Source organism: Bacillus rossius, assembly GCF_032445375.1.
Source record: "Bacillus rossius redtenbacheri isolate Brsri chromosome 4 unlocalized genomic scaffold, Brsri_v3 Brsri_v3_scf4_2, whole genome shotgun sequence".
In the NCBI taxonomy this organism is placed as follows: Eukaryota; Metazoa; Arthropoda; class Insecta; order Phasmatodea; family Bacillidae; genus Bacillus; species Bacillus rossius.
The window spans coordinates 16,110,881-16,182,969 of NW_026962011.1; the positions used below are offsets into that span (position 1 = coordinate 16,110,881).

General features: G+C 36.9%; 1 protein-coding gene and 1 non-coding gene across 2 annotated transcripts; one reads left to right on the forward strand and one right to left on the reverse strand.

The window, feature by feature from the left end:
• Positions 1 to 14,662: 14,662 nt before the first annotated feature.
• On the forward strand, positions 14,663 to 42,513 carry LOC134542319 (liver carboxylesterase-like). Its single transcript, XM_063386469.1, is given in 7 exon segments — positions 14,663 to 14,884; positions 32,429 to 32,569; positions 34,191 to 34,328; positions 38,341 to 38,494; positions 40,905 to 41,047; positions 41,049 to 41,091; positions 42,347 to 42,513. Coding segments are annotated over 7 exon segments (1,008 nt in total).
• On the reverse strand, positions 23,818 to 23,889 carry Trnaw-cca (transfer RNA tryptophan (anticodon CCA)). The gene has a single exon. It is a non-coding gene; the product is annotated as a tRNA-Trp (tRNA).
• Positions 42,514 to 72,089: the final 29,576 nt, after the last annotated feature.

The window sequence follows — 72,089 nt, forward strand, 5'->3', positions numbered from 1 at the left end:
ACGATAGTAACAGTAACAATCACTATCAATCTCTTAATGCTATAATGGAAATTACAGCTCTTATAAATGAATAAAAAAAATTGCCCAATTGTAATAAAAATCTAACTTTCACCGAATTTAGTTTTGACCATTTCCGACAACATTTTCGATATAAATATTTTATCTTTGATTGTACACACATTCATATACATATACATGTAAATATTAGACTGTTTTACGAAAGGGAAAAAAGTTATTTTTCTTAATTATATGGAAAATATATTGTTAGAAATGGTGAAGAAAAGAAATCTGTGGAAGTTACCGCTCTTATAAATGAATAAAATTTTTTTTACCCAATTATAATAAAAATCCAACTTTCACGGAATTTATTTTTGACCATTTCCAACAATATTTTTTCGATATAAATACAAAACAATTTATTGATTTTATAATAAATGTATAAGAATAATTTATACTTAGGTATAACACAAAAGCCGTTGTTGGCGGGAGCTCCTGACACGTGTTGAGTAGGTACTTTTGAGGTTATGTAAATAACTTAATTAAGTAATAGTGCAAACAACACTCAAAATTAGTAATTTTATTAATTATTATTAAAATATGAATAAATAATTATAGTCCAGCAAATTAATAATAAAATTACTTGAGAATATATTTAATATGAGAGACACTGAGATAGTAAAATTATAATTGTAAACGTTACTACTACGCTTGATGCATAAACAATAATGGCCGAAAACTGTCGAGGGAGTGAGAGAAGGCTAACTAACACTGTGACACGAGAATTTTATATAAGTATTTTATATATATATATATATATATATATATATATATATACCAAGGTGGTCTTAAACCTTCGATTTAGAGGTGAATGTTGGTTTTTACAACTACCAAACTTTTTTTTAAATAATTTTTTTTTTGCTTGATGGTGAATTTTCTTTAATTACTAAGTTACCAGTTATCCTTTATTTAATTACTTTTGGCAGTTTCATTGACTCGACCTACTTATGTGACACATTTCGAAGCTACATAGGCCTACCCATGCCTTACTCGGGACTCGAACCCATAACCTCTCGCGACCGCAAGCCAGCGTGCAGTTCAACACTACGGATAATTTTTACTCACGGCGCTGCAGTTAATATTTCGGCGAGTAGTCATCACAGAATCACCTCTTGAAAAGTATTATTTTTTCACTGCGTTGGGTTTATTAGGGTATTTTCGGTGAGAGGGGTTGGTGGGACTGGGGAGGTGTTGCAGTTTCCTCCCAGCGACGCGACGCGGCGAGACTAAAACAACTGAACAACGCAACAACGCCCGGTGTTCACCAGCGCTGCGTCAACTCGCCCAAAAGGAGTGTAGCTGGAGAGGAATGAGGGGGGGGGGGGGTAGGTTAGCCCAGTGCACCCGGCGGGGACTCATTCCATTAATTAGCGTCGTGGAATGGGGGGAGGAGGGAGGGAGGGAGGGAGGGGAGGTGGACACCGCTGTCCCACGGTTTTTCGCGCGCGCTTGCTAGCTTGAACTAGAACAACTGGCAAACAAAAATAACCTCTCTGGCTTACCTTCAGCTCTTCAAACAGGACTGCATAGCGTCGGTTGAAACAATCCCTGACCCTAGTGTGCCCGAACTCGTGAAACATCGTCTAAATAAACTGCAATTCCGTATTTTTTGAATTTACGATGCGCGTGCACCATGCGACGAAATTTTCACAGGACGAAGGAAAGACTAAAAACAAATAAAAAATAAATGTGTTTGTAAATCTTATACTTTAGTAATTGATATTGAATACTGGTCCATTTCATTAAAAATTATATATTTATTGTGAATATTAGTGATAGAAATTGTGTTTATAAACTTTTTCAAGTGTAGTTTAAAGTGTAGTTATATAAGTGAGGTTATTTTCCCGTATGCTTAATTTATTTACATCATAAATTGTTACTTTATTGTTTCATAAATTATAAAAATTAATAAATTAGAATAACCATTCATTAGATTTATTGTTTTCATTATTAAATAGAATTTATCTTATTTATTTTACTAACTATGATAATTCGTATTATACACTTGTTTATATTAATATTTAATACTGAGTATTAATTTAATTTTTTTTAATATGATTGAATTTATACTTTACCAACCATATTTATAATATCATAAAAACAGTCATTTTATTATTATGTTTCTATTAACTATTTGCATGTTAAATTAAAATTAGTTTTTTTTTATTACGACCGGTAAGTATAACTTATAACGCCCGTACGTAAGAACACGCCCCCATTTTTTTTAAATTGTGCGTTGGAATAGTAAAATGATAATATCCCATTTCGTGCGCATGTTAGTTAAATATAATGCATTGAGGCGGGGGGAAATATATGGGACGGAAAAAGTTTAGTTAGTTGGAATAGGTTTCACGAGCTTCTCCAAGAGCAATCTCTCGTCGTAGCTCAGTTAGATAAACGTCTGCTTTCGTTTGCGAGGTGGTCCAAGTTTGAGTCCCGTGCAGAGTAGCGTTTACGGTTGAATTACTTAAGGATTGTGAACTAACCTGTACTCCGATGAGGACACTGTTAAGTAAAAATGCGAATTTCCAGTTTATAACGGAACTGATCCCAGCAAAAGGAAACGGGCGAGAATGCAGCCATGATACATAGCCGGCAATTTTGTATTTTTAGGCATTGTCTGTTTTTTTTATTAGGAATTTCGGTTAGGATTCGTTGCCGATTGATTATCTATTCAATGAATAATTTTCACCAGGCGACGGGCTTAGGATATACCGCGTGCAGGGGAACCTTAAAAAAGGTATTCTGTGCTCTCTATGCCAAAGAAGTTATGATGTGTCGTTCGTGTATGATTCGTTCAAAACGACCGAATCTTCGAGCGAACGAAATCCACGTGATTTGTTCGCGATGTGAAGAATCGGTTTTGAGAGAGTCGATTCCTTGAAAGCAGAAGAACGAAACGGCGAAAGAACGAGACGAGAACCGGCGCCAATCTGATTCGTTCCTTGGATTCGTTCGTGAAATGAATTATGACGTCGGGAGTCAGAGTAATCAGTAATCGCTGCGTGAGCGTGTGTATAAACAAGAAAACGAAACTTGATAAAATAAAATAGGGTAACATGAAACATATCTACACCTGATAATTTTAACGTTTAAGTAGTAGTTTAAAATTTATTTCTCACGTACACAAACAAACTTTGGAAGAAAAAAAACTAACAAACCATGCGAACTAAAAATAGCAAAGACGTAACTAATACTCCAAAGGGTAAAGAGTTATGATTCTTAATAAGAGCCACATCCCGTAGAAGAACTAAAAGAACGAATATTTTGAACCAGTCATTACATGGAACTGAATCATATGAACTGATTCGGTAAACAAAATGTCCTGCCCATCACTACGTAGAAGACACCCACAACTAAGCTCAATCTACAATCCATACCGGCTGCGCAAATTATTTTTAAGTCCAAATTTTAACTTTGGGTGGTTGTCCACCCTTAATTGTAGGAGGGCTTCCACAGAGCTTTAATACAATCTAGCTCATGAAAACTTTCGAATGAGGCTGGGGCGGGGGGGGGGGGGGGGTGAAGAAAGGCTTAGCCCTTCCCTCCATTTTCCTACGACGAGTTCGAATTACGAGCGAAACTTTCGTTCCTGAATAATGAGTATGAATAATGGTGACATTGGTTGAGTACCAACTTGAAATACCAGACGTATGGCTGCGACTGAACCTAAAATTGCAATATTTAAGCTCGTAACGTAGAATTCGTACATCAAAAATAAATATAAATATTTAACTTTAATTTATGCGTATGTAAATGTTTGTTTGTTTGTTCGTCACGTATGCGTTGCTAAACCATTCATCCGATCGCTATGAAATTTTGTGCAATTGACTCTTGAAACACGAGGAAGGTTACTGTCTAAGTGATATTTCGGAAAACCACCCCCAACCCCCTTTCCCACTCTTTAAGGCAAAAATTTGGTACTTATTGATGAAAATTTTTCACACATGACATTAAATATAAAAAGAATATTACTCTTAATATATAATTACGAAAAGATGTGTGAGGTCACTTCCTAAATTATATTTTGGAAAAAAACACTAGCTCCTTTTGTCATCCCTTAAAGCATAATGTTGGTTCATATAAATTAAATTATGCACAATAAATGTTAAAAACAAGAGGAAAGTTACTGCTTAAAGTGATTTAAAAATAGCCACTCCCATCTTCCTGTACACATGAGGTTTCAGAAACCACACCGTCTCCTTTCACCATCCCTTAAAATATGATCTTGATATTTATTTATAACGTTTTGCACACTTGGCGTTAAAATTATCTACTGATTAAAAAAAATCCTCTCGTTCGCCTGTATACATGAGGTTTCGAAAAAAAATCCCTATTTCCCCTTACTACCCCTAAAGCAGCATTATGGTACTTCTTGATGAAATTTTGCAAACTCGACGGTTAAGCTAAGAGAAAACTGTCTAAATTAAATAAAAAAATTACTCCCACCATATTATCTATACGCGATTTTGAAAAACCACCCCCGTATACAACGTGATAAAATCTTGCACACTTTACATCCGATTTTTATATATAAAAAAAGTTTATTGAAGACATGATAATTAAAAAAAAAAACCATCCCATCCTACTTTCTCATCCCTTTAAGGAGTAATTTTCACTCCTTGATAAATTTACACACTTGATGTTAAAAATAAAAAATATATAAAAAATTATTCTTAATCCTACCCTTTTTCCTGGCTACATAAATTTTATAAATAACTACCCCCATTATACTTTATTACCCCATGAAGAAAATTTGAACAGTTCACGTACAAAAGAAGGATAATATATCGTCAACATCTAATTGAAGAAAAAGTCTGAAAACATGAGATTACGAAAAAGAACCCCCATTTTCCTTTTTACCCCTTAAATGATTATTTTGGTCGTTATAAATGAAATTTTACACAATTGACGTTAAAAATAAGGACACAACCATCAACATCTGATTTTAACCAAAAGTTAATTGATTATATGAGATTTTGGTATACCTACTACATTCCTCTGGCTTTCTCTCTCTTTCTCTCTCTCTTCCCCCCTTTATACTCGTTGAATCAGATTTTGGACAACTCTTGATGAAATTTCTCACACTTGACGTTAAAATTAAGAAGGTAATTACTGTTTGCATACGATTAAAAAAGTCCCCTTCATGCTATATTCAGCCTGGAAAACGCCGGGTTATTCAGCTAGTATATAAATATATTTTCATACTATGTCAATATCATTAATTCCTAGTCATCTTAAAATTGCTGCATAGTTAAAAAACATAAATCACATTATAATAATTAATTACCGAAATTTAAAACAAAATAATGATTTAGATTAAAACTTTAATTTTAATTCTTTTGTGAAATATTTCTTCTAAGTATTGTATCGTTTTTTGACATGATGCCAAATAATTACTTATTTCTCACATCTTTCATATTATATAATAACCTGCATTTTCCAAGAAAAAATTATTTCACACCAACAGCATATTTTACTGGTCTCTGATTGGTGCTTCCCATAATTCTTAAGGAAAAATATAAACTATAACAATTTCTGCTAATTATTGAGTCAACAGCTGATTCGCATACGACCCGTCGACACCTTCACGACTATTGCAAATGTCTACCTTTGTTTACATAAATAAATATATTAAACACTTGACTAATACTTAATTTTCAATGAAAAACCCACCTTGTGGCTTGGTTATACACTTGGATCGCCTAAAATTGGCTAAAAATCTTCCACAGTCAACAAAATTGTAAGTAATATAAACGTATATATCAAATGCTATTTCAATGATTATCTCGTAGGTGATAAAAAAGAATCCAATGAAGGAAACTTTAAGGCGAAGCTCCCGGTTCGATTGCAGTCTTGTGATTTTACCCTGAGACTATTCGGAGCAAGGACAAATCAATTGAATTCATCGTTGGGTTAAGTTAAAATCTTTTTATATATTTATTATTTATCTAGAATGACATAAAATAAATCTCTAAAATATTTTTGAAAAATGTAGGTGTAGGTGTCCCTGAGTGGCATTTGTCGAAACCTTTATTATGACGTGAATTTTGTGAGTAATTCTCGCGGAAAATCACTAAATAATGGAGATTAAATAGATCGTGTACGTTAGTCCAGATAATGAACAACAGGACGCAATATTTCAGTCACATGCGCCACGTCTAAAAAATGATAGAAAACAATCACATTTTTTATTTTTCATAACCCATTTTAATTTCTGGATGGAATTCCAAAATATTTTACAGTTACATTTAATTCATTTGAGTTAATTTTGATGCAAAAAATGCAATGTTTCTTTGGGTCAACATGTACTGAATGTTAATTGAAAACTCATGTTTACCCCTTTTAACAGCTTTCCACCCACATTAAATAAAGCGCTTTTTGTTTGGACTAGTTTGAGTAGCAATTTCATGTAAATATTGATGGATTGGTATTTTGTGTTCTGCCATATTGTTTGGCTTTATTTTTGCATTTTTTGTGGTGTGTGAACGTCGTGATACACGTAGTAGTTCATGTTCTTACCAGTGCAAATTTTATTTGATACTTTTACAAGGATTATCCTCGGAAACTCAGTTGCCAACGATATCATGTTTAAAATTGCAAGGTAGAATTTTGTACCATTTGCAGTTTTACAAAGCTTTGCCTTGCAGTTTTACAAGTGATATAGTTGGCATCTGAATTTCAAAGGATTTTCCTTCTAAAAATTACAATTGTTTTTACAGTGTAACTACTATTTGACTCTTTTCAATGAAACTAAGCGGATAGGCTGACAGGTTCATTAGCATGCGTCCGCGCGTGGCGCCTTGCTTTTTTTGCCATTCGAATTTAAAAGACTGGAACCAACCCTGTGGAGCACTCATCAGCCCGTTTGCCACGATAAAATGCTTCTACCATGGCTGTTGCCTAAGCTTGTATACTAGCAGCTATGGACGTTTCTATGGCATAATCTGTCACACGATACTATACTCACGGCTTATGTAATGATCGTTTCAACACATTGCAGAGGTATTTGTTATTGTGGTGTTTGATCTTCATGTTATAACACACACACACACACGTTTAACTATCGCATGACGGAGTGATGAGGAATTGAAAGTTGCCATACACAAAAAAAAAAAAATTCTGTACTTTTACAAAAGATTCCTTCACTTGGCTTTAGTTATTTTTTGCATATATGAAATACGATTTTCGAGATAGTTCTGAATATTTAATACGAAATTTGGTTCATAAAATTATAATTTAACTGATGTTTCATTTAAGCACATTTTTTAAGGCGTTGAAAATATGATCGAATATTAGACAAATGGAATTTATTTTGTTGTATAATGATTATTAATGTGCGCAGTTAATACTGGAAAGATAGTCAGGTAATGGTTTACAAATAACTTTAACTATTAGATGTACTGGGACAACACAAAGCTTAAATGCCCACGTAAGAATCCAAACCCAGTATTACTGCAAACACTAAGTATTTTTTAGTGATACAGTTACACATAAGTTAATTTCATATGAATATTTCTGTTCTATTTACAAAAATAAATTTACAGTGTGTTGGTATCAAAAGTTTTTATAATACAATTTCACTTGTTATTAAAAACAATCACCTTTGTTAAAGCAGAGACCATACATTAAAAGAAAACATACATTTGAAACTAAACATTTTAAAGATTATATTTACAGGATAATACTGTTGTGGTGTTTCTAAAAGTGAATTTAATACCAAATGCCAATGACTCATAGAGAAAAAAATCTATTTGTAGCAGCCGGTCATTTTTAATTTCAGACATTCCATTAAATTATATACTATGCGCTAACGAATCTGAAATTTGAAGATTAAATGATAGATAGGACCTGAAAACGTTTGAAACCAAGATTGCCAGGTTAGGTTTCTATCTCTCTCCTAAAAACAGACTTAGGCCTACCATAGTAACGATAAATTACATCACCAGGAGTAGGTATCACCTCACGATCTTCTGATTATAGGAAACGTTCCACAGAAAATTACACACGACAAAACAATAAAACTTACGTGAAAACTACCAGTGGACTACCAAACCTCCAGTTAATTACTACCAGCGACCGAGGAATCCTGCCGGGAATCACCAAAGTTACTTCTTTCATGTCAAATACTCTTTGGTATTAGTGTCGGTGGACAAAAGTACAAATCGGTAAGATTCGTTGAAGAAGAGAAGGGGGGTGGAGGGGGGGGGGGAGGATGAGTTTATATTTAACAACCCAGTTTCACAGTTAATTTTTTGCAAGTGCACTGTTAAAAAATTTGACCTTCAGTTAAAGAATAACGCTGGTTATAAATTATCCAGGATCTTCGTAAATGTACGGCTATCTTCCTGAATTTACGGACACTGATTTAACTTACTTTGAACATGAGTCAAATTTTTTTGTAACTAGTTAAGTCTTCAATAAGAAAAAAATTTTTTTTTCCAAGTATGGTTTACCTTTGTTTGTAGTTAAACGTACAACCCGGAAGTCAAAATAAGGCGTAGTTTCTACGTATATTCAGTTATTTGAAATTACTTAGGCCGGCCACACACGTAACGGTATACATGACAGGTAAACCTGCGCAGGTTTACCTGACAGGTATACCTGTGCAAACTAGAGCCCACACACGTAACGGTATACCGTACGTTTAGCTCAGTTGAGAGATGGCGAGCCAACAAGATGAAGATGATAGGATAGCTTTAGTCGGATTGTGTGTGGTTTTAAACAGTAAGAAGAAGAAGTTTAAACGTAAAATGTGGAGTAAAAAGTGGCTTACTAAAAGAAATGAATACACTCATACAAGATTATTGAAAGACTTGAGTGGTGAGCCTACAGACTTCCGTAATTATTTGCGGATGGATGAAGACGCCTATGAAAAGCTGTTGTTACTCGTGACTCCATTAATTGAAAAGAAAGACACGGTTATGAGGAAATCGATTTCTCCCCATGAGAGATTAACTGCGACTTTGAGGTTCCTTGCAACGGGCCGATCGTACGAGTGTCTCAAGTATTCTACGTTGATATCACCACAAGCTCTAGGCAAAATAATTCCAGAGACGTGTGAAGCCATCTATAAAGTGCTGAAAAACGTCTATTTACAGGTACGTCAAGCCATATTGCACAGCATATTCTATTGATGTTCTAAATGTCAAGTTAGGTTAAAATTAAAATATTTTAAATTTATTAGAAATTAACTTATATCAAAATTCCCTGATGAATTCCCTTAACGGCTCTTCTAATTCAAAAAAGTATAAGAAGAAATATATATATATTTTAAAAATATAAGTTAAACTAACGTAAAGTTAGCTATTCTATTATAGTTCAACTAACTATAACCCCGTGGTTCTTGAAACTTTGAAGCAAAGAAAACACCTTACGTAATTATTCATTCTGTGGTATATGGGTAAATAAATATACACATGTTATTAAACATTTCTACTTTATTTCATACAAACGTATTACAGTTTTTAAAGGGAATATTTAACTGAGTACAGAGACATGATATTTGATAGTGGGTAGAACATAAAAAAGAACTGTTTGGTAAAACAAAAATGTTTCGTAGTAACATTGAATATAAATAAAGAAACAAAACAGACTATTGATTTTTGTCATAATTAGCTAAGTAATCTGCCATTGATTGATGAGGTGGAATAACGTCATTGCTAACAAATTCAGCTGGTGAAGTTTGTTGTGGATATTGGCCATAAGATACAGCTGCTAGAGGACTCGTTGTGCTCCTACTTGACCCAGGGGTGTTGGTCAAAGATTCGTAGTTGTACGAGCCAGTATTAGGTACGTCAAACATACTCATTTCAGCCTCAAAAAGGAGGTCGTTGATTCTTTTTTCTACGATCAAACCCTGGCGTTTTTCTAAGGCCCTAATTCGCATTGCAATGGATTTGCCCATTATATCATATCTGTCGTCTTGGCATGATGGTTTCTGAAAGTGGTCTCTGACTGAGACGAAGACACCAGTTGTCAAGTCTTCAATTTTTTTTTTTTTTTTTTTTGCCAAATTAGGTCGGGAATAAGGAGGTAGGCTTACCGCACGTGTATCTGAGTTGGGTCTTGGGACCACAGGCGAAGGGACCTCGCTATTGATTGATGTTTCTCTGTTCGGTGTTGTAGCTGGTTCATCAACGTCCTCCTGATAAAAATATTTATGTACTAGGTGTACCCATACAATTATTACACAACAAAATACTCTTTTACATTGGTTTGGAAATTGTCGATTTAATGGTTTATCCTTGATTTTGAAACCCATAATGTAAACATTGTTTACTCACGTTGAGAACAGTTATTATGAATTTAATTTTGTTCCAGTTTCCTAACACCACTGAGAAATGGAAAGTGATTGCTGAACAGTTTGAAGAGAAATGGAATTTTCCCCACTGCCTCGGTGCCATGGACGGCAAACATATAGACATAGTTCCTCCAGCGGATTCCGGATCATATTATTACAACTATAAAGGCAGACACAGTATGGTACTTTTTGCAATAGTGGATGCTAAATATCGGTTCCTTTTAGTGGATTTTGGGACCAATGGGCGTGTTTCTGACGGAGGTGTTCTTCAAAATATTAAGTTTTATGAAAAGTTACAGAGTGATGAACTTAAGATCCCAAAACCATGCAATGTTACTGAACATTTCAAAGAGGTGCCTTACGTGTTTGTGGCAGATGACGCCTTTCCCCTGTCAATTAACTTTATGAAACCTTTCAGACAAGCACAACTAGATTCAGCTGTAAAAGAAATCTACAACTACCGAGTTTCAAGGGCAAGGCACGTAGTCGAGAATGGGTTTGGAATACTAGCCTCCAGATTTCGCATATTCCATACTCAAATCAATTTGGAGCCAGAGAACATAGTAAAGGTAGTAATGGCAACATGTGCATTGCATAATTTCTTGATGCAAACACATCCTACCATTTACGCTCCACCAAACAGTACGTATCAAGAGAATGACGATGACGCTACTACTAATGCTGGGTTAGATACCAATGAATCGAATATGATTGCATTACAACGAGCGAGCTTAGGGAATGTAAATGTGGCCGCCAAAAATCTCAGAGAGGAGTTTGCTACCTACTTCGTCAATGAAGGCAAACTTTCATGGCAAGACCAACGTGTTCTTCGAAACAAAAATTAAAGTGGAAGACTAAGTGAATAATTATCAAGTGAATATATATTTTTAGCTTAGTTGAGTCAATGAAATTCACCAATCCATGCACAAAAAATACATTTACACATATACATTTTGTCATAAAACTACATTTATACATATAAATTTTGTCATAAATATTTTTTTTGTTTTATTCTACCATTTAACATTTAATTAACATCTAATTTAACATTTAACTTGTAAATTAAAGTGTTGTTCAAATAAATTGTTTAACTAGGTAATTGATCTGTTGGTACTTACTTCCTCAATCTCGCTCCCATCTCCTTCCTCTAAATTGGACATAGATGCACTGGGAATGTCTTGATCACCAAGAAAGTCGAACAAATTTAAGTACCACAATTTAGATACGTAGACATTGTCGGCTGATGCACCAGACTTCATTGACATGTCACGTTTTATCTTCTCTTTTCGAACATTGCTTCGTAAACTATTAATCTTTCTAATGACAGATTTCTTTGTTGCATCGGGTTCCAGTTCTTTTAACTTGAGCAAAAGTTTCGCATAAGCTGCATCTCTCTTTTCGCGATCGTGATACTCTTTACTTTTTACCCGCCACAGGCACGGCTCGAGTTTATACATATCGATAAAGTCTTCAATTACTTGGTTGCGTTTACGACTCGAAATCACTAGCACCAGTAGCCACAAGATAGTCCGCTAACTACAAAACACAAAGACAAAAGACACTCTCTTCACAAGGAAGAAGCCTCAACTAAACAAAACAACTGCGCAGGCGACCGGACGTACTCACACACACGCTCAGGTCTAGGGTATAACTGACGACTGCGCAGGTACAAGATACCAAATCTCCGTTCCTGTCAGGTCACCTGCGCAGGTCGCTTCGCCTGTGCAGTTTCGCCTGCAGTGACTGGCACACACGCTCCGGTTTGCCTGCGCAGGTGACCTGTACAGGTTTACCTGTCATGTATACCGTTACGTGTGTGGCCGGCCTAAGAATTATACGTTTATTCCAGTTAATTTATTTGTTGAAATGTTCTTAAATTTACTGTTGTTTCTAACAGTTTCATATCGATAGGAGCTTTTCAATCTAGGTTTGGGGGGAATGGGTTGTTCATCTTGCCCCCCCCCCCCCCCCCAATTGCACCATGATATCTACGCCCATGTAGGTAGTCGCGAACCAGCCTGCGTTACCGCAACATTGACTAGAAAGGAACGACTTTTAAAATGAATGAACCGCGTAACATAACTGGAGCAGATGCAAGTTTCACAGAGGGGTTGCAAATTGCGCTCGGACGTGTGACTAGCTTAACCACTTGCGTTCGTTTCCGGGACTGCCTCCTCATTTGAATTATTTCGCAGATGGCAATGTTCCGTTTATTATGAAAACAATTTTTTTTTTTTCAGTTTACTCTTTGCTACAATGAACATTAAGATTTGTACCACGAATTTTTAAGTTTTTTTTTCCTAAAAAAATTATTAAATTTAACTTAAATATTTGGTCTTTAAGTAACACATTGGTAACATACATCAGTGATAAGCATACACTACGATACATTAATATTTTTTTAATAATAGTCCAAATTTATAAAGCTTTGCACCTGGAGTCTATCGTTTCTTCAATAGTTCTGTCCTCAGAAATTGTTTGAGTAAGTTGCTTGTATGTAGGTATTAAGTCCTTCAAAGGAAGTTTTGAATCATTTTCTTACTGAATAACGTTTAATTTAATGATATTATTAATTTTTTTCTAGAAGGGATCGTATATTATGAGCAAATTTTAAATCATAAAAAAGAAAATACAAACTAAACAAAACTTATGTGTTATGATTTATTATGCCTTGCCATCGTTCAATTTAAATTATTTTGTTACTGCTTGCAATAAAGATTCCGTGCTAAATTTGTTTGATTTAACATGGCAGAGTACTTAGCTTTGGCTACTTGTTGTATTGTACACTCGTGAACTGGTGTGATTATCGTGATAGTTGTTGTCGCCTGCGTGAAGTAATAAGTTATTACCTTGCGGCACGACAGAATTCTAGCCTGTTAGTTATTACGTGATTGCAACAAGGTATATAAACTCTGGCAGATATTATTCGTACCACGACATGCCAAAAATTGGGATAAATAATTAATAATTACTAAAAGAAAAAAATTGATGGATGCAAGATGGCGGGTTTAATTCCCCTTAACTTTACTAGCAGTAGAAGCTTGGATACAATTATGGTACTTATATAATTATATGTTTTCACTTCCTTCTTAAAAAAGGACCTCTAGCAATTATGCACAATCACATGATCGCATTAACCACAAAAATAATATTTAAGTGTAGCTACATTTGTTCTCAACAAACTCTAAGCAATAAACATTTCCGCAATTTTGCAACAATATTTTTAAAAGTTATTTTTACCCGCCAATAGCGATTCTTTTTTTTTCCTATTCCGTGATATTTACGAAGACACATTTTCAAACTGAGACTGTAGAAGTCAATTAATATGCATTACTGAGTTCTGGAAACATAGAAAATAAACTTATAGTTAATTACAAAGACTCTATGAGTGAAACAAAATTTTTTTAATAGCCTATGAATATTTGTGTAGCTTTTTACTTATAAATATAACAAATTGAATATACTTAATAAAAAAAAAGTACAACTAAAAGTAAGTTTATATGCTAATTTAGCGAAAGATATTATATAAAATTTCAATAAAACAAATTTAATGCCTTAAAACTGCAATAATACAATGAAGAGTTCAGCCTAGGCTCAACGTATTGTATTGAATAATAGATTAATATTAAGATAAATATTTTATTTTTCTTATTATTTTTTCTTTAAATTATATTAGGTTAATTCATTTTATGTATAATTTAAATTTCAAACTAAAAATAATTAATATTTGACTGTAAGACTGTTAAAAATTGCTTTAATGGGTAAAATGCTAAACAATTTTTTTTCTTATACTGCGTATTTTTGCATATTATTTAAAATAAATTCAGAATATTACAGTATTTTATTTTTTGTAAAATTATTTATCTACTAAACTTGTACTTATATTATTTTTTTATCTTAATTGCAAATATTTATGTAATTCCTAGAATGAACTGAAATCATAAAATCATGAATTAACTTTTTTGAACTAGCCATTCGTATGTAGCCTTCAGTTTAAAACTATTAATTTCTAGTATAACATTAATTAAACAAACAAAAATTAATTTAAAAAAAAATGATAATCTCAGGTTTATGTGGTTTTGAGAAATTCTTAATTTAATTATAATTAATAAATCATCTACTAAAAATAAAAAATAAACTTTAAGACGAAGGCTACATATATTTCATATATGCAAAAAAAATATCTATAGCCATGTGTTGTACAGAGTAGTAGTATTAATATTTTGTAAAAGCAAAGAATTTATTTTCTACGTAGCAGGTATTCTTTTTTTTTCCCTCTCTCCCGTGGAGGTGGCCAGCACCATGTCTAATGAACGGCACCGCGTGTGCCTAACGTCGTCGGTGGCTCGCTGCGGGGATTCATGGCCGCCATTGGCACGTCGTAACCCGCTCGGCTGGCGGCGTCGCAGCTGCCGGAACCAGGCTCGCCAACTTGGCGGGGCGAAACCGCGCCGGCTGGACCTGAGCACGTGGCTCGACGCTCCTGCGCGGGAGCAATCAGAACAACTGCTTCTTTGCGAGCAGGTTATAAAACCGGGGGTCTTTTAATTTTTAACCGTATTGCAACAGCAGGTGTGTGCATATTGGTGCGTGGTCGCCAAGCGCGTTTGAAGCGAAACTTCAAAGCAGATACGTAGGTAGGTATAATGTATATAAATGTATGAAAAAGCGTGCAAATCGAGTGAGACCAAGTACTGGAATGTTGCACGTTTACAATCACGTAAATATCCCAGGTGCAAAATAATGCGGTCCTGCCATCGAGCACCCCACTCTTGATCGATGCACGTTCCTGTTGACTTCTGAGCGGTGAGCTTTAGTTACGCTCTGATTTATGTCCTCGCCTCAAATTACACTATCGGCTGTAAAGAAGTTTCGCACACACAAAAAAAAAAAGAGGGAACGCATACGAATTTTCGCATCCAATGACTAATAATCAAGTTAAACTTGTTTATTCCACACAAAGAACATTTTGTGGCAGCATAAATTTTTTTTGTGATTAAATTAATAGTAATTCATGGACATGGTTTTGTTGAAAAAAAAGTTTCTTAACCGCAATTGAGGTCAGAGTTGCATTGAAGGCTTCCATGAGCTTCATAGGAAAGTGTCAGCAGGTAAAGTACTTTCACGAGAACCTTCAACCGCGTGTAACACAATCCTTAAAAATTAATAAAATAATATGAGCTGAGTAAACAGTGTTCAAATTGTAATCCAATTAATAATAGCCAAGGATAGATGCAAATGTTAAATCAGCAAGTATTTAAATTAACACATTTCGTTTTAATCGTGGGCAAAAGCCTCATGTAAATCCTCATACAAATACACCAACCTTTTACATAGAAATTCATACTGGTTAATTAGCAAAGGGATACAAAGACAATTATATAAAATTAAGTAATTATCCCATAGAACAAGAGCACTAGTACAATTGTCACGGCGTGTGACCATTAATGTGAAGGAAAAATACGTGAACGTATTTTCAATATGACAAATACAATTATTAATGGATAGTATTAGATAGTAAAGAATAATCTCTCGTTAAATTAACGTCAACAAGTGCAAAAGAGAGACAACCCTCAATCATCGCAGCGACCGTGAATTACGTTAATACAGACAAATGCCTCATTAGACATTACAAGACCCGTAAATGTTAATGCGGGCAACCGCGGCCTAACCTACACTAGGCAAATTGCAACTTAATTCAAATGCATAAGATATCAAGAGAAAACCCACAATATGTACCAATTTAACACTACGTGATTACATACATTACGCAAAGGCGAAACACAAGCCCTAAACACGAGTAACGACATGACGGGGAGAAACGTCAGCCAAAACACGAGTAGCAATGCAAGCTATTAATAAAAAAACGAAAAGGGTAATGATGCCAAAAATAATTTCAAAGGTGACGGCCGAATAAACAATTTAGAATACTTTAAGAGTTTATCTGTTACAAGTTACATGAATGTAAGGGTCACCACCTTACAAGCACTTACATGAAGTCTCACCGCTGTCACACTCACTACATTTAACTACCTGACCTACATACTGAATACAGTATGTACCAGCACCGACTGGCTATAACAACCTATCTACTTGATATGCTAACCAACAAGAAGAGCCTTCAAGGTAGAGGTGGGTCGAAAAGTATCAACCTGATACTTTGTCACTGATACGTGCCTGTATCAGGAACGGCAAACGAGTACACTTGAAAAGTATCAGAGACTTTAGTATCAGTTCAGAATTCACCTGGAACAACACCACGGCCAATGAGCGCAGTACCCGATCGCAGATGACGGTCACTTGGGCGGAGCTTGTGAAAGGGGAGGGAGCAGGAACGACGAATAAGGGATAAAGAAGGGAAAGAATGTAGGGGAGGAAGCGCAGGGTAAGGCGTTGAAGCCTTGAAGGAGAGGCGCAAAGCGATATTGTTACAAGCAGGGCTGCCACTCATGGGTTTTTCCACCCAGATCTGGGTTTTTCCAATGGTGTTTGGGTTTCTGGGTTTTTAAATAATGAATTCCAACAATTCTAGGTTTTTTATAATTTTAATTATTTTTATACCTAAAACAATAATAAAGGTAGTAGCTACTGTATCTGTTGCAATATCTGTTTGATAAATGCAAACAAGTCTATGTGTTTCACACACAAAAATACATATAAACACAAAACTAGTTTTCAAGAAGCTAAGTCGAATATTAAATTAGACACATTCTTCAAAGAGGCTTGCAGAACACAAAACCAATGCAACAATTAACCTTCAAACCAATCTTGTAGAATCAGACTCTGAATAAAGACTAACGTACATGATGCAGTTTTATAAAAACAATTACCGGTTTAAAGAATGCAGTGATGGTGTTTGTTTTGTCATGTATATATTTGTAGGTTTTTTATTTTTATGTGCTGGTCCAAGAATTACTTATACAGCCATTTTGCTGCAGTGTAATTTTCTTGTATTGGTTGTATTTAACCGTTTTCAGTCTTGTAAGGTAATTAATTGTTTTATATTAAAACCAGTTATGTTTATATTTTTGAATTAGTACGCAAACATTTTCAACGATAGCATTTTAGACGCATCTGGGTTTTTTACCCATGTGTCTGGGTTTTTCTGTAGGTTATCTAGGTTTTTCATGAATATCAGAGTGGCAGCCCTGGTTACAAGTCGTTTTGTTTATTATCCTACTTCAAAGTACGCTCAGTGCGCAGTGCGTGCACCGTCTCGTTCAATAATAAAACTAATGAAATTTTAATATTAAAAAGTACATTAATACAAGATATAATATTTATATTTGTGCACCTAACAGCTATGAAAATGCAAATAAATTCTCAGTTGACACTAATAACAGATGTAATCAACATATGGACTTTCTTTTTTCGAAAACAATTAGTAACTAGTGTTTTTATACATTAAAAATTCACGATTTTATCAAAAATAAAAAATAAAAAAACAGATAGGTACCTACATTAGTGAGCATACTATATCAATGTTTTTTCAAATGTTCTTCAGATTAGTCGATGATTTATAACTCAGTTTTTGTTTATACAAATTACAATTAGCAAACTCATTATTTTCCGTGAAAAAATTCCACACAAATGAAGTCTTTTTCGTGCACTTATCCATTCCTTATTTCACTATAAAGATACTAACTACAAAGCATGACAGCCCGCAACATGGTGATACACGGCCAGGACTAACTGCAGTGAATGTTGAACTGATTGATACTGGTTGTATCAGAGGTTGAGAATTACCAGGCGTGATAAATAATGTATCAGATTCCTCCTTCCGGTCGCACGGTCTGCGGACGCGGAGCTTTGTTGCCCCTGGGACCGTCTGATACAGAAGTATCAGAGACTTGTACCTAGGTACATTACTGTATCAGTATCAGGTTGGGACTGATACCGAAAATTGCTGTCCCAACCCACCTCTACTTCAAGGCAATACACGTAGTTTTAAGTAAAACCGAAGGTGCCACGCGCATGCGCGGACACCTCAGGAGGGGAAGTCAAGCACAGCACTAGACGCAGGGAGGGGGAAAACGAGGAAGGGAAGGAGCGCCTAAGCCCGCCGCGCGGCGCGAAGTTCAAACACAGCGCACCGACCACTTCAGCATCACTAATTCAATACTTTTTTTTTTAAACACACGGAGTAAAACGTTATTTGCTGTTTGTGTCATGCCTGTGATGTGAATCAGCTATATAGCTATAATAAATGCATGCCCGGCAAGCATTCCTACACTCAGGTTTTGCGGAAACGCCTCCCAATAATGTTACACAAAGGAAACTTTTTTGGTATAAAATAATTGATCATTAAAAATCAATACTAATATTTACTAGAGAAATATTGAAATTGTTTGTAATAAATAAACAACGAAAAAAGCTAGATCAATTTCAAAAATTTATTTCCCTGTTATAAAGTGAAATTATTCCCAAATGGACACACGCTATATCACCACAATGTGCAGTTTTTGTGGTGAACATTAGGAGTTGACCCTTCCTACGGAAAATCAAATTTTAATCACTGAATAGATTAATTAATGTTTTTACTGTTCATCATTTAAACAGCGTGAAAATTGTGTGATTTAGTTTTCTTCTTTTACTATTTTTTTCTGATGTATATATCTTATGCTCTGACACTGTTAAAATAATAGTGTTTTTCATTGCTGTAGCTGATAATAAATAAATAAAAGTATTATACTTTGTAAAAAAAAAAAGAAGCGCAGTTGGATGCATGCCCGCTTACGGTGCGGAGTGTCTCGGGTTTGAGTCCCGTGTAAGGCCTGGATGTGAATTGTATAGTTTTGGTTGGTCACAAAAGAGTCGAATACAATAAACTGTCGGATCATACCGGCTACACGCAGCATGAGGCACGACACGATACGGCGCCACATTTTGTCTGATAGCAGTTGACTTCCATGTTTTTTTTTAAATATAAAAGCAATGTATACAGACTCAGACGCAACAGCACAACGCCACAAAACTGTCGCGATCAGACACGAGGCGACAACATCTAGTGACTACTCCAAATTCGTCGTGAGCAGCCTTGCAGTGTTTTGCGCATCCGCGAGTATAAAAAAATGGCAAGAAAGGCATGCCATAGTATGTTTATAATTAGCCTACTTAATTAAAGAGTGTTATTAATTGTTACTTTAATTTTAGTAAGTATTCACTTCTTAAGTATTTCAATTGATTTTTCTCATAATGGACCTGGATGCAGATTATTTAGTATGTTTAGTACCTACAAGAAAGAGCTGGTTTGTGTAATCCATCTTTGAACTATCATGACAGCAATTTGATTTTTAAAAAGTGGGAAAAAATTATAACGTAATGAAAATACGGTGTTAATCTGTCGCGAGGCATCGCGTGGTGTCACGTGGATGGTCTTGTCTGATAATGGGTCAAATCTGTCAATAAAAATATACGTATAGATTCATATATTGTTGACTATACTATTTGTATAGATTATTAGCTTACCCGGCAGACTTCGTACTGCCTAATTAAATTGCAATAAAGTCCTGTCAAAATGATTTGTAATGTGACATTTTTTTGTTCCTACATATTTTATAGTCGTGGCAAAAAATTCTCCTGAACAGAACCCTCACCCTGGTGATAGAGTGTTGTGAATAAGAAATATAATTAAATAAAACATATAAATAAAAAGATAAATAAAAAATAAGTAATCTTTTTATTGTTAACCATGTGAAACATAATAATTTTTATTTTCATTGTAGTGCATGATTAGATCGTTAATTAGCTTGGTTTGTAGCATTTCGGGTTCTTCTACCTAAATTGATTCGTATAATAGGAGGCATATCTATATTATAGATTATTTGGTCACATGCAATAATTAGCGATCATAGGTAAATAAACACTGCACAAAACACTATATAGGTAAGAATTTGTTTCGTGTATAAGTTGACAAAAGCAAACTCATTAGGGTAGGTAACCTAAAAAAAAAAAAAAACAAAAAAAAAACACTGACATTGACAGTTTGTTGTTGTTTCAACTTTTTTTAAATTTAATATGACTTGGAGTCAAATCCTTCAAGCCGTATTTAAAATAGGGAAATGAAATAATAAAAACATAAACTTATGAAATACTTTTGGTAACGCTGGTTTTGTTTGACTAATGTAACGACTTGAAAACTGATGCATTTTAAAGTAAAATAAATGAAATAATATCGCGAAGCCGACCAAATTGAACTATTCGATTTCGGTTTATTTTTTTTTTGTTTATCTGTGCTCCAACGCACACTGTTTTGATAGATATGATTGAACTTTGTACAGAGGTAATAAAGTGCAAATTGACTCTTTGACGTTAGATACAATGTTATATAAATTATACATATTATACAATGTTATATATATTCATAGATTGTTACATAGCCAAATTGTTATATAGATTATAAATGTTATGAAATGTTATACAGATTTATAGATTGTTATACAGATACAATGTTATATAAATTACATGTGTATAGATTTATGGATTGCTCTATAGATACAATGTTACATGGTTTATATATGTTATTCAATGGTTTATAAATTCATAAGGGAGTCAAAATGCAAGCGTACCTACAAGTAATCTATTTATGGGGTAATGTGTTCGAGTCCCATTCCCTGCGGTGTCAAACCCGGATGGTGGTGAACGTTGCCGTAAGCAGATGTGTTTTCTAAGGGATTTCCCCCCACCCCCTTCCACCAACTAATAATTAATTTCGCAAAAGCTTCATTCTAGTTTCATTTCTTCCTCGTCATTTTTAATGTACCCGGTATCGACGACGCTTTAAACCCATATATATTTTTTTGGTAATCGTTCAATACTTTACATACAAGAATTACAGTTATTTTTGGTGGTGCATTAGTGCGCATGTATGGACACTTTGTCGTATTTGTATTTGAGAGACGTGTATGGGAGCCGTGCTCGGAAGCAGAGCGAGGCGGGGGTGAAGTATAGTCCGAGCATGGAGTGAGGTGACTTAAACAAGTTTTCTGACTAGCTTGCTACTACTTGCCCATGTTACGTGTGTTTAGAATTAAGTAAAAAATCCATGGTTAGTGGCATGTATTTTTTTTAAAGGAAAAATCTGATTGCTCATTGGACTGCACTTATGTGTGTCCGCGCCCATGGATTGTTACTGGCCGTCTGCAAGAGAAGCCATTCCCCCGTTTGCCGCGGACTATTCAGGACGCGTTTCCCTTCCTCACTTGATCCCTATGATTGGTGTCCTGACAGTGGACACGCACCTAAGAGAAACTCAGCCAACCACGTAACCCAAACAGAGCTACAATGTTTTAACATACCGTTGGAAATCTTTTCGCAAAAAAAAAAAATATACATGGTCTTAGCCATGGTGAATTGGGCTTTTGAACATACTATAATGGTATACAGGAACTTGGTATACTTGATAACTGGAGGCAAAAAAAAAATGCAATTAGCTGTTCTCAGGAGTTTTAAACGAAAAATAATTATAACTTTGCCATTCAAAGCCCAACTTTAATTTGGACGGCGCTTACTTTTTTTAAAAAAATTCGCTTTCTCGTAGGCCTGAATCGAAATAATAATTATTTTTTGCAGCCGATGATTAATAATGATTAAAGAACTGACCGACGGACGTGCGAGGGTTCTGATCGTCGGCGATGGTGGCGGGAGCTTGATTAAGGGGGAGGGGGGGGGGGGGTGAGGTCCTAAATTGGTTCATCGCGGCCGGATGGCCGGTGTACGCGGGTGTCGCTATCCCAGCCACTGGTTTCGCCAGCCCTCTCCCGCCGATCAACGCGCCGAATTGTTACCGGCGGTCACAAAGAGCGTCATACCCCCCCTTTATCAGGAGCAATAAAAACCTCTCCTCCATCCCCCTCATAGGCCCGTCGGCGAGGTTTGATTGGCCGGGGGTTCCTTCACCCCTCTCTCTCCACCCCTGGTTGATGAGCGGGAGAGTTAATGCAGTATCAGTGTCGGGTCGGCCACTTTCCCGCACTTCCATCCACCCCCGACCCCCTTTCTGGAATCCACGTCATACCCCGCTGCTTCCCGATCAACCTCCTCCGCGGTTCATTAATAACCCTTCATCCATCAGGCGTCGCTCCTGAAACCCCCGGCGAGGCGCAGCAGGCTTTGTTCTTAGCACCTCCCCCCTTCCCCCCCCCTTCTCACCACCTTCTGTCGGCGGGTCGGGGCCCAACTTCAACCGTCGGATGTGCAAAACAACTAGGTCGCGCTTCTTGCGGCGTCGCTTGCGCCCCGATACCTAGGGAGGGTAGAGGAACTTTCTCGTGAAACGGGAGGAGATTTAAATATTTTTTTTTTTTGGAACTGCGTCGAATACAACAAAATTTCACGAAATAATTAGCGGGAACTGGTGGAATCGCAACGGTAGATTTTTTTTTTTTTACGAGTACCGTTGAGGTTTTGGTTTATTTTCAGCCGATGTCTTTGTGATGAAAATGATGTCAGGCTTATGGAGACTCAGGTATGCCATTTCATCATTAAAATACAGTTTTTTTTTTTAACATTCGTTTTAAATATGTAACATCTTAACTCTCGGTATGCGACATTTTGTAGGAGTAATTTCGTGAATTCAACGGAAGTCGCATGGAACGGAAATGTGTAACACCGAGCTGGCATCTGTGGCAGATGGAGCGAACCGGAGTTCACAAAGACAAAGGGAAAGCTTATTGTATTGACGGTTTAATGAATTTTAACAAGATGAGCAGTATTTTAATAAAATTCCTTCTCGAAAATCAGGTTCAAAGCCCGGGTTTAGCATTTTTTTCCCAAGTAATTTCGTTTTTATTTGAGCCGTTGAATTATATTGTTTAAAATTTATCTTTGCAAAACGAATGATTCAATAGTCGACGTAGCTGCTTCAGCAAATAATTCTAGCGGTGGGTGTGGAAACTACGTGTGATTAACTTTCAGAAATGTATTTGAAAACACACACTATTCGTAGGCCTATATTTAAAACGCTTTACGTTATTTTAAAGAATTCTACGTTAAATTTCGTGTACGAGTTTCGTAGTTCTAGTTGCAACAAGAGAACACATGAACTTGCTCGTTACCGAGGTTAGATGTTACAAAAGGACTAGCTGACTTTTTTTAACGTTTAAAAGACTATATAGACAAAAGTAACAATAATACGAAATTATTACAAAATTAGGCAAATCATTGCTATTTTTTCTTTCACGCGAACTGGAATAAAAAAAGGGTTCAATTGTACTGTTTCTAGTATAACCACTGTCTCGTTTACGTGAATGGTCTGGGCCAACGCCATAGTGAAACGATAAGAACTCAAGAAAGTTACGTATACAGACGTTGCGTCATTTCTGTCCGTGAGGAATACTTTAACGTATACCACGATACAGCACGTCGTGTTACAGATGGATACTCATGTGTGTCACATTTCAGGACACGTTTCTTATTAACACTATTTATTTCTTCTCGAAAACAAAACACACTGTCTATGACCCCGACGTGATTTGAACACGCAACCTTCTGATCTGGAGTCAGACGCGCTACCGTTGCGCCACGGAGTCGCATGCACGAAAGTAGAAAATAAAATGTACATAATATTTATTTAGATCATTTGTATTATAAAACTTTAAGATAATATTGTACGTTACTGTCCAGTCTACTTTTCAGAGATAAAAATACGTTCTGTGTCTAAAAGCATTTATATTTACCAAATATTTTATTACATGTTATGATATTTGTTTTTTACATCAGTGTGAACCTCAAGTACAGAGATACAGTTATTTTTTCTTGTGTGACTGGACCAGCAAGACATTAGTCAGTCTTGCCTTTCACGATAATTAATAATCGTTTTATTTCATATACATACTATGAAGTAAATTTTACCCTCACGATGTCTATTTGTTAAACCATAACCGTTAAACTGAAATAATAATTCCAAATTCCTTGTTTTACTATGAGTTATTTAAAATTAGTTCCATGTAAAGTAAGAAAACAATACAATTTATCAACTGGTTTTTACCTTCTTTAGAACTGATAGTAGGTACCAAAATGTCATTTTAAATGAGAAGATTAATACGAGAAAATTTAGATTTGGATTGTCGGTGATTTAGTGATGAGTTACGTACTGCTGAAGAAAAGAGATTTCGAAAATATTTTCGTCTAATTTAAATTTTTAATTTTATACTTCGACATCTAGATCAAAGTTATTGTGCTGTATTGGTTACTTCACGTGAACTGACGACAGACGAATGCTTTTGCAAATGAGAATGTATATAATTGTTCAATGAGTTTTCGCGCTTTTACGCAAAACATACGGTTGAGTGATTCAATATTTGAAACTGGTTAGAATTTTCATGTTGTGCCGTGTTTTAATGAAACTCAGAGTGAGCGAGTGAATGAATGTCCTAACGTTTGGCCGGCATTGGGCTCATTAGAAACAGTAAGGGATCATGAGATGAGAATGTAGCATTGACGGTATGAGTGGGGGTAATGGTAAAACCTCAAGAAAAACAAGCGGCTCACGGCATCGTCCGCCACGTTTCGTCAAAGTAGGGTTAGCAAATATGCTTACAATAACGAACACTTGCATAAAAAACGATGCTATTTATAAATATATATTATTTTTAAATCAACAGCAACAATAATACGTTTGGTTGTGGTTAAGAAGTCTCTAGGCCAGACGTTTGGATACAAATTTAAAGCAGATAAGAGCAAGAAAAGAAAATCATTATAAATCAAAAATTTTTGTAGTAAAATTTAGAACAGATATTTAAAAACTCAAACTAATCAATACTAGCGAAGGAATTGCATGCCATATTCCTAATAGCTACTAGGTGAGTGAGCTTTCTACACTCTACAGTTTTTTTGTACGTTTACAATGAAAGTCCTTGGAAACCATGTTACCAACGATATAAAATGTAAAATTACGAGGCAAGGCTTTGTAATATATGCAATTTTACAAAGATCTGTCTTGTAGTTTTACAAATGATATCGTTGGCAACAGGGTTTCCAAGAGTTTTCCGTGTAAATGTTCACAAAAGTTTTTACAGTATAGGTACATGTTATTAAAAATAACATTGAATTTATGTGGATGTAAAAATAATTCACCTAACTCAAACGGATGAGTTATAAATTAATGATTTGAATTCAAACATACTTGGAAGGGTGATGTTGAACATGTTTGAAACGGAATTGCTATTTAAAAGACTAAACAATGAACCCTACTTGATAAATAAGTAGTTGTAAGCTCGTATTCCAAGAGCAATGTTGAAATTTCATCAGTTACCTTGTTATGTAGAAGTGTCAAAACTTATAATAAGCTGGACATGGCAAACGTCCTATACTTTGCTCAGTTGGAATATATAATGTGATATATACTTCTAAGTAAGCATATTGGTTCTGAACGTAAAAAAAAAAAAAAAACACGACGTATGCAAATAATTTTAAAGGATTTTAAATAGAAAATGCAGCATGATTTTATTCTTATAATGTGGTCGACTTATTCTGGAATACGGAATATACGGATGGTAATAAGATCCATTTAGTTAGTAGCTGCCAAAAATTCGAATAAAGGTGTGCGTTTGATTAAGAAAGAAAAACGATACTCCTCAAAAAAATTGATAAACTAAACAAATGAGAGGTGCAAGATTGTTTATAATTGAGCTACGATTTTTAACCTATTCTGAATTTTCTTCTGGGATTATAATTAATTATATGCTGCGCCTACTATCGGATGAAAACTGAAGTTTGCACCGGCTTCCGACAGCGTAGAACTTACTGGCGCTACGAAGCAAAAAGCAGTGACTGTAAAAATATATGACGGCGTTATTTTATATCGGATACACAGTATGACCGATATTTTGTATCGGAAAGCTGTCTCAACGGTAAGGTTACAGATATGAATGATCGCGTTTACTTCACATATCAATATACGAGTCGGACAAAGCAGAGAAAAATAAAGCAGTTGGCCCGGTACTAACAAAACGATTGAATTTGTAAACGAGCCGCTTTATAAAACCATTAAAAAAAAAACCGCGCAAACATGTGACAATGTATTGTCAACAATTCTTCTTGATGGAGTATATTTAATTAAAATGATAATCTTAGTAAAAAAAGAAAAGGCAAACTTAAACATTTGGTTGTGGGAGCCACACGCAATCTTTTTAATATCCATGGAAACGGATTAGGCGCAATGACGTATGGATATTCAAAACAGAAATTGTCTTAATACTCGCTTAAGCACACAAAATATCTCAAATATGTTTTAGTAAAGCAGGACACGTGATAGAACAATATATATTATTAATGTATCTGATCGTTTATAAAACTGTATCAATTTTCCCATTTTTTGATAATTTGTTTTACGTAGCGATGAGTAGCGATAAATTGAAATATGAAAAATCATTTTAACGTCATGGAGAATATTTGCTATCGTTTTCTAGTGTATTCAGTAAAAAACAGAATAAAAATTTGTCTCCAAATAAAGAATGAGCAACGAAATATACTTATTAAATTATTAAAAAAATATATTTTTTTAAAGGTAGTAAACCAGTTAGCTATGTGACTTCGTATTCCATCTGGACCAAAGAATCTCGTGCGTCTAGGTGAAACCGTTAGAATTGAGAAATTTGGGGCCTGACCATAAAATATATGTATATTTATAGTTCTTGAAATCATAATCTTGCAACAGAGGTGACCTAATTACAAGACACTATACACACATACTTCCAGATTCCAGATTGAATTTTATCCCAGCAATAGTTTCCAAAAATAACAACCGGCAAACGATGTCGTTATGTAAATAAATGTAGGCGATCTCGACAATTATAGATTTAAAAAAAATCTGTTTAATTCTGGATCAAGAATGGCTTTAAAGGAAGCTATACAAAGTTACTCCTTCGCCACCGCAGCCCATAAAATGTTTTTTTTTCTTTCCAACTGCAGTTGCTCTTAAGTCTAAAAAAAGTAGCAAATTGCACCTGTAATAACAAAACAACAGTTCAGCCTCTTTAAAACATACTCATCAGTAATAGTTTTATCTTAAAATTATTTTAAAATGTTAACTTAAAATAAAAGTTTTTTCGTTTCTACTTTTAACAGTGTACCAATGCATCACAAAAATATTAATTTTCCATTTCAAATACTATTTACCAAAACAAATAAAAATTAAATAACAGAGTTGTTATTTATGGACTATTCAATTCATAAACACAACCACCCATCCGCCCTCAGCGCTTTCTTAAATGCTTTACGTAAACAAACGTCAATCGGATATCTTGAGTGGTTTTCAGATCGAGTGGTTTTCATATCGAGTGGTTTCTTCTGAATCTCTGCACTGTGTATGTATACCCAGAGGAAATTGAGTAAATAAAAAGTAATCAGCACTGATAAACTCTGAATATTTTATATATTGTTTTCTTCATACCTATCCTGTTATCATTCCCCAAGATAGTGTACTTCTAAAATGTAATTATATAAATAAAATTACAACATATATTGATTCTGGAAACTTAGTTTGTGAAACAAACATTTAAACGGATAAATGGTTCAACACCATAGTAAATATTTTTCATTTATTGTACATTATTTTGTTCTTTCTCCGTGAGACCTAGATTCTTATTTGAGGGTTATATTCGAGAATTTGGCATTCGAATTCATGATTCGGATTCGAGAATATTGGGATGTGAACCATCACATTTGAAAAATTAAACATCTAAATTGTGAAGAAATTTTATTTCGTGAGAAATTCGTTACTTTAATCTGTGGGAATTTGTTGCTGCGCAGTTTTGAGGAATTAATTTATAGGTCTGAATTAACTATTTATAAATACTTAGGTTTATGTACATTCAGAACATAAATATTCATGTAAAATTAAATATATATATTTTAATTTGTACATTTTCATGAAAACTACAAAATAGTGTTCGCAGAATTTCTGGGTTCGGATTCACACCCGGGGAATTTATGGTTTGTGTCGTTCCCGTACCTCCAGTAGTTAAAACTTGTTGCTAACCGTTCCCTGAATAGCTTTCCAATGTTAACTGCGTACCTAAAAAGCATGATAGAACCAAATAAAACTAAACTGATGAATATTTGATTATATTTTTCCGTAGTTTAAAAATAAATTATGCTTGAATGAAACATAAATTCAAATGTAAAATTATGCGCCTATTTTCATGACAAAAAACCCAATGTTATCTCGAAAGTGTAAAAACCACCATGGCCATGTGTTCTACGACGTTACAATATCTTACTGTTTCTTGGCAAATGTTTCCACAGGAATCTTTTGTAAAAGTACAGTGTGTGTGTGTATGTATGTGTATATATATCTGTGGGAGCTTCGCACGCAGGCGTGCTGCAGCACATCTCGGCGGCCGGACCAATCAGCGGGGCGCTGCGGCGGAAGCGGAAGAAGCGAAGGCGAGTGTCATGTCGTCGGCGCTGAGACGTCACGCCAGCGCAAGAAACCGCATTCGTGAAACCCTTCTGCCTTCTGGTATCGGACGGGTTGAATATCGATCCCACCGCTCAAAGAGACGTTCCTCACGGCCATTCGAGGCGGTCTCCAAGAATCAAGGAGAAAGGAATGAAAAAAAAAAAACCTATAAAGGGATAGAGGCAGTAAAAGAAGACCGGATTCATTTGTCTCAAGGTTTTAACCGCATCAGGAAATAAATTGCAATGATCAAAAGGGCGAATGGGTTATTTGAATTTTTTTTACTGTAGTTAAAAATTATTAGCTATCTGATTATTGTGAAAAGATCTCAAGATTATCTATCTGCATGGTAAAACACTATAGCATCGTTTCTCACATAGCATGTAAGTTTGCAGCAAACGTTTTCACATGACTTGAAATAGGCTTGTTGTGCAAGATTGACACATCAAGCTTGATTCAAGCCTTCTTTGAACCATGAACCATTGCCTCAAGCTTGGAGGCTTTACGTGGCAGGCTTGCTGCAAGCTTAGAGGCTTGTCATGTCAGGCTTGCTTTAAGCTTGGCCCGTGTAGAATAGTTAGCTTGAATAAAGCTTGATTTGAGCTAGCACACTTACCATGGTAAGCTTGATCCAAGCTTGATTCAAGACTATTTTTCTGTCTACGTTGTGCTTAGAGATTGACTGAATTCCTTTGAGGTACATGTCTATTGTCGGCACACGAATCTCAGAAATCCTGGCGGAAGCAAACGCGTCATTAATGTCCAGGAAAAATAAAGCATAAAAAGCTTGTTTTGCAGATGGTCGCAAATTACAAGGAAGAAACCATTGGCGCAAGCATACCAATTTGCAATCTAATGAGCGTTCAGAATTATTTTTCTAAATAGTACTGTCCCTAGGTAAAAGTTTGCTGTGTTGCAAAAACTATGAAAACTTTTTATTATGGGTAGATGTTTAACTGTTATTTGATAATTGCGATAGTAATGATATAATTCACGCAAAATAATTGCATTCCTGCAACCCAATATTCGTGTTGAATTTTTTAGTCAATGAAATAATACAAAACAAGACTTATTATTTAAAAATTAGCCTTACATATATGATATTGAATTAAGATTATCTTAATGCAATTTTGTAAATTTGCAGACCTTTGAAAGCAATGAACTTAGTGTTTTGTTGAATAAATTGTTTCTAGATAATACCTACTTTAAACAGTTGCACTCTATATATTATCCTTATTTATATGACACTTACTACGTATATTTGTTTGATTTTCATTCGAATCCGTTTTAAATAGTAAGGTATGGCAAACGTTTCCTTAAATGCAACTTTTGCTAACAATATTCGTTGATGTACCAACAGTTTATTCCCTGGACGTATCAGTGCTGGTGGAAGAAATACGAACGCATTGCAGAAACTTCTCTCGCCAATAGGTACGTACAGCAAATGCACATTGTATCAATTATAAATCTGTTAATTTTTACATGAGCTAGGACTGTTGGCCCAAAGGGAAAACAGTTTGGATGCACATGCATGGTGCACGTCAAAATAAATTACAAAAAGTAATTTTTTTAACAAAAAACCTGAAGAGACGTTTAAGCGGCCTGATTGATTCCGCCAGTCTGTATAGTAAAACCCATATTGCCTCTTCATAGAAAATTAAATACAATAACAGTACATTTTCCTACAAAGGTCCACCAACCACAATAAAAATATATGTTTGAAGCTCCATCGTCGAAGATATGTTATAGGGATGTCAACGACTATGGTAGTGATAATAACTATAGTTAAATAAATATATCAGTGGTATTTGTTTAAGTTTGAGCTTTTCTCTAGTTTGTGTTTGCTTTTTCTTGAACACGCCAAAGGAAAGGATCATAAAAAAATGAGGATGAAAGACAACGGAAATGGTTACGCTTAGTGCCATTAACAGTGTGATCCGTATACATGATATTCCAAAACATGGTACCGCCTGTGTTCCAGCAACGTTATATAGTCTACGAAATGTAACTGTCTCGAATTTGACAGTTCACAATATTATTACTTTTTAAATCCATTTCCCAAATGTTACTTCCAAATAGTAATGATGCTTGTTTACAATAACTGATAACCATCAGATGAAGTTGTTTACAAGTAGATGCTATTAAGAGACCAACAGTGGCAGAATTATATGAAGACCACTAGCACTACTTTTTCAGAACTCTCTAATTTTAGGCTATTTACCTCTGATCCAAATTATTTTTGTCCCTATACATTTAAATTCTAGAAAGGATAGTCGAAAACGAATTTCGTTTCCTTTATACACTGTAATTAATTTTTTTGTTCTTTTACAAAAGAAAATCCTTGGAAACTCAGTTGCCAACGACAACACTTGCAGAACTGCAGGGCAGGGCTTTGTCAAATTGCAAATGGTACAAAGTTCTGCCTTGAAGTTTTACATGTGACGTCGTTGGCAACTAGGTTCCAAGGACTATCCTTGTAAAAGTACAGAATTTTTTTACAGTGTAACCATGCGTGCAAGAAGCCACTTCGGTCTCCAAGGCAAAGATCCACGCGATAGTTATCGAAAAAAAAAAACTATTTCACCGGGAGTTGTTTCTGCGATCGTTCTGGAAAATTGAAATTCGCCGCCGCGTCCTCGCTGACATCTTACGTAACAATCCGCGGGCTGTCATGGCTACAGGCTGCTGGGAGGAAAGTGTTGGGTTGTGGAGGGGGGATGGAGGGAGGGGTGAGAGAGAGAGAGAGAGAGAGAGAGAGAGAGAGAGAGAGAAAAGGAGAACGCGTGGCCTACACTTTTTTTTTTATTTTTATCATTCGTCTTGCGACAGAGCAGAACCCGCGTAGCGTGAGAGAGTTGTGAGTGTATCCGAACCGCGCGATGCTCGTCGAAGATTACCGATGGCCGACGACGTTGATAACGTTCTCGCGTAGCACACCCAGAAGCAAGTTTGTAGGTGCCGGAACTGGTACAGGGATTCCAAGGTAGGTTCTTGTGGTCGTACGTGTTAGTCCTAGTCTCAGTTCTTTGATTCATATTGCTTCCAAACTGCTTCACCTGACAATAACACCAGCTTTCTACAAGATTGTAACATGTAAATATAAATTATAAACATGAAAGACAAAAACCAAACCGCTTGAAAAATTTAAACACTAACGAAAAATAACAATGCATAAATATTGTTCACAATTTAATCGAATATATATTATTAATAAATAACATATATAAAAAAGTTGATAGATAATTTCTCCGAGTAAAATAAAAAAAATGTTCTTGAGCAAACAATGTTATTTCAGTTCAGACAGTATTATTTATATTTAGTAAATAATCTATTTCTTTTTACTTCGACAGTTAATGATGTTAATCTACGCAACAGAGAACAGCAGACCTATGGTCTTAAAACTAATGCTAGTTAGCTCCTTAAAAATAATAATTGTTTTATATAAATATAAAGAAATCATGTCACTGGCATAAAACGCCCTGTAGTCGATAAAACGTCTGAGATCGTAGTAAACTGAACTTTTTTTTGCTCATAAATCAAGAATCTAGGGATACGTGTGTTAAAATCATCACCATCACTTTTTTACAGTTTAGCAGTTAAGAACTACGGTATTTATTATTACATAAGCTCAACATGTCAGTCGGTGCATTTAATGTGTGCCACAGATGTCAGATTTCGTAACGGTGGACATCACTCAAGGCAGACTGCGAGGAAGGAAAGTGATTTCCAGCAGCAATGGGATCACATACTACAGTTTCCAGAGCATTCCTTACGCCAAGCAACCCATTGGACCTCTCCGTTTCAAGGTCAGTAATTTGTGTAGCACAGGTCGGACGTCTTGAGAGCCAGGCTCCACAGTCCGATGGAAAAGCTTTGCTCTGAACGGATCGGCAGATGAATAAGAGCATATCTTTGATAACTTAAACCATTTTTATGGTTACTTTTAATACTCCCAAGATAAAACTTGTGAATTCATGTTCGAGTACTGTAAACTGAGCCTGATTTAAAACATTTCTGTGGATATATGCCATTACTACTTTACACTGTATGTCACGGAGAAACCTCCACATCGGACAAAAAGGCCAAAATTCAAACACACACACACACACACATAAAAGCATAATTCAGATGATTTGAAATGTTGAATTCATAAACAGCATAAATGCTTCCATGATAGGAATCTTTTCGAAAAAATATCACAGCACAGACGAACACAGTAGTCCCGAAGACAAAACTTGCTGTCGTCGTTGTGTTATCCAGAATTTCTGTTTAGTTTCATCGCTGGGTTCACTTGTGCCTCGATGAGTGGTCTTCGCGTTGTCCAGATTATGTGTTAGGTATCATTGTTGGGTTCGTCTATCTCGTCGTTGTCAGCATACCATGTTCGTACGTGGCTGCGATATTTTTCTAATTCCTTCCAAGGAATTCTCCGTGCTGTCCCCGTGCATACTGTTACGATTTACTGCGGGTTCGTAAACGATAGCCCAATTGAAGATTTTTATCACACACAATTTTATTTATTGCCACTACTTATGTCACTTACAAATAATCTAAAATGGCAAATAATCAAATGCACTTAAAAATGTTGCTTCCCCAGTCACTCGTTTTCACACACCGCACACCTCGCTGGGTCGCACTTCCGGCGCAACTCTCGCCGCAGCACCCCTCGTGGGTCTCCGCCGCGGGACTCCGTCGCCGCACTCCGCCGCCGCCGACACTTGCCTTCGCCGAGGATCCGCTCGACGCCCCGCTCAGAACTTCGGTCGGGACTTCGCCGCACCTGTGACACTATTGCCCGGAAACTCCGCCGCGGGAAAACTCCCGACTCCACTGAACGTACTCACTCCCTGCCCTGGAACCTTCGTCCAAGGACTTCGCCACTCTGCCGCACCCGCGGCACTATCGCCCCGGAAGTTCCGCCGCGGGAAGGCTCAACTCTCTCTCTGAACTACACTGACTCCCCCGGCCGGCGTCCTCGGGCATATATATAGGCCCCGGCGCAATTCCAGAGCTCACGAGAGAGGCCGGGGCCAGTCGCGTCATTCCGCACCGACACGATGGTAGAAATCTCTCGAAACACGTGTCGGCGGCTCGCGTAACTCCCAGCTGTCCGGTGTCAGTTACGTGTCAAAGGCATGGCGCCGCGCGGGGAGTGATAAGGAGGAGGGAAAGCGACAATCCTTGTTATCTTCCAGGCGCGCGCGGTGCATATCATATTGCGGCAGCCGCCAACCAGCTCTGAACCTGCACGCGTCCCGGCCAATGTCACGTCCGTAACAATACCATGCTCGGGCTGGTTTTCCTTGTTACATAATTTAAGGTTTTCTATGACACACAGAGCGAGCCAAAAAAAGGCGTACGTCCAAAATAGTGTTTCAGTTGACTCTGACAGTGTTCGGTGACGGGTCTGTGTGACGTCTCCCGCAGCCTCCCGAAGAGCCGGAGCGCTGGGCCGCGACCAGGGACGCCACGGCGGAAGGGGCGGTCGCCCCGCAGGTCGACATGTTCTCCAGGCAGCTGGCGGGCGACGAGGACTGCCTGTTCCTGAACGTGTACACCGCTCGGGTGAGCTGTCGAGGGAGGTTCTGCAACGACGCGTTATCTATCTCGAGACATCAGCTTCTTGGGAAAACTCCCTCTTGAAGTATCCGTAATCTTCGTAAGAGATTCTTTGGTAATTCTGTCGGGCAGATACGCGTGAGTCACCAGTTGGTTGCGAAAAAAATTTGACAGAACAATCTGTCTTTTTAAACTGATAAAACATCTAATTGTGATACAATACTCTAAAGACAAACAGAACATTGTTCCTGAAGTGTTTTTTTTATCGATTAATTTATTTATTGCGACAGGATGTAACTTTATTTTAACAACATAGAAGATATTTGGAAACTTAAACGGTAAAAAAATAACGTAAGAGTAATAAATAGCTCACATGAGATCATCATTGGGTACCTGTCTAATATATGCAAAGCTTCCAAATAGCAGTTATTTGAAGAAAAATGAGACACGCGAATAGATCTTCTTTAAGGATGAATTTTATGAAACATTCAAGAACTCTTACTTTGTAACCCGGGAAACAGTTTTCTGAATTGCATTGGTTTAATTAGGGAGGATGATAGAGGGTGCAATGCGTAAATCCGTTTTGGAACTGAAGAAAAACTACAAATTAACAAAAATGTTGAAAACTGTAAAATCATAACCAATTAAAAAGTGTGATAAAAATGAAAGTAATGCAAACGGTAAAGGTTACTAATAATATATTATCACCTTTTAGTTTGCATAAAACTTAGTTATAGAGTAGACTTAAGCATCACTTTCTTCTTGGCCTTCTGATGGCACTTCTGAAGGGGGGAAAAAAAAAAACTAAACTCTTTACTGCGAGCAGGTCGCAGTCGCCAGTGGAAATCTGTGTCGCGAAGCATAGACCTTCGCAACTCATGGACACGTCGGAACCGAGTCAGTTTCCCCTGCGTGTGAACGTTCTCTGTTGTGATCACCTCTGTGTGTTTCACAGAAGCTCACGGTGAGTCAGCTCACCTCACCTCACCGAACTACGCCTTGACTCACACCCGGCCTGAGGATGGGTTCACAATTAAAAAACAAAACATAAGCGAGTGCACAGCAGGCCATGCACACGGCTTATGCGAAATTTGTTCACAATTTTAAATCCTACTTTTAATTGCAGCTAATGAAATTTGGTGATGTATCCGACATCTGTTGGCAGTGTTAGTAAGTAACTATATTAACTAACAAATGATTATTCCGTGACATCAGCCCAGCAATTTGTGAGCAAGTTTTTCAAGATATAAATAAGTATGGGTTGTATAAAATTTTCGGTTTACCATTATAACCACGACACATTATTTACTTACAAATTTGCTAGTGACTTCTAAGTAATAGCATTAATTAATTTTTAAAGTAGGAAATACACGTGAGCAGTGTAATAGCTTGACAATTTCTTGCCACAATACGAATGATAAATATAAACTGTTCTCTAGTCCCGCCAAAATGGCTTTTCTACTCTACTGTCTCATCGGTTGTTTGCGCCAAGCGTCCGCGACAGAAATAAAATATGTTCATTTTCCCTTTCCATGCGTACGACCTTGTCGTCTCCCTTGCAGACGACCGTCCTGTGCGCTATTGTGGATCAGTAGGATCGAAAGTACGGCGGTCAAACTTTGAGCGCACGACCTGATGCTACTGTTACTGTTATTGTGAACTCAGCTAGGGCGCTCGTGTAACTTTGCGCCGTCTGGCGCACGTGAGTTGCGTTCCTGTGTGGGACAAAGCCGTGCGTCGCCCCTCGCGTTCCGCGTGCTCGTCTATGAAGGGCTTCAGGCCGGGCACTCGCAGAAGGAGGTACGACACGAAACGATGCCACATTTTGTTTGATAGCAGTCGCCTCACATGTGGTTACATAAAAGCATCGCACACAGACTCAGACGCGGCACGGCGCCACACAAAACTGTCGCGATCGGACACGAGGCGACGACAGCGAGTTGACTGCACCGCGGAAGCCTAAGATGTACATCAAGTTCTGTCCCTGCCCGAACACGCCCGAATATTCACCTTCGGCCAACCTCGGGTTTATTTGTATATATTTATATTACTCTGTTTATATTAATGTAGCTATACTAATCTAACTAACCGTCCATCGTGTTTTAAAGTGTTTTAATTTAGCTAACCTAACCGACCACTTTTAATATTTGAATTCATTTTTCCTGCGCAATAATAAAACAAATCCCGAGGTTGGCCGAAGGTGAATATTCGGGCGTGTTCGGGCAGGGACAGGGCATGATGTACATCTTAGGCTTCTCGACTGCTCAGAACTTCGTCGCGAGGGGACTGTCTGATGGCTGCAGCGTTCTGCGCATGCGCGAGCATGAAAAAAAAAATCACATGTAAACAAAGACATGCCGTATTGTGTTTATAATGGACTAGTTAAAATACTTGTTTTCCATTGCTAATTTAATGTGAGCAAATATTCACTTGTAAAGTTTTTAAGTACAGGAAGGATATATTTTTATATAATCCGTCTTTGAATGTGTATCATGACAGTAATTTGAGTCCAAGAATATGGGAAGAAATAAAGAAACAAAAATTACTGTGTTAAACTCAGTACTGAAATATCTCGATATATTCCCAATTAGTGTTAAAAATCCACACGATAGATAGCACTACTATATCTAGTCAGTTTTTTTTGTTTTTAAATTCATGAAGAGTGTTATGATTTATAATTAAATATTACTTGAAATGTTTGTGACGAAATTAAAAGTATGAATTAAATAACAAACAGTCGTAAAACACAAAAAATATGTGGTTTATTTTATGGTAATGTGTTACCAACTGATTCCTTCTAATATAAATGAAGACAATTAAATTAGCAGGTAAAATATAGTCCATAGTGTTAGCAAGAACAAAAAAAAAAACCTTTCAGTGTTCTGAAATTTTAGCACGCATCCTGGCAATAAAGTAGTCTCGAGGCGTTTATTTTTATTAACACTCCACTATGCGAGACTCATAGTTATCTGGTGCCTCCGTTCGAGCTTAAAAAAAAAAACACGTTGACAAATGATATTTCTCAACACGTTCCATCGTCGCCCACTTTCGATTAAACTACTTCAATTTCAGATTCATATATGGCAGTGAAGTTGGTAGGTAGATTGTACGCGGGCGCAGACACACAACGCTGAGTTCTCAGTCTTTCAGATGTATTGTCGTTTGGTTAAGTATTCCAAGATCCCAGGGCCCCCAGACGTTACTTATTTTCTCACAAATAAAATGTGTGGGATAAAGTAGTGTTAGTATATTATTTGAGTGGATGCACACCTGCTAGCTTGGGCCGACGACCAATTTACAGGTACCGGGTGCTAGAGGTAGATACAGTACTTACATTTCTTAAAGTCTCAGTGCGGATTTTATACGTATGTTTTGGAAAATATTATTAAAAATTAATAATCAATACTCCGTCGGCGGTAACTTTTACCAGACCCTTTAAATCTCCCAAAAAAAAAAAAAAACAACATTGGCCGTCGGCCCAAGCTAGCAGGTATGCATACAGAGCATATACTAACACTACTTAAACCCCATACATTTATAAATACTGAGTTTTCTTTTCTGAACAAGAATTTGCAAGTACCATGTTAAGAGATCATTTGGAGTTGCACAAATCCTTCAAGGACTTGTTAACTCTGCAGCCAACGTACTTTTTTTTTTTTCTGTCCCTGTGTTTGTTCAGACCTTCTTGCAACGGAACACGCGACTCAGAAGTCGGCAAACCAAAGTGGTTTCTACGAATGTCTCGAGTCCCATAACTTTGTAATGAACCCGCCGCGGAATTCCAAGACAAAAAAAAAAGTTGTTTAGGTGCTGAATAAGTTAACATCTTTCTTGCAGTTTTACAAACTATTTCTCGGCAACTGGTCTTTGGCAGAAGTGCAGACAGTGTTTTTGTCTGTGTTCCCGGTGTGCGTCGGTGTTATCGCGGTGGGGGCCCTGGGATCTCGGACTAGAGCTAGTGACGACGCGTCTCTGCCTGACGTCCTCGTGCGAGCGCTCGTCCTCTGCCCGCCGTCAGCGGCCGGCGACGACGGCGCCCCTGGCGGTGATGGTGTGGATCCACGGCGGCAGCTTCCTCACGGGCTCGGGCAACACCGGCGCGTACGCGCCCGACCACCTGGTGGCCGAGGACGTGGTGCTCGTCACGCTCAACTGCCGCCTCGGCGCTCTCGGTAACGGCTTTGAATATATATACTGTATAGAAGTCGCCAGCCCAGGTTAAAATGTCTAATACGGTTTTGAGGTAGTTGGTTAATTCACCGCCGCAATCGCCACCATCTCTAGGGCATCGACTTGTGGTGGTCCCTAGCGGACAAGTGTCGAACTCTTCAAACACCCCTTCCCCCTCCCGTTGAACGACCTTGAGCTGCAGTGAATGATGGATGAGGGGTGCGGGGAATGACAGCGGGCGACAGCGCTGCGCTCTAACGTGTAAATAACAACTAAGACGATACAGGGCGTTACGGCAGCGCACTGCAGCGGTGAAGTTCCCAAGCTGCTCATCATACGCTTCTGAAAAACGTAGAGTAAATCCTATCCACTCGCGACTTCTATACAGTATATATATTCAAAGGTAACGGCGAGCCATCAGCTGTTCCAACATGTTGCGAACTGGGCCTTCAAGTTGAACCAATGGCCTGCTTGCAAATAATTAGTTTTTTTTTTGTTTTGTCTCGATATTCCTAACCGTTCATAGCTGTGTATCCTCAAGGAAAACAAGCTATTAAATATTTTACGAGCATTACGAGCAGCAAGTTACTGAGCAGATGTGTTCAGGACACTACTTCCTTCGCAACTTTGAAATTCACTTTTTGTATTATTTGATCCTTGGAGGAGAGGAATATCTTAATTCGACCGACAAACATTGGCTGCAGGCTCACCCCCGCCACCCCCCCCCCCCCCCTCCAAAGTTGAGAAACTCTATACGAATTATTTTCTAAAGTGCTTCCCAAGTCTGGTATACGTATTTGTAGTTGTAGCTGAACAACAATTTTATCGTACATAATAGAGCAAGTATTCAATATGTAACACTGAGCGTCTGAATGATGTTTCGTTGAGTGATGTTTTACAACCACCGTGAAATTCGTGGCTGTAGCCAAATTATTTTATTGAAATAATTTTTTGCATTGGTTGTAGAACTTAAGTCAATTAAAAAAAATCAGATGCTCAGTGTTACATCTTAAATATTTTTTTCTATTTTTTTTTAACAAAAATTTTGTTAAGCACTAATTTCAAAGGTGCATACCATATTAATTTGGAAAACTATTTTAGACAATGAGTCATATAGAGGTTTTTTCAATTTATTTTGTCGAGTTAAACCTGTAGCCGAAGCTTGTCGGCGGAATTCAAAATCACTCTGTACAATGTACAAAATTTTAAACTCCACAGCTTAAAAAAATCGAAATACTGCAATCGTTACTTTCGTCATGACTAAAAACGTGATATGTAAGTATCACATGTATCCCGTTTGTTGTAAATTGTTAATATTAATTATATTAAAAATAGACTGTTCGTCCTATCACGGTTCACCCAAGGAATAAAAAAATTCTCGAAATTAAACCGGGATCCTTGGGAATTTGCCCTTTTATTCTCGGCTCAATTAATGCTTAAATAAATTGCCAAGTTGTGCAGGAAGTATTGTTCCGAAATAATCTGTTCGAATACATGTTGATAATTAATATTTAATAGATAATTTTCCTTGTGGAAACAGTTGTGAACGGTCAGTAATAACGAGATAAAACAAAAAGAATTATCAAAAATATACATACAGTGTTGGGTCAAGCACTTTAAAAATAAGCGTGGTCATAGTATATGTGACATTGTTGAATTTAGCACTCAATAACCTACTGTGGTCTGTGTATTTTCGGGAACACCCTTCATGATTAAAAAAATTGGTATTTTTTTTTTAAAAAAGTAGTACACATATGATTTGCCTAGTTCTGAAAGAAACTTTATGATGGGTGCTCTAAATGCCTGAAGTAAAACTATTACGTGATTACTCAAGACCAAAGTCCATTAAAGGTAACATGTTTCTGTTTTTTGACGTGACAGCACCTAATAAATCCATGAACGCCGGCTGCACGCACCAAAAAGTGTCCGGTAACGCACATTGTCCCGTTACGCTGTGTCCCGTTACGCTCATTGTACGCTTGCGCCACATCTATCTCTCTTCCACTCGATTGGAACAACCATCGATTTGACTTTTTCGAGGCACATTAAACTTGAAACACTCCTATTCGTTGCCTACTTTTCCTATCATCGTCCTATCCTTAACAGAATAACAAAGCTTGGAAGAAGTTAAATAGCAAACATGTATAAAAGTTATAGTTAAAATAATCTCTTCGTTAAAGTAATAAAAATGTTTGAATTTATGCGTGCAAATAAAAGTAAATTTATCAATTAAATTGTAGATTTCATTGCACTCCATCTTTGTATCCATACAAAATAGTGATAATTCAATAAAAATGATTGAATTTTATTCGTAAAAGTATGCAATCATCTCATCAAAGTTTTGTTATGACGTTGTCACGTTAAACTATCGTCCGTAAACCGACTTTACAGACAACCAATTTTTTTTTACAGGCTTCCTGTACTTAGATGGCGCTGACGTCACCGGAAACAATGGACTGCGGGACCAAGTGATGGCTCTCAAGTGGGTGCGGCACAACATCGCGCACTTCGGAGGAGACCCGGGGAACGTGACGATATTCGGACAGAGCGCGGGCGGGGGCGTCTGTGCAGTACTTAGTGCTGTCGCCGTTAGCTGCAGGTACGCGCTGTCGCAACCCCTGGTCAGACGACCGTGCGATCCGCGTCCGCGAACCTTACGACATATCTGTATAAATAAACATGTAACCGTTCGTTCGTTCGAAATCTCAAATCTCCGAAAGCTCTTCAATGATTGCTTTGAAATTTTGATATAACGTTGCATTCGAACGCGTGTTTTACATACCTGTGTCACACCTGTGACAGGTAAAAAGATAGATACAAATATAAATAGGTAGGTAAATAATATGTTTAAATGAATGTTTGCGTGTTCATCTTTTGTTTTATAAATATAAAGATATTAATATCATGTTATAGTCATACAGAGGTAGAGATACCTATATATAGAGAGGTACAGAGAGGTATACAGAGATAGAGAGGGAGAGGTTTAGATATTAGGCTATTTAGAAATATAGATAATATAGGGAGATAGATTGAGGTATAGATAGAAAAAGAGATACATAGAGAGATATAATCAGTAAAATGTGTATATAGATATAGAGGGATTTATATATAAAAATATAGTGAGATTTATAGAGAAATATTAATAGAGAGATATAAAGAGATATAGTAATGCTATGTATATATATACCTACTTCAAACATTACAAAAATATTGAAATAGGCCTACCTATATATTTATATATATATAAAAGGTTGTTGGTATGTATGATGCTGATTAATTCCGACAGCGTTTGACCAATTTCTATGAAAGTTAGCACCTGTGAGCGTTTTTTTTTTTCATGGAGAAGATTTTATGCTATCTATTTTGTCATAACGCACCTCTAGATGGTGCTGCAGTGCATAAACTTCCACACCATTCAACCGATCACCACGAAAACTTGTATGCATAGATATTTTAACACTGAGAATATTTTCCCAAAAATATTGTTTATCCACTTGGCGTTACGCTGGATATTAGCATTAGTGTGAATTATTTTTAAGTTGGTTCGATTACATGGCAATTAAAATAGTAAAAAAAATTGTTCATTCATGTAAATTATTAATAAAAATATGTATGTAATTTATCATCGAGTGATGCCAATATAAATAATATAATCTAATCAATATGAGTGATCTTTCATTTTTCCAAGTTTATCTAAAACAAAAAAAAAGCCTTACAGATTATAGATTACATAAAAATCACTCGTTATATATATATATGTATGTAAACACTGGCAGGATGTCTGCCGGGTTCTGCTAGTCAAGCATAGCACACGACACCGAAGGTATACTTCCCAAACGTGCGGCGCCCTTCAGGACTCTTCCATCGGGCGATCGCCCAGAGCGGCACGGCGCTTATCGACGCCTGCAACACGCCTCACGACGTCGCCACTCGGAGGGCCTTGCGTCTCGCCGGCGTGCTGGGGTGCGCCTCCGAGGACCATGCAGGAAGTGGCCGACTTCCTCAGGGGAGTCCCAGCTGACAAGTTCGTGACGCACTCGCCGCAAATCCTAACAGAGGAGGTGATGTATTCAGTTTCCCTCCCCCCCCCCCCCCCCCCCCGAACCTAACTTTAACTAAGCGTATTTTGTTTGGGAGGGTTATGGGCAAGGGGAGACTCTAGGTGCGTCCCAAGCCGAAGCCTATACGCCTAATAACGCTGAGTTACAGCCACGCAGAAAGTGTAGCATGCAACATGTGTTTTGTTCGGATATTGGCCAGCTATGGCAACAATTGATACCATGACTAACTCCCCTATCTTATATCTAGACTATAACTAGTTAAATTGGGCACCAGGTTAAACCTGCATTGACACAAGGAAAACCCTGGGCTCATTCATGTGGGGTAAAATATTGCAAGCATTATGCTGGCAGGTTCAGTACAGGACATGTAGGATCGTCCAGGAAAAAGAGTTGGCCAGGAGCAGAAAATTTCAACTTGGGCTTTTCGGCCCACATTGGTGCTTGGGAGCATGGGGCATGCATGGGAGCAGCTCAACTACTGGATCCACTTTGTGTGGATTCTGAAATAGGCCAGTATCCGCCCGCTCCCCCTACTTAAATACACAGGGACAGAAAAATAATTCCGCTGTTAGCTATCCGAAGAAAAATAAGGAAAGGTAATAAACAATTAAAGGCACGCTACAAATTTAAGACTGTATCCAAACATAAAACATAATTTCGTCTTTCAGCATAAAGATTTACCAAGTAAATATTTAAGGTAAATATTTTTCAAGTTTAGTTTTCTATAATTTCCGTTTTGCTTTCCGTCGTGTGACACGACACGCGAAATTAGAAATAGACCGTTGGGGCGCGTATTTTGTAGTGTGGACGTCACGGCTACCTTGTATTTCATTGTCTTTTGAGCGTGTCGGGCCTGTCGTGGCATTGTGACTGCACTTTCATGTTTTGAAGCAGTTATTCCCTCCCCTCTTCATTCATAATCCCTTTTTTGAATGCTTTTGTATATGTCGATATGAGTCCTTTTAAATTTATTTTTATTCATTGTATCTTAGAGACAACCGGATACCTAACAACAGAATAATCCCTTAATCTACTGTATATCGCGATATCTCCAAATATTCCCTTAAAACATTTCCTTTGACTGACGACATATTGGCTGGTATTGGTTGTGTGACGTGCGGCTGCGCTCAATATGACATTTCGTCTAAAGAACAAATATAGATTGGCCGTGGAAGTGCCAGGCAGAAACAGTACTAAACACATTAACCATAAGGGCACAGCGCACACACAACAAAATTTATGATTAACCTCCTTAAAACTTAGTAAGGTTATGTGGATCGTGATCAAGGATAAGAAAATAATAAGATCTGGTTTGGTTTATATAGGCATTTACTAAATCTTACTTAATGATTATGTTGCTGTTATTTTTGACTTTACAAAAATTATTCCACTGAAGATGACCCATGGCATTACAGCCGAAACAAAATACCAAGAAAATTGTTGACCTTATTTGCTATACTTAATCCATTAAATCTTGTTAAACAATAAACCAAATGGGAGGCCCCGGGGCGAGATACTATAAGAAGTAACAATGGTTATACTTGACTGAATCTAAGGTCTTTTGGTCTCTTAACTTTACAGGCCATTGAATATTGAGCGCGCAGGCTCTTCATAAGACAAATTATAAAAAAAAAATACATTTACTCGTTAAATGAATAAAAGTGTCCTGAAACTGGTTGTTTAGAATTATAAATTATTTTGTGGTTTTTCCACTCAGGGAAAAATATGTTGAAAGCTGGAACTCTTGAGAACTTCTCCGATTGCAGGAGGCGATGAATTTCGGTGAACTAACTCATGAACTGCACATTCGGGAGTTGAATTTGGAGCGGAATTTCTCGTCCTAATTCTTGATCCCCGCCTGCAACCAGTATTCCCATCAAATTAGGTTGGTTAATAGGTGGCTGATGTTGGGCGAAGTTAAGCCCAGGAGAACAGGAAAAGAAAAGGTGTGTGTGGGGCGACGACACAACTTTCCTAAGCTGCGGGGTGGAGTAGATCAGGTCGGTCCCTGGAGATGGCCAGGTGATGCGCGACGCGGAAGTTCGCGGTCGCCATGAAGAATAATAAGTTAAAGACAAGAAAAAATATTTCTAAAACTAAACTATTTCGGGCAGCTAAAAAATTAAAAATTTAGTGCTAAGGCACATGGCCTTGTCGATAACCAACTACATTCTTTAGAGAAAGCCATTCACGACTTTTCAGAAGCGCGTTGTCTCGGGCTGCGAAGAGAGATTCGCCCTTACCGCGTGCTGCCCTCCGAATCGTCAAAAATGGCGCCGGCTCGCCTAATTAAAACTGTCTTTGGTCGCCTGTCCAGGGGAGGGGCTTCGGATAACCCGAAGGGAACCCGAATGGTTCCGATTGGAGTAGCCGCACTCTAGCGCGTCCTGGCGAGTGCGCACAGAACTACAAGCTCTAAACGACCTCTCGACTTGGATGCAAGTCGATCCTTAAGGCCTGGCTTGGATAGGAGGGGACTATGCTGTCCTCTGGCGGAGAGGCGAGGGAGCATGCCTGGTAGTTGGCGAAAATCCCGCGAGATGTCGTGTGTGTGTCCATCTGGAGCGCCAGGGGCTGTGGCCTTCATCCCGGGCATTGGCGCGGCTGTGGGTTATGACCTGCGTGGACCAGAAGAAACAGGGAGGGGGGGGGGGGGGGGCTACGACCGGTGACTGACCCGGCCTGGGAACAGGATGGTCTGACACGACACTACGGCCCGAATTCAGAGTTGACCTTCGAAAGCGCATCCAACTCTCATTCATCTGGCAGACTCTCCACCTCTCATACTTCAAAAACGCCTTTCGAATGACTGCCAGCTGAAAGCTTGTTCCCATCCACTTTCAGTGAATATCTGGCAACATGGCACAAAAATTTTCTTAGATCAAGTACTTGGAGTGTGTGTGAAAAAGCGCCCTATTTCATTTCGATTGTCTTTTGTTTGCTCTCCCGCTGAAAATAATATTTTGTTTGGATTGGACACGAGGTTAGGGTTACCAGACACTGATAATAAAAAAGGACGACATTCATCTCGCAAAAGGACATTTCACTAAAAAGGAGGATAATATATATATATATTTTAAAAAAAAGCCATGAATTAATTACAATGGAGTACGATATTTTACAATGTTTTTGCATTTAATACAGTTTCGGTATAAAGAATCAAACAAACTACGCATATACAGCATATTAAAAACACGTGCTTCTGCATGTGCTGCTACCTGTCAAGCTGTCATAGTACTACTTACTAGTGGGATGACTCTGCGGACAGCGCGCGCTTTGCCCAGAGTGTAACTGCAGGAATTATCTCACTTTATAAAAAAACCCGGAAATTTTGGAGCATTAAGGAAAATCCGGCCGGACGCAAAAAAATACAAAAAAAGGTGGACATATCCTCCTTTTGCCAGACGTCTGGTAACCCTACACGAGGTTGAGAAATTTTCTTAAGATGGATACGTTGCCTAAAATTATAGTGTTTTCTCCAGATGAAAAAGCGATTATTTTTGATCTCGTGAGAAAGCTCAAAACCGTAATCCAAAACAAAACAAAAAAAAACAGATGCAGTTTCTTACAGAGAAAAAAATTGTGTTTCGAACTCTTGATCCCGACAAAAATCAAAAACTGGATTTTCATTTTTAAGATCATCAAAAAATTCAAAAACCTCGTCAATTTGATTTGGAAATTCATCCAAATCTTCTGCCATCGCTACAAAACACGTGTCTGATGCACACTTTGCGGGCGAAACGATTTTTTTGAAAACGCATATTTAATTCCAAAACATAATTTACATATCTGCCATTTGACAAAAATGTTTTAAACAATTACAATCATACATGAACACGTTTTTATGTGGGAATTATATATTAAAACCATCAACTGCTCCGCCGATTTTCAACTGAACAGGCATTCGAATGAGCTTCAGACCACATTCACTTTAAAGTGGTTGGCTCTCCTTATCCAGCAGTCAACCAACCACTGAAAAACGTCTCTGCCGAGCAGCTTCAATGGAAAAGCCTTTCGGTGTGTGGATGACCGTCGAAAGAGCTCTCTGAATTCGGCCCTACGTGTTGTTGGGCTGATGAACGGAACACCGTTTCGTGAGAGGGACAGCTAGCTTCAGCACAGCTCCGAGAAGAGGAGTTAGCATCTTTGGGAGCAGAGAACAGCTTTTCTAGTCACGCTACCGTCTAGGGTGAACAGCTCGACGCGTGACGCCTAGCAGGCTCCAGACGAGACGATCGCTGGCCCAGCATGTCGCCAGCAAACCTCACCCTCGTGTTGTTGGGCTGATGAACGGAACACCGTTTCGAGAGAGGGACAGCTAGCTTCAGCACAGCTCCGAGAAGAGGAGTTAGCATCTTTGGGAGCAGAGAACAGCTTTACTAGTCACGCTACCGTCTAGGGTGAACAGCTCGACGTGTGACGCCTAGCAGGCTCCAGACGAGACGATCGCTGGCCCAGCATGTCGCCAGCAAACCTCACCCTTCGCTGGTAACGGCGTTGGGAGCACTGGACTGCTAAACAAACTAACCTGTCGGTACACTCGACTGAACAAATCTCGATGAGGGGAAAAAAAACAGTGGGACATCATATGGAAGATAAGGTAAAAAAGGTTTAAAATTTTTGTAAAATTAAGTAAATCGTACTTTTGTACCTGAAATTAGCACTGAAACGGCACAGTGTTTTCATCGCTAAAAATACGAAACAAAGTTTAATCGGTAGCAATTATAACTTATTTAATTGCAAACTTTTTTGCGTATCCAGAAATGGCGCATGTCCAAATAAAGGAAAATCTTTAATCAGTATTCCCTTTTGCAAGTATCTTTCAAACAACAAATTATATTTAATTTTTATTTAAGTTAAATCAATATCCACAGTTAACATAAATTATAAGTATTTTTTGGATTTGCTCTTACTTTGACATATCCTATTGAACGCTCTTTTTTATATTAGGAGAAGAGTCGACTCTTTTTTAGTGTTGCATTATTCTTCCCGAGCGAAGAAATTGGTCCAGAATCGTTTCTGCCCGATTCACCGAGGAACATGCTTCGGAAAGGAATTTTCACGAAGGTTCCATTCATGACAGGTGTCACAACAGCTGAAGGAAAATGTGTATTAGTTGGTGAGTAGTTCAGCGTCCTTAAGGGTTCCGCCTACCTGGTCACATAGACGGTGCGCAGAGCTTCAGGAAAAACAACGCGATTTCAAAACTACTCAAGATATCGGAGTGGGGAATGTTTACGAAAAGCATTTAAGGCCGTTGACTGGTTGCCAAGAACTCCAGTAAAATATGAAAAATTGCCTATCTAAATGCACGGATGTATGACAAGTAGCATTTTCTGAATTTTCAGGCGAATTTGGCCGTACAATCCACCTTTGTCCCTCCAGGGTAATGACACGCCTTGTCGACCCTCGTCAACACAGCTGGGTGCTTCACTAATGGGGATTATCGTAATATCTTGTTTGAAAAGAAGAAAGGAAGCATCTCATGCTGCTTGTCCTGGGGCGAGTCGAGGTGTTATGGGGAGCTCAGGAAAAACAAATGCTGGAATTTGTGAATTCAATAATTTAATTCAATAAGTTATAGATATCAAAATGCTACACAGAATTTAAAAATAAATACTTTGATATTGCGAACTCTGCAAAGTGATACATATAATTAAGTTTTCACAGTGCCATATGTGTTTATTTTCTCTTGCTTGTTTGATATACATCTCCGTTGAACATGCCTGTAAAAGGCGTCGTACACATTCTATGTGCGACATCATTTGAAACTAGGTCTTTTCAAAATAACACCGAAAGTTCGCGCAGCGACATTTAGGCCCTACATAGTCTGCCTGCCGATGTTGCAGTAAAATAAATCATAAATAGTAATGGAAGGCAACGCATACGTGTATTAATTTATGTAGGGCCTATATCTACGCGTATCTACAATTAACCTTCGATATTTCTAGAATTACTGAGTATGTCTCCGTGTATATCTCTGACAAAAACTAGTTATTGTTTGAACGCAGAATCAAGGCTTGATCCCTGTGCGTAGTCGGGAAGCTTTCAGTCACGTGGAGTACACATTTGTATTCTAATTTATAAATGCATCACAGTTGCTTATAATAAAAGCGTCGTTTTTAAGGCACGCTAATTGAACTTTTTAATTAGCAGTTTTTTCGTTTATGCCAAACCTAAATAAAATTGCCTACATGAAAAGTTTATTAAATTAGTGGTGTTTTTCTTTCGGTAGCCATTCGATTTATATGCATAATGTAGTTGCCTCGAGTAAGATATACCTACGTTTTTTTGCTTTGTGGCATAATTAATTCCATATGTCTTACTAAGTTGTGTGATATCCACTTTATCAGTTTTTATGCCACGCAGGTGGTATGGATTTATCACCTAATTTTCTGTCTGGTTTACCAATCATACTGCAGTTCTCTATCTAAGGCGCTTCCGTGATCACTATAATACTGTACTTGTACTTTTAAAAAAATGCAATACATGTCAAATTTCCAGCGTCTGTGAGATTAAAAGTAATTAATGTGGCATTAAAGTATGTCAATACTAAATTACCACATATAAGTATGTAATATTTGGTGTAATACACAAGAAATTATTGAAAATAATTTTGAATTTTATTTGACTTTAATTGTAAATATGTCGCACGACTGTGGTATTACAGTTGTTTATAGGTGCCGCAATGTAACTTCAACGTTTTTGTTAGATCTACTTCTGGCTTAGATCTACTTTGATGCGTATTTTGCATCTTCCGATTGAAAACATTTTCTTGTGGTAGTCACATGGCATTTCCTGCATGGCAATACTATTGTTAACGTTTGGCGGAATTATACATCATTAGCCTGAAAAAATATCTAAACCAGTAGCAGATATACCACAAAGGCTGAAATTGCCACGTGGTATGTAAAGCGTGAGTGAATATTCCACCACTGGATTTTTATAAGTTATTACTGGTGAAATAATCGTTTGTGTAAATAAATATTCAAACACTTCCCCTATTTGTTTAGTCCGTAGGCTGACATTGTAGAGGGAATGAGGATGACTTAGTAATCAAACATCAACCTGACATTAAACACTCCCACCACGCTCATGCATGTCGCACGAGAAACTCGAACCCATGACCCCACCCTCCGCAAGTTGGCGAGTCTTCTACAGCGAAACGTATTTAAGCACTGTAATGATCCTTCTGACACTAGCAGAGATGACTAAAAGATCCTTAATTTTCTGTACCTGAACCAAACTCTACTTCGTACAAACTCCCACCAAACGTCAATTTAGATGAGCACGTACGTACTGTGCTGTAAATGTTATATTATTTACTATATTTTTTCATAACTGGTCATCCAGATATTTTTCGTAAGCCTAACTGTAAATAATAAGCGTGTGTAAGTGTCGTTTAAGAATAAAAATAAAGATCAGTACTTAACTAGTCCCCAAATATATATATACTTGAATAGTTGATGTCGTTTACGTTTTATTGCACATTATAGGCAATTAACTTCCGAAATTTCGATTTAAATTTGAAGTGAAGACATTGAACAATGAAGCCTTCCTTTAATCCACAGTCAAGTTAATGACAACGTAGTTGGTTTGGTTACATCTTGTTGTTGTATATGTGTACTTGAACGTGGGGAAGGATACAAATGGGCAGAGACGCACTAACTTTCTTGAAGACTTACGACGAGCGAGCTACATATCAATATCCTACTATTAAAACGGCATTGTTCATGTTATAATTTGCTATTTGAATTTGGAAAAACATTGTTTTCTAACTTTACGTGACAAATGAGACTTCTGTTAATCCAATAATGAGTGTATTAAATTAGTGAAAATACACTAATTAAGTGAGGATTTTTTTTGTCTCGTGAAAAACAGTTTTAAATATTTAATACAATAATTTATTCAGAAATGAGCTGACCTAACATTTTATACGGACGGAATTGCGATTATGCAATAGCACGGTGCATTTCAAAACCACATATAATAAATATGGGCAACTGTGTTATCATCGTATGGTTCAGGAGAGTAAAAAAATAATTTGCAAGCTGAATAAAGTGTACAGTATGCTGCATACATATAATATTTGCAATATTATTTTAACCTTTTATCATGATTATAATTACACAAATATATAAATAAATATAATTATGTAATTCTATTAAATTTGCATTTACACTGATATTGTAGATACACACATTTATTATACGAGCATACTTCAAAACTGTTTCGAAGGTCACCATAATGAGCAAGAAATTTCTTCGCTAGTAAATTTCCCTTTCGGTGAAATTCTTATGCCTTCGAAACAAAATTAAATATGCCAACGAATTACAGAGTGTACTAAAGTAATGTTTAATAATTTTTTTCATTAATTTTTCTGTTAAAAAAAATTACTGTTCATTCCTGCAAGAAACATAAATCCTTTCTCTTACCACAGGCATAATCTGAAACACTTGCACGACCTAAGACAAATCTTTGTACCTAGTAATCGTTATTCCGATGTCGGCAAAGCCTGAAGAAATCTACTTATAATTTATATAAGCAAATAAATTATTTTTTTATATGTGATTTAGAAGTCATTACGTTATTGTGTAGTTATTATTAATTCAGCAAGAAGCCACAAAAACATGTTGAAAATTGATTTTCACAAATTTTTTTTTACAGAAGCTGATCAGAGAATGTGCGATGTAAAAAGGAGTGAGAGAGAGAAACACGCAGGCTTTTAAATTGCGTTATTAGTTACTTTATCGGTTGATAACCTTTTTTAGGCATTCAAAAACAAACATACCTACAATATCTACAATAGGCCTACATATCTGTACATAAAGTACACGCATATAAGCTACACATTACCTCCCAAATCACATCAAATACTTTTTGTTCTTGTTTTATGTTTGTCAAGCTGCAGTTTCTTCTTTGCATCTTGAATGTATGGCGGATCTTTGATGCTCAGCCCTCGAGCTCTCCGCGAATCTATTATTTCAGGCAGAAGACACTCCTTGTAAAATGTCTGAAGTTTTTGAAGCATTTTACTGAACCAAAATTCTCTACTTATTCTGACTTCGTCGATCAGTAAACCTGTAAAATAATTCATATTTTTAATATGAAGATGAATTGTGTTATGAGTGCAACTGAAACATACACGGGACTTGCAATTTATCAGAATAATGGCTGTTGATTGTGATTAACCAAAAGAATTCAAATATAATAATTTCATCTATATATTGGCCTACTATAAATTGGGTAAGCACTATTATTTTTAGATTAAGAAATATAAATTAAAGTTTAAGTGAGTTGTTTTATTATTTGTATGGCGTATGTCCAAAAGACTTCACTGAATCAAGATTTACCATTGCATCAAACATTCAAAGAACGTATTATTTGTATAGTTTAATAACTTTTGTCTGATTAGATATTCACTTATTTTAATAATAATAATGTTTGTGATTAGTTTCGTGAAGTAAATGCAACATTAATTCAAATATAACTCGCATATAAATTATATAACTATAACTTGTTCTATGTCCTCAGATATATTATGCTAATGTATGTATATAATGTAGGCATGTGTGTATTCAGTAACGTAAACTTATATTGCCGAAATAAAGAACGATGCGACGCACATATGGTCCCGGTCCTACATTTTACTGTACACTTTAATTCTACACTCTTCGCAATGCTGCAAAATATTTACAGCAATGTAAGTTATCGTATATTAATATATATATTTATAATATACAGACAACTGGAGCAATGAAATATTTACGTTTAACGTTTAATTCCGTATTGGTATACTTTTTTCCTCCTTTTTTTAAATATGAACGCAACTGAGCGTAATAAATAATTACGTAGTTTTCTGGCTGATTTACCAACAATACTTGCTTTGCGCAATTAAGGTGAAATCATTCAAACATTGCAAAATAGTTTTCTCACTGACCCTACAATAACAGTTATGTATATATTGTCAGATAACACGCAGGCCCAATGTACTAACGGTTTGTAAGCAATTTTTTTATTTGTACGTATGCTCACTCGCCGAGATTGCACGCGTAATCACACTTAATCTGCTAAATATAATAAATATTTCATTTCTAAATAAGTATACGAATTCGATAGAGGTATTTTAATGAATACTACTTACTATGTTTAAGTTTGGATAAAATATCCTACTTTATCGGTCCCTAGTTAAAAGATATGACTATATAATTTGTTTTCAGATATTTAACATTTTGTTTACCATATATATTATTAATGATACATGTTTTCAATCCATTTTAAGTCCGCGATGTGTAAATAAAGCAGTTAACGAATGTTATGCTGAAGTTGTAATAACTTTGGTTATTCATTATAACTGGTTTATAATCAGTGTCACACAAATTGCACACATAGTAAATTACATAAATTTATTTGCATCGTCAGTAACATGGTAATATACACTTATAATTTGGTGGCCCACACTGAGGTGATATGGTATACCAGTTCGCGAAATCTGTTTTAGGGTCTAGGATTCAAACTGAGTCAAGTCAACTTGTCAAGAACGAAGGGGGGGGGGGGGGGAAATATACCAGAGTTTCGATGCCGTGGTGAGTCACGACCTACAAACTGTAAACAGCTCCAGGAAGGGATTAGTACCACCCCCCCCCCCCTCCTCCAGTCACCAAGGCAGCTACCTGACAGCTTGCCTCCCTTCCTGCCCCCCTCACCCTGCTAGCCATCGCTCATCTGAGATATTTGCCCCTGCCAAATTATTTCAATACAACAAATATAATATTATAGCTTTCCTATTACAGATAGAGACATGCGGTCTGAAACTTTTTTGATTTAAATAATTTGCAGAATATGCATTAATATTCATTTTATATATAAAACGGGCAGCCTGTTTACAAAAGAGTATTGAAAAATGAACAAGTCATTTAAAAACTATGTGAAAATGTTATTAAAAAATTGGGTATTAACGCAAGTGTATATCTGCATTATCTGCGTTTTGGTTTTTATTTCACCTTTTTATCTTATTTAGTGCCTACATAAAATGTAATTTAGTTAACATTGATTTTCCTATACTGGCAAGATGCCAGCGCCCGACCATCCAACAGCCTTAAGAGTTCACTGAGGCCCGAAAATTACTTTTAATTTTGGATCATGTTTTTAAACTGTATTTCTAGAAGAGTTAAAATGGCTAAAACGCGTGTTTTCAGTATAATTTTTAGGCGTAAAACAACCAGTACAGATTATTAAAAGCACTTAAGGAACTTGCATTACACCTTTATCTTCATTTATCGGCCATATAATGTTGCGGTCACCGCTAAAATTTCACAGTTATCCTGTGACGACGAGAAGACTGCGCGTCCATTCAGAGCCTTGCGCTTAGAGGTGATACCGGGCTAGAAATACCGTCGAGCGTCGCACTTATCATCCCGCCTCACTAACACACATACACCCCTGACGAGGCGGGCCCCTTAAACGCCTTCTGCGACCCAAGATAAAAGTATATTATTGTATTAAATATAAATTATGAATAAACTGCGAAGAAGCACAGTTATTGTTAATTGTTTTTATGAAATTACAGTTATATTATTAAGGAACTACACGTTTAAATGGCTTTTCATGCTTGTGTTTCTATGCTATTTGTGTTTTGCTTGCAAAGTGATTTTTTGTGCTTTGGTTAGCTGCCACATAATAAAAAAAATTGATTTTTTATTGAAATGCAATTTTTGACAAACATTTATTGTAATAATTACTTTTTATGTAATTTAGTTTTAATTTTTAAATGTATCTTTATGTTTTTAAAGGAGCATTAAAAGAAATGCGTTATTTTCAATATGGGTTTGATTGTCTTGGAGCACAATATTTGTTCATGTACAGTATCCGGTGTGACAACTAGCCTTATAACTGAATGGCATTGCCCTAACTACATGCAAAATCTCGTGTCAATATGCCGATCCCAGCCCACATAATATATAATTGTAATAACATAATGATAGTGGTCTAGTGTGTCAAATATTGTGTGGGCGGATGGTGGGTGGGGGAGGGGGGATGGGGGAGGTGTGGTGAAATCGCAGCGTCTAGCCGCACAGTCGTATTACTTAAGTCTTTTGCCGGTCAAAGGAAAGTGGTTTGGGATAGAAAAACCAGGAGACAGACGGAACTCATACATCCATGACTAGCGCGAGTCGAAGAAACGTGCACTGTATAAACATTTAAGTTGACGTAACGAAATATATGTTCTGTCAACACAGACCCTTTCGAATGTTTTGCAGTAAAAGTAAAATATATTTTTAATCTTAATTAAACCACTTATTCGTAGCAAGAAAATTTTTTATAGCTCATTTTTTTGTCACTACAAAATGTTAGGTTCCACGTTTGTAGTGTTTATCTTTAGCGCCGCAAGCTTAACTAAAAAAGGAATAAGTTTTGCATGTTTTTACACGTTCTTTACTTACATATAAATGGATAATGATATCGCAGGCTTTCACGGCCATTGTCTGTATTATTTTTGGGTTGTGGGATTTAGCCGCGTTGAAAAAAAAGCTTTAATCGACGTTTCGGTTGACTCACTAGGATGCTATCCTGATCATGGGACTGCAACGCGGCTTAATCCCAAAAGCCAAGAAACGTCTTTAAATTCTATTTAATTTTGGGCATATATCCGTATTGAGCACGCTATTCTTTGACCTGTGACTAGATAATGGCAGGCGTGTTCTGCTTAACTTGATATTTAATAGGTTAAATGGTCTTCGTTTATTTATTCACATTGCCAAATATATAATGGATCTATCTTGTTGCAGATCTGTTCGGTCCAATTGACTTGTCCGAACTGGGCAATAACTTTGAAAGCTTGCTCCCACAGGACTTGGCGTCAGTGTTTGCCACCGAAACGGGCAAAGAGATTACGAACTGTATCAAGAAATATTATTTTGGCGAAAGAGAATTGGAAGAAGATACAGTCCTAGAGTACATTGATGTAAGTACCTAAATTTAGCTGTTCACGGCTTTAAAATACGTGGTTCATATATTAGCGTATGATAGAACACAAATAGACAAGCACAGCTCACCAATATATATATATATGTGTGTATATATATATATATATATATATATATATATATATATATATAAATGCTCGGAACTCAACAGGAGCGCTAGAGGGCATTTTCCAGCAAACGATATAAATGCGAAATTCACCGTAACCATCGTCTTTTTTTGTGATGTGGGTCTCTAACAAAATGGATGCGAACGCAAACCAATATAACGCCTACATGCATCGCACGGTTACGGGCTTGTGGACAGCGATGCAAGGGAAGCACAGATTTTTTTTTTTGCCGAAAACGTTTTCCAACAAGATGTGTGTGGGAAGCTTGCGTTAATGCTGACGGCCACTTTTTTGAGTAATTGTTTTCGTATCATTCCATTTTTTTAAATTTTTTTTTTTAAATTTCACACCAAGCATGAACCGCCTTCTAACCGCTTCACAGATTGAGTTCCGAGCATGGTTGATTTGTGCTTGTATAGCTGTGTTCTATTCCTCCTTAACGTATTTACTACCAATTTCAAAACATTCTATTTATGACCTGCTATAACTATAATTATTTGCACTGTACCACTAACATTAATTAATCACATCATTCCAGCTATATTATGAACATCTTGAATCAACATCTATTTAGAAACTAAAAAAACCTAAACATATAGCTTTCCTCACACACATCCCAACTGGCACATCAGGACACTACTATGAATTTCCTGAAAGAAGACACTTAGCAAATATTTTTTACGTGTTCACATTAGCTGGTGTTCAGAACATCGCCGGAGGCTGGCCAAGCGCGACATGACGAGACTTGGCAGGACAATCCTACGTTGGTTTGTTACGGCCTCCTGCAGTGGGAATGCCTAATGTCCGCGTCAAAACTAACTTCAGAAGTCTGGGGAGGAACATTTTAACGGAGAAACGTGGTGCTGTGAGAGGAGACCCTGGCTCGAATCCCGGCGCGCTCGTTCCGATTCAGGTGTTCGCTCGGTTTCCCGAAATCACTCGAAATAATCGTATGTTTCCTTAATATATGTATTATAGTCCATGACTGATCCTCGAATTATTCCTTAATGTACCTTAACTTTGTCTTCGATGGATTATTATATTTCATGACCTTGTCAACGAATCAGAGCTTTTGAACATTAATGACCTGACCGTGAAAACAATACGGAAACATTTGCCAATTTTAAGCTACCAATCTGTTATCTAGGGAATATAATCAAGAATGCATATAACGTCAATGGTTAATAAATTTACAGAGACTTGAAAATCATTAGAATGAATTTGATTTTCATGTTTTTTCTTAAATGAAAACTTTTTTGGTTTTTGTTTTGGAAATCAAACAGCTCACGAGTATTTTGTGTGTTTGTGTATTGTATTGAGTCACCTGGTCAATATTACACGTCCGATGGATTCTAGAATCTATGTAAAGTAAGAAAAAATTGGAAATATGAGGATTTTATTTTGCTTGAGCAACCTCCCTCAGCTCTACACGAGTTGGAGAACGTGGGTTTGAACGGCGATGTGTCTACGTGTTCCAGGGTGTGGGGAGAGGGGAGACTAGCTGACACACACACACACACACACTCTCTCTCTGTTTGCCCGCAGATGATGTCGGACCTGGTGTTCGTGCACCACGCGCGCACGACGGTCCAGTCGCACGTCAAGTGGTCCCCGCACCCCACGTACGTGTACCTGTTCGACCACGTGAGCTCCCCGGGGGTCGGCGTGCTGCCCAGCGCCAGGGACGACCTGCCCGGTGAATCTGGCGCGACCCGCCGGCGACGGGGGAGCTGAATTGTTGCCCCTTGGATGGGCAGCCCTTCAGGATTAGATCACTTTACAAACTAACCACTGTCAGAAAAATCCTGAAGGGCTGCCCATCCAAGGGGCAACAATTCAGATAAGCTTTCGAAAAGACCACTGTTAGAAAAATCCTGATGGGCTGCCCTTCCAAGGGGCAACAATTCAGACAACCTTTCAAAAACACTACTGTAAGAAAAATCCTGATGGGCTGCCCATCCAAGGGGCAAGTTTTCAGGATTATTTAAACTCTTAAAGGAGCGTTTTTTCAGAAATTGGATGGGCTACCCTTCCAGTCTCTGTACAAATAAACCACTGTCAGAAAAATCTTGAAGAGCTGCCCTTCCAATGGGCAACAATTCAGTCGCCACTCGGCGACAAGGGGGGGAACCGCGCACTTGACCAAACTGGCAGCGTTCCGGGAACAACAGCTGAGAAACGATGTCGACGAAGAACTGAAGACGGGGGGAGGAGTGGAAACATGCTGAATCTGAAACAGCAGAGGTAGAAGAAAATAGAAGGCTAAAAGAAACTGTTGTAACTAGCGAGCAAGGATAAGACTTGAGAACACCCCGTCGTTACACTCTAAATCAGAAAGCTTTCGTGAGTTTCTTGGTTGTTCTTCTCGGAAAAGGAATAATCGAACCGTCTGGACTAGGGCATATATTAAATATTTTTACTCGTTTTAATTGTATCATTGATTTATATAACCTTAAAATCGCTTAAAATATATCTTTTGTAATAAACCGGAGTGCTAATAATAATAGTTCATGTAAAATTGTAATAATAATATACATAAAATATACATAGGTATCTAAAATAAAACTTCATAATTGCTAGTGAAATAAGGATCATAAAACATCTAAACACCTCGTCTATTTTAAGCCCCGGAAGACTTCAAACATAAAGAATTATTTAAGGTAGTCAAGGGCTCATATCAGGGATAATATCTAGGAGAATAAAATAATCCGATTAGTAACGGATGAATATGATTGTTTTTTGGTACGGATAGAAAACAACACCAATTTATGATTGGTGCACAATTAAAATGGTAACATTGAGGAAACTTAAACACGAAATTATGCTGACATTTGAATAACATGGATTCAAAATAACAGCAAGTTAGAACTGACGCGGAATTAAAAAAATAAAATTTAGGAAAATTAATACCAAATATTGCTGACTTTCGAATGACATTTATTTAAAAGACTAGCAAAGAAGAATTGATGTACAGTTTAAATGTTATAATTTAGGAAAATCAATACGAAATAATGATGAAGTTCAAATGAAATTATTTGCAACGAAATTAGTTAAACACCGGTGCACAATTAAAATCGTAACATTTAGGAAAATTAGTATGAAATTATGTTGACGTTCGAATTACACTAATTGAAAAGAACATCAGTTAAGTATCGATGTACATTCAAATGGCATCATTTAGGAAAATTGAAACGAAATAATGCTGACATCTCCCTAATATGAATTTAAAAAAAAGTAGTTAAGTATTGATGCACAATTAAAATATTTACCTTAGGAAAACTAATATCTACTTAATAAGGCTGACATTCAACTAATTGATTAAAAAGAAGAGCAGTTAAGAATTTATGCACAATCAATATTATAACATTTAGGGAAATCACACAAAATGATGCAGTACGACATGGATTGAAAAGAACAGCAGTTTAGAATTGATAAATAGTTAAAATAGTAATATTTAAAAAAAAATTAACACGAAATTACGCTGACGTTAGTATGACACAGATTGAAATGAAAAACAGTTTTCATTAGAAAATATTTAAAAAAAAAATACTGCATTTGAATTTATGTTTCATTTGAAAAAAAATATTGGAAATAGTTACATTTAGTTGCTGACGTAAACGTTAGCGTCAGGATGGAACTCGATTCAGTTTCTAAACGTTCTCGTGCACGAGAATTTATTGTCTTATAAATTTCTCTGCAAACCCGTAAAACATGAAAACTTTTTTTTTTTTTTAATTTACGGCCTCCGATAGCTTACTTTCTGAGACACCCGGTGTGAGCAGGACATTTTGAAGACCAGCCTGCCTTACTATTTAATTTCCATGCAAAAAATTTAAAACTATACGTTTTCAAGGTAACATAAGTGAAATATCTCTTTAAATAAATGAAAAAAATTTGAATTGCTGTGAATAATTTTGGAATGTTTATATGTGAGTTTAACTGCATGGCAAATACGTAATGTTATGAAATTAATTTCGTACATAATTTGTTTCAATCAGCGCCCTGTGTTCGATTCCTGGCTGGCCCTGGGAATTTTCACTTTTTTGGGGTATTCATTTCCTGGGATCGGGAATTTGTATTGTGCTGTGTTTCTGCATCCAAACTGCTGAAGACAGTTGGTTAACCACCGCCAGGCTCATCTCGCTGGGGGTTACGAAACCAGCCTCTACACTGTTCAATCCGTCGGATGTCATTCTGTGCGGTGGCTGGTGACATCCGTGTTTTTTTTTTTTGTTTTCCTGCTCAGGAGCGCCACACACGGCCGAAGTGCCGTACCTGTTCCAAAGCACACTGAGGCCTACCAGCTTCCAGACCGGCTCTCCGGACGGCCGGCTGTTCGAGACGTTCATCAAGCTTTGGACGTAGTTCGCCAAAACTGGGTAAGTTGGTCTCTGGGTGTCCGAACTGCTGGAAAACACTTTAGTTTGTTTAAGTTCCCCATTTCGGACGAAATTCCAAAGTGCTAGTGAAGACAGCATTAATGAAATCATTTAAAAATAATTCTGAAATGAAAAATTTAACCCCAAGAACATACACGCACATATTTTTACCGTTCTTCAAATATAATTCAGAATGTCCAAAAATTCACGAACAAAGATAAAAAACCATAGTGGTGAGTTTTTTAAGTGGAATAAAGATCCTGTTTATTTGTAGGTCATGGGACAACGTGCTGGTATAAATATCTCTTCGCACTAACACATTTTGCATACCTGCAATTCACATTCCACTGGCAAGATGTATCCATACTTCGATCTGCGTTGTGCGTAAAGTTCTTCCATATTCCCGATGGCCCTGTTGGTCTGCACCTGGCCAAACACGTGGCCATCAATTGTCGAAAAATTTGCATGCATCCATTTGACAGTTATCTAGTTCACCAGAAGGGGAGGGGGAAAATTCAGAGATAAAAAACTTTTATTTTAGCATATGTTATTTTTTGTCTGTGGAACCTCCTGGGCAACTGAATTGCAGGGCTTTGATAAACTTGTAAACTAGTGAGAAAGGCTGGATAAAATTTTGTATACTTGAAAGTATTTAGTAAGGATTTTACCACTCCTCGTATGAAGGCACTAGCTTTGTTGCACCCATAAAAAATGATCAGTATGTGAAATATGGTTACCACGGTGTCACTCAGACCAACATAGCTTTTTGTGTTGCGGGAAGCTTGCTGAGAGACTTGCTGAGCAAGTTTGCGCCATCAAGCTTTTTCACACTTGTTTCAAACTTAACTTTGATTATCATAACACAGACATTTGCAAATAATTAAAGAGCTTCAGCTAGGCTTGCGAATCAAACATGCCACGTCAACTTTAATTCAGTCTGAACTTAACGATATAATTGAGATTGCTGACTTGAACTTGCAAGCTTCACTGTAAAAAAATAATGGTGTAGGTTTACACAAATGTATGTGGCAGCAGTCTCCACTGATGTTAGCGCAATTATACTCTGTATGGTGTATTTTTACTCTTGTACTCAAGTAAAAACACTAACAAAAATATAAAAGTACAGTTGCTAGGGCTGGAAAATATGACTTAGCTGTTGGTGCATTTTTACCCTGTGATATTTGAACAAACATATGAATGCAAGTGTATATTTACCACAACAGTTAGCAATTTTCTGCATTTTGAGTATATTTACGTTAACAATGAACTTGTTAATTGAGCTAGGTCCAAAATATTTTTTTTTGTAGCGTGTATCTGTTTACTAAGAATTTGTATTTTGGAGCGATTTTTAATTGTATCATTTTTTTTGTTCAAGTTAACACTCCTAAAAATATGATTGAATCAATAAAGTATCGAATTCACGACCTTATTGTTGTTAGTCTAGTGTCTAAACGACTTGACTACCGTAATGGGAATATCACTTTCGTAACCCATATGTACATAAAGAATTGGGTTTTCCGTATAAATTGCAAAATATATTTTTTCTTGCAGTTCCTTGGTAGTTGAAAATTTACTGTGACAAATATTTTGCTCTTTTACAGTTACATATGTAAATGTTTGCATGTACAGTGTTCGGGCAGAAAACTTGTTAATTTGTGTCTGTAATTTAATTGATATTGTACATTCGAATGTGTAATCTAACACGTTAGTGTAACAAAATATGAACATTCGTTTTTCCAAAATCTTTTTAAAAGTTTTAGTAGCAACCTGGCCGTGTGAAGGCAATTAAGATCGAATAAAGCTTCTAGTTTTGTCGTTGCAGGCTTGTGGCAAGCTTATTTTGCTTTAGGGGACACATTAATTTACGCACAAACATGTTAAGTGAGATACATTAGACGATGTAGGTGACTGAAGATGTACACAGCTGTGACCAGCAGCACGTTTACTCTAATATCAAGTGGCAAGCACTGACCTTCAAATTATTATTCCTTCCCGCAGTTTAGATAAAGCTGTGCCAAGCAGGACTGAGAGCTAATTGGAGTTTTTCTGAGACTTATTCTCAAGTAAAGACTTCACTCAGTTTGACACTATAAACTAATTTAATAACAAATATTATATTTTAGAAATTTCGCACGTTTATATTATTCTTTAAAATATAACGTAAAATCTTTACACGAAATAACTATAACGTTTTCGTGTTACATGAATCATGCTTGGCTTCCAGTTTGATTCTTTTTTAACCTTATTAAAAACTTTTATATCTTAATCTGAGTGATTCGCTCTTAAACAAGCTATTAAGCTGGGTTTATAATCTACGAAAGTGACGCAACGACGCAATAGCGCAACACACCAAAAACCCAAGAAAATCACAGTAGGTAGTTTGTACAGCACACAAGCTGCAAGACGTCACTAACCATAAAAAAACAAAAAAAAAATTCTAAAATAGTTGATTTATTGATAATTCCTATTAATCATTAAAATAAAATAAATTGTCAGTAATTTGCTTTGAAAGTGTTATTTTCTTAAACTATGTGAAAGTTTAATAAGTGTAAATGTGATGTATATAATGCAAATTATTAATATTGCGGGCTTCTATGCACATAACAACGGCGTCTCTAAAGATTTTGTGATCAATTCACTTCAAATATGGCTATCGAAAACGCAAGATAAAACACAAGAACTTTGGAAGTTGTACAAAACTGAAAGTGTTACATCTTGCGTTCTTGCGTGATTTATAAACCAGGCCTTCGCGTGGCATTGGACTTTACTTAAAGACAGAAGGTTAGTAAAAAACTATATATTTATTGAAAAAAAAACTTTTTGTCAGGGATAATAATGTTGAGTTATTTTTAATCAATGTACAATAAATTAAGTTATGGTTTGTTCCAACACTATATCAGTTGAACCAAAAATCAATGACACTTGTGGTAGTTGTACCCTTTGAAACGAGTTTTTCAGTATCTTATGTTTAGTGATATTTTCAAAATCTAGATTTTCACACGTAAAATTAGAATCCTCAAATAATTTTGAATTCCGATAACGAAGATTATAGAATACTAATGAACAGCAAAATGCTGATATTACGTGTCTCTGCAACAAGATTAGAGAAAAGTATATATACTGAAAATGCGTAATAGCAGAACATTTATTTTTTAAAAACCTGATTATACACGCTAAAGTGGTACGTAAATAGATAAGCGACCAACAGATAACCTTTGTCAGTTGTATTCGAAGCATCGCATTTTGTCCGGAACAGCATATTATTTGTCGACTAAACCACGTGCCGCGTTGTAAAATCGACATTTGCCTTCTGTACGGACTGTGTACATCATCGCCATTACATCAGGAGCGAAAATTTCATAAGTGAAAATGATTGGTTATTTGGTATTGACTTAAAACATTTTTTTTGCTCCCAACTAGTAACGGGGTCTAACTCCGGCTACTTGCGGCAGTACCGGAACTCCCCCACCACTACACAACTACACCACTGCACCACTACACCACAACACCATTACTCACATCAACTACTGCACCATTACACAACTACACCACTGCACCACTACACCACAACACCAATACACACCTACAACACTGCACCACTTCACCACAACACCACTACACACCTACACACCTACACCACTGGCGTCAGGCAAAATAACTGTGTAGCAGTACCTCAGGCAATGGGGAGAAACTCTAATGATCTTATTTCTTGAAGTAGTTTTGGACCAACCCGCTAGATAGTGTATTTTTAATATATTACTGACATAGCTACATTGGTTGTGAGAAGCAGGCCCCGATTCCAGACTGCTAGAGCTCTAGGCAGATAATCTTTAGCCGACCCCTTCCTTTACAAGTCTCCCCCCCCCCCCAATGATATTATACATTTCAAGCTTATTTACTGTAATTTTTAATGTAGAATTTTATGCAAAGACATTGACTATTTTTCTTATTTAAATCTAAAAATGGCTTTTGCAGTTTCAACGGCTATTATAACTACCATTATTATAAACGAGTTACACTCGTATACTGTATATTGTTAAATTAGTTTCAAATAAATTTCTTAAAGTAATTTATTTAAGGCCTAAAATGTTTAAGCACACTACAACAATAAGCACAAACTAACATTTCCCGTACAAATGTATTATTGAAAATAAAAATCATTACCGTACGTTAAAAAACTAAATTTTCCCATTTCTCATATTTTATTGTCCTTCTACATATGTTTTTCGCACCTCAATTTCTCCCGCCCCACAAAAAAAAAAAAAAAAACTGGCGCTATGGGCAAAGGCCCGGTTGGCCCATATGTAAATTGGGGCCTGGTGCGAAATAATGCATTAGCCATTATCAGGCAAACAATTCAGTGAATATTAATTCACTTTATTTGTGTAGCCACGTATTTTGTGGTGCAGCATACCAGAAATACTAAATCTCCTACTCATTTATATAGAACATGAATTTTTTTTTATAAAAAACATTATTTTTATTGGATAAAGTTTAAATATCTCCTACAAAGCAATTAGTCGTCACGTAGTAAAAGTATTGTTATAACGCTAACAGTTTGGATAAGAACCACCCGCCCAAGGTTTCTTCTTCGTCAGTAGGCCTACATAATTATTGGCCGACCTTACAGGTAACGTCACGTGTCGCGCAAAACATGGTTTCAGTCCTCACTGTAAGAGGATCACTTCTAAATGTTTTAGAACTGTTTATTTGTTTCTGGGTTGTGGCCTCGTCCGTGGAAAAAATGGTGTGCCAGACGTTTCGGCATGCCTTGATGAAGCCATCTTCAAGGACGATTAATAACTTCACAACAATAAACAAATACGTTCTTTAAATGTTTAATGCAATGAGGAATTTGGATTTAATGATATTTCTTGGACAGACGGCATTTCATATTTGCACTGTTGGTCGAGGAAAAATATAAAAACGGAAATTAATAAATAAAAATGAAGACATAAACCTATAGAGAACAAGCCTAAATCAGCTATAAAACCAACGATGAAAATAAACAGGTATTATGGTCAACACGACGACTACAGCTCATACGAACACATTCAAACTTAAATATCTGACAGCACAAAAATTCCGTGGAAGGAATTTAGTCATGGAAGAAATAATAACAGCACAGACCAATACAGTGTGCTAACAACGACGAGACAGTTTTAAACAATAACAGTAAATGCAGGCAGATAAAAAAAAACTGAAAAACGGAGCAAACATACGAACACAACGTTGAATATATAATATAAATATATAAGCTTATGGAAAACACAAGTACAACACGAAGGAAGTTTCCTATTACAAAACAGTTACGACGTTTCGGGAATTGGCATCTGTTCCCGTCATCAGACTCAAACAGACAGAATAATTGACAATAACAATTGCCAACCCAGGAACCAAGAAGATGTCAGTGATCTTGGCTACCGAAGCCTCCGCTGTGATAGGTATTTAGTTTCTGACAAAAGTTGTTCCCATGATAGATTTACCTACAGCCGTATCCACTATATTTATGTTCATACGTATAAAGGTGTGTCTTGAGAATTACTTCATTATTTATAGATTTATAAATGTCAAACAGTTGCTTGAATTGGATTACTTGCTGATGGTTCTGCTCATAAAGAAGGGATTACACAGATGCAGATAAGATCTTACGTTTGAACGATTTTTGCATGTATTAAACGGTCCCGCCTACCTTTGGAACACACACGGTGTACAGAGCTTCAGAAAAAAATCCACGTAAAATCAGAACTGCTCAAGATGTATGAGGGGTTTCAGTTCACGTAAAACATTTAGGAATACGTTGAGGGCAGATAAGTAGTTAAATTTTTTGTATTTAGTTTTTAAACTATATATTTAGAAGAGTGAAAATGGTTGAAACATATGTTCTTAGGATACATTTTAGGCATGAAACACTCGGTAAAGATTCTTTAAAACACTCAAGGGACTTGAATAACCCTTTTATATTTATTTATGCTTAAAATATGTTATGGTTATCGCTCAAATATCATAGTTTTCCTATGCACGACGAGAAGACTGCGCGTCAGTTTAGAGCCTTACACTTAGAGGCGATACCGCGCTAGAACGACCAGCAAGCATCGCCTCACTCACACCAATACACCCCTGACTTTGGAGGTTATTGTTAAAACTGGTGGATAAATTTCGCAAACGACATTATAATTTCAATAATTAGTAACGTTTACAAAATGTTTGTTTCAGAAATCCATCGTATGGACCAGCAAACGTCACGTGGGTGCCTGCAGAAGAGGAGAAATTGAACTATTTAAAAATCAACGGAGGTTTCAGCATGCACTCTGACATGTTCAAAGAAAGAATGATCTTCTTAGATTATCTGATTACGAAATATGGTTTGTGGACCCGTGTGAAATGAACAGTCTCTTTTTATAAATTATGTTCCTTATTTTACCTTATAGGTATGCATATTACATAGCTACAACGAACATTACGTTTAATGTAAAACTTTCTAAGGTATGTTTAGTTGGATGTACGTATCCGAGAATAAGAAACTAAATAACAATAGAATCTAAGTAAAAATGTCAGAATTGGCTAAGCCAAGCCAAATTTACACTGTTTAATCAAAATAGGCAATGCTGTCACCAAATAGGCTACTGTGATTAAATCATTCTATGCTTGAAGTTTTATCAACAAATATGAAAGTTACAATAATTATTTGTAATTATTTAATCTTTAACTTATTCTGATATTGATGAATTATTTTCCATAGTCTTACCGTTGTAGCCTAAGTAGTAAATTTGGCAGTAAATATGCGTAAAGCTAAATGAGATACAAAAAAGAACCTGATTTATTAAAATGATCATTCATTCGAACATTTATTTGTAACCATAAATTGTGTATTGCTTCTTGTTTCACGTGACACATGACAATATTGAAAAGTAAGGTTAAAACAATTGGTAATTTTGAATAAAATAAGATTTTGTTAAATGTTTTTCAAAGTACTTATTTACTTTGTATATTGTGGCTGCAAGACAAATAATTAGTCAAATGTTAGCTTTCTAAATACATTTAACTTACTTGTGTGTCATATGCTAAAAAATTGTTACCAAAATAAATTAACATTATATATTCTATTTATTTTCATTTTATATCGTTCATAAAATATATTTGGGTTTATTTAGGTTTCTGGAAATATAATTTCAATATTTTTAAAAGTAATAAAGTACGCCGGTAGTATCGTTCGCCGATTCACGTTCCAAAAAAATGGGTTAAATATGCGGAGGTGAAAAAAAGGGGCGATATTTTGTATTTCCGTTAATTTAAACGTGGAACTTATAATAAAATAAGCGTTGGCTCTGAAATCAGAAATATCCAAGCAGGATCCGAACTCTACAAGGCGGATTATAAACACACCAACACCTCCAGTCGTTGAGAATGGGCCTACTCAAGCCTCCACATTTGAGCAGGTAGGTTGATTAAGGAGCACGATTTTAAACATCACACTCAGCCGTGTCTTACCCAGGATAAGAACTATGGCTCTCTTGCACCAGAATTGAAAGGAGATCTTATAAACAGGAGCAATAGAACTCGCCATCTTGCAATTTCAAATAATTTCATTCCCCTTGCAACAAAGCTTCCGTGCTTATTTTTTTGGTTGATCATGGCGTGGTACTTAGCTTTGGCTACTTATTGAAGTAAACAGTTGTGTACTGGTGTGATTGTCATGACAGTTGTAGTCATCCGCGTGAAATAATAAAGTATTTCCTCGCGGCGCTTACAGACTAGAGTCTGTTAGAAATACGTGGTTGCAACAAGGTATAGATCAGGGAGATATGACTTATGCCTTGACATGGCAAAAATCGGGAAAGATAGTTCACAATTAGAATCATGGCAAAAAAAAAAAAAGGTGGAAAAATCCAATATATCGGGGCCTAAAACCCCTTAACGTCTTGCTGTTTTAGGCTGGTGCCATATTATGCGGTTTTTCCGCTGCAGCTACATGCAATTTCCGCAGCGTTTTTTGGCTGAATATTCTTCAGACAGCTTTGTTTTAGAGTGTACCATCAGGCCTCTCCAGAATGCACTAAGTAAATTTACCAAAATCGAATATATAAATAATTGCTCTAGAAATAACCACCTAGTAAAAACTGGTAACTGCTCCGGTTTGTTCGGCAGCATAGTGTGCAACCGGCCTTAGACGACCTTAGTTCGATCTGCGTTATTTCTTCATTGTCAGCCGCAATCACTAGGCCAGATTATCATTCTGATTGGTTCGATGAACAAGTCTATAACTCGTCTTTTAAATACATACAGTACGTCCATGAAAAAATGTTCCAGTTAGATAATTTAATAGTATCAACTGTAAGCGCTGTAGAGTGTATGCTCAATGTCACAATTAAAGAGTAACTCAACAATTATAGATAAGCGCATGCGCGGCTACTATTTTATTGTTTTCTCGCTTGCAACGTGAAATAATGGCTTTCCGCAATTGGTAGAGAGTTAACCTGTAAACTTTATTTGTCAGCAGGACAGCGCCCCTCCCCATTGGAATCTTTGTACGAGAGTGGTTGAACGTCGAAGTCCCTGACCATTGGGTTGGTCGTAATGGTCGAGAGGACAGAACTGTTTTGCCCTGGCTTCCACGTTCACCTGACATAACGCCTTACGATTTTTTTTCACTTTGGATCTTTATAAAAGATCGTGTCTACGTTCCGCCGCTACCTAATTATTTTCCAGATTTGAGACATTGCTCCGGACGTGTTAACCATAGAGTAGGAAGAATTGGAATTTAGGTCGAATGTGTGCCATAGAACTAAAGGTGCACATATTGAACATTTTTGTAAAAAAAAACCCGGTTAGTTTACCTTTAATTTAACTATGATTTGATGTAAATAGTCTAAATTAATCTGTTTTAATATACCATTTAAACTGGGATATTTTTATGGACATCCTGTTTATTTAGATCGTAGGAATTCGTGTCCAGGGTCATTAACTACTTCTTATCTACTTGGGTTAAGCCCACGTTTACATAAACAATTATTTGCCCAATGTTTCGGCGTGTCTCGTTGCAGCAATCTACAAGGACAGTTTACAACGTTTGGCAAGCCATTGTTTATATAGACGTGGCTTCAAAACAGAAGCCAAGAAGTAGTTTGAAATACACTGTTGGACGAATTTTTGTTCTTTTTGGAATTTTGGAAAAGGTTTCACGCAGACGTCCAACAAACAGGCGAGCCAATACGGAAGAAATTGTATTTTTCACCTGATCGTGTTTACCGCCGGGCTGAATATTGCGCGCTTTATTGTTTACGTCGGCGGACGTCATTACTACGGGTGCTGCGAACGAGAGGAACATAAAAATAAATAAATAAAAAAAGATCGTAGACCGGAAAACGAAAAAAAAAAAAAAAATGGTGCGGGGGAGGGGGTGTACTGCTGGTAGTGTTTCGCCCCACGGGGACGAAGCGTGCCCGGAAAAAAAAAATCTCGTACAGTAGATTGGGGGGGAGGGGACACGTAAAACTAATTAACGTTCCCGTGTGTCGCGGAATGCCCACCCAGGAGTGTCCCGCCATTGTGACGTGAGCGCGCGCGAGGGATTATGGGAAAGAGGAGGGAAAAAAGAGGGCGGGGGGGGGGGGGGGGAAGGGTTGGACCGTCGACATTTTGGCAACGGGAGCGCTCGAAACGAAACGGAACGAAACGGAACGAAACCAATTCGCCCCTGGCAGGGGCAGAGCGAAAGCGGCAGGGGGTTCGCGCGCCGTGAAAAGAGGCTAATTTATTTCCGACCACCCGAGGTTCGCTGCTAATAGCGTTCGCGACTCCGCGAGACCGCGGCGGAACTGGGGGATTTATGTGCTCCCCCACCCCTCCTTCCAGCATTTTTTTTTTTTACATCAAAGGAGCCAAACACGAGTTTCGAATCCGAGCGCAGCTCACCGGGCGGTGATCGTCGGTGCATCAGACCGACGACGACGATATTGATTAGATGAGCCCGCGCACGGACAAAGCGACGCAAATCCGCCGATGGAGAACCAATAAAAACCTGCGACTAATTTTTGCCGAGTACTCTTTATTTCGTTCTGGAAATCAGGACATAATAAGCGTGTGTACCCGTTTGTGTACTTGTACACAAAACAAGTCAATATATTATTGTTTTGTCCAGGTTGCATAAGGTTGGGACAAATTAATTTTTGTATTTTATTATTGGTTTTTTGTCCATTGTGGTGTGTGAAACCACCTATGACTCAATGAAAATGCCATTAAAAGTATTACGCTACAAATTCTAGCCTTTCTCCATATTATAATGTAAAAATGTCAAGTTTACTGATGCCATTACAAAAAAAAAACAACTAGGAACTTTTACAATGACATAAATTATAATTTTTTTTGTATTGCAAAACTTATATCTATCTATATATATAAAAATGAAACCCGTTTTCCTTGGTCACGGCATCACGCGTGAACGGCTGGACCGATTTCACTAATTTTTTTTTGTTGTGTTTGCTATGGTCAGGAGAAGGTTCTTATGAAAGAAAAAATTAAGAAAATTGTGCGGAAAATTAGAAAATTTAAGAATAATGAATTCCTATTTCCCTTGGTCACGCCATCACGCGTAAATGACTGAACCGATTTCACTAATTGTTTTTTTGTTGTGTTTGTTATTGTCACGAGAAGGTTCTTATGAAAGAAAAAAATTAACGGAAAATTAGAAAATTTAAGAATACTGAACCACCATATATAAAATTATTTCCAAACTAACCCAACACTTTGTACAATATAAATATTTTTAAAGTAACCTTATGACATTCAGCTTTAAGCGTTTACAGTTTCCAGTGCGGCTTGCATTTGCAATGTCAATAAATAAATCGCAAGGGCAGTCGCTAAGTGTATGTGGCATCAACCTAGAAAATCCATGTTTTTCACATGGCCAATTATATGTCGCCTGTTCCCGTGTCGGAAAACCATCAACATTATTTATTTACGCGCCAGAACATAAAACTAAAAATATAGTTTATCAAAAAGCATTAGAGTAGAGAGAAGCAGTGAGGGGTACAGAGACTATTAGTTGATTTATAGAGCGCGCATGGTATTGAGCTCATTGTTTACTTAAAAATGCCAAGTTGTTCAATAGAAATTTGTAAAAACATTAGTGGAATTATTGAATCCTATGGAATAAACACTATTTTGACAATATATATTTTGTTTTTTATTTAATTAAATTAGTAAGGTCCTTTTCAGTTATAGTGATACCAGGGAATTATGAATTCATTTTTATATGGAGGATATTATAGATTCCAGTTCAAATTGAATAGGTACTCATACCTAAGATAGGTCAGCTATACAAAATAAAGTAGTGCATCATTGCTACGCTAAGGCGGTACGAAGTTCGCCGGGTCAGCTAGTTAGAAATATAAACGAAATTTTTCTTTTTATTGTTCTTCGAAAGTTAAAAATGCCTTTTCATAAGCTTCAGATGAGGAACTGTTGTGAAAACTCATCAACGACTTCTATGCAACATCGAAATTGTAATGTTTTACACGTACATGTTATAAAACCTCATATTATATTGGGCGCACTGTAATTATTGAGGGACCCAAACGTTGTAACTAAAAGTGATTACTTAGTTAGTTTCATGCTAAAGTTTATAAAGGATTTATTTATTTTTATCGAACTCTACGTTTTACCGCACAAACATAAAACAGATTTGTGGCGTCCACAAGATATATATGTGTATGTATGTGTATATATATACATATAAACACACATACATACACATATAGCCTACATGCCGAACCCTCGAGAGGAACATAGAGGCACCGCTGCTAATCGGATTTCCGTGTGGCAGTAGGTGAGGGACAGGCGCTGCCTGTGTCCGGTAGAACGTGAGGCCGGCCTCGTCTCTAGCAGCCCTGCAACACTGGCCTGCCTCGTCTCTAGCATCCTCGTAACAATATATTGGGAGGAAGCAATAAAAAAACATTCTTAAAAAATCTCAATTTGGAAATTATAATTTTAAATCGCTATTACTTTAAGCTGTTTCTTATTGTTCTGTCTCCGATATGCATGACATAGACAGGGATACAGC